Source organism: Mustelus asterias, chromosome 9, assembly GCF_964213995.1.
Source record: "Mustelus asterias chromosome 9, sMusAst1.hap1.1, whole genome shotgun sequence".
Taxonomy (NCBI): domain Eukaryota; kingdom Metazoa; phylum Chordata; class Chondrichthyes; order Carcharhiniformes; family Triakidae; genus Mustelus; species Mustelus asterias.
This window is the reverse complement of record NC_135809.1, coordinates 109,756,894-109,828,982: the sequence shown is the minus strand read 5'-3', so window position 1 is coordinate 109,828,982 and position 72,089 is coordinate 109,756,894. Positions and strand designations below refer to the sequence as shown.

General features: G+C 46.6%; 2 protein-coding genes and 1 pseudogene across 2 annotated transcripts; 2 read left to right on the top strand and 1 right to left on the bottom strand.

Annotated features, from left to right (window-relative positions):
• The first annotated feature begins 3,256 nt into the window (after window positions 1–3,256).
• On the top strand, window positions 3,257–6,707 carry LOC144499274 (dispanin subfamily A member 2b-like). The gene is made up of 2 exons (XM_078221388.1): window positions 3,257–3,454; window positions 6,543–6,707. Exons 1-2 carry the CDS (start codon window positions 3,257–3,259, stop codon window positions 6,705–6,707), a joined length of 363 nt encoding a protein of 120 aa, XP_078077514.1.
• A 38,705-nt stretch (window positions 6,708–45,412) lies between these two features.
• Window positions 45,413–45,542, bottom strand: LOC144499390 (U2 spliceosomal RNA; annotated as a pseudogene).
• Window positions 45,543–45,662: 120 nt separating this feature from the next.
• On the top strand, window positions 45,663–52,736 carry LOC144498910 (dispanin subfamily A member 2b-like). Its single transcript, XM_078220800.1, has 2 exons — window positions 45,663–46,051; window positions 52,327–52,736. Exons 1-2 carry the CDS (start codon window positions 45,824–45,826, stop codon window positions 52,477–52,479), a joined length of 381 nt encoding a protein of 126 aa, XP_078076926.1. The 5' UTR covers window positions 45,663–45,823; the 3' UTR covers window positions 52,480–52,736.
• Window positions 52,737–72,089: the final 19,353 nt, after the last annotated feature.

Genomic DNA, 72,089 nt, shown 5'->3' with positions numbered 1-72,089 from the left:
GGCGACTAGGAGATTTTCACAGTAACTTCATTATAGTGTTAATGTAAGTCTACTTGTGACAATAACTAAACTAAATTTGTCAGGGCCGATAGACGTTGCCTCAACCGGTACATTCAGCTGTTTTTTTGTTATCATGTCGAGAGAATGCATTTAACATAGAACATAGAATATAGAACATAGAACAGTATAGCACAGTACAGGCCCTTCGGCCCTCGATGTTGTGCCGAGCTTTGTCCGAAACCAAGATCAAGCTATCCCACTCCCTATCATTCTGGTGGGCTCCATGTGCCTATCCAATAACAGCTTGAAAGTTCCTAAAATGTCCAACTCCACTATCACAGCAGGCAGTCCATTCCACACCCCAACCACTCTCTGAGTAAAGAACCTACCTCGGACATCCCTCCTATATCTCCCACCATGAACCTTATAGTTATGCCCCCTAGTAACAGCTACATCCATCCGAGGAAATAGTCTCTGAACGTCCACTCTATCTATCCCCCTCATCATCATATAAACCTCTATTAAGTCGCCTCTCAACTTCCTCTACTCTAAAGAGAAAAGCCCTAGCTCTCTCAACCTTTACTCATAAGACGTACCCTCCAAACCAGGCAGCATCCTGGTAAATCTCCTTTGCACTCTCTCCAATGATTCCACATCCTTCTTATAGTGAGGTGACCAGAACTGCACACAATATTCCAAATGTGGTCTCACCAAGGTCCTGTACAGTTGCAGCATAACCCCTCGGCTCTTAAACTCAAACCCCCTGTTAATAAACGCTAACACACTATAGGCCTTCTTCACGGCTCTATCCACCTGAGTGGCAACTTTCAGAGATCTGTGGATATGAAACCCGAGATCTCTCTGTTCCTCCACATTCCTCAGAATCCTGCCGTTGACCCTATAATCCGCATTCAAATTTGTCCTACCAAAATGAATCACCTCGCACTTATCAGGGTTAAACTCCATCTGCCATTTTTCGGCCCAGCTCTGCATCCTATCAATGTCTCTTTGCAGCCTACAACAGCCGTCCACCTCATCCACTACTCCACCAATCTTGGTGTCATCAGCAGATTTACTGATCCACCCTTCAGCCCCCTCCTCCAAGTCATTGATAAAAGTCACAAAAAGCAGAGGACCCAGCATTGATCCCTGTGGTACACTGCTGGTAACTGATCTCCAGTCTGAAAATTTTCCATCCACCACCACCCTCGGTCTTCTATGAGATAGCCAGTTACTTATCCAATCGGCCAAATTTCCCTCTATCCCACACCTCCTTACTTTCTTCATGAGCCGACCATGGGGGACCTTATCAAACACCTTACTAAAATCCATGTATACTACATCAACTGCTCTACCTTCATCTACACACTTAGTTACCTCCTCAAAAAATTCAATCAAATTTGTGAGGCAAGACTTACCCTTCACGAATCCATGTTGACTATCCCGGATTAAGCTACATCTTTCCAAATGGTCATAAATCCTATCCCTCAGGACCTTTTCCATTAACTTACCGACCACCGAAGTAAGACTAACCGGCCTATAATTACCAGGGTCATTCCTCTTTCCTTTCTTGAACAGAGGAACAACATTCACCACTCTCCAGTCCTCTGGCACTATCCCCGTGGACAGTGAGGACCCAAAGATCAAAGACAAAGGCTCTGCAATCTCATCCCTTGCCTCCCAAAGAATCCTAGGATATATCCCATCTGGCCCAGGACTTATCGACCTTCGGGTTTTTCAAAATTGGTAATAGATCTTCCCTCAGAACATCTACCTCCTCCAGCCTATCAGCCTGTATCACACTCTCATCCTGAAAAACATGGCCCCTCTCCTTGGTGAACACTGAAGAAAATTATTCATTCATCGCCTCTCCTATCTCTTCTGACTCCATGCACAAATTCCCACTACTATCCTTGACTGGCCCTAATCTCACCCTGGTCATTCTTTTATTTCTCACATAAGAGTAAAAAGCCTTGGGGTTTTCCTTGATCCAACCCGCCAAAGACTTCTCATGCCCCCTCCTAGCTCTCCTAAGCCCTTTTTTTAGTTCATTCCTTGCGACCTTGTAACCCTCAATTGACCCAACTGAACCTTGTTTTCTCATCCTTACATACATTTCCTTTTTCCTCTTGACAAGACATTCAACCTCTTTTGTGAACCATGGTTCCCTCACTCGGTCATTTCCTCCCTGCCTGACAGGGACATACCTATCAAGGACACGCAGTATTTGTTCCTTGAACAAGCTCCACTTTTCATTTGTGCCTTTCCCTGAGAGTTCCTGTTCCCATCTTATGCTCCCTAATTTTTGCCTAATCGCATCATAATTACCCCTCCCCAATTATAAACCTTGCCCTGCCGTACGGCCCTATCCCTCTCCATTGCAATAATGAAAGACATCGAATTGTGGTCACTATCTCCAAAGTGCTCTCCCACAACCAAATCTAACACTTGGCCCGGTTCATTACCCAGTACCAAATCCAATGTGGCCTCACCTCTTGTCGGCCTATCCACATATTGTGTCAGGAAATCCTCCTGCACACACTGTACAAAAACTGCCCCATCTGAACTATTTGACCTATAAAGGTTCCAATCAATATTTGGAAAGTTAAAGTCACCCATGACAACTACCCTGTGACCTCCACACCTATCCATAATCTGCTTTGCAATTTCCTCCTCCACATTTCTATTGCTATTTGGGGGCCCATAGTAAACTCCCAATAACATGACCGCTCTTTTCCTATTTCTAACTTCAGCCCATATTACCTCAGTAGGCAGATCCCCCTCGAACTGCCTTTCTGCAGCCGTTAAACTATCCTTGATTAACAATGCTACTCCCCCACCTCTTTTACCACCTTCCCACACTTACTGAAACATCTATACCCCGGAACGTCCAAAAACCATTCCTGTCCCTGTTCTAACCATGTCTCCCTAATGGCCACAACATCGTAGTCCCAAGTACCAATCCAGGCTCCAAGTTCACCTACCTTATTCCGGATGCTCCTTGCATTGAAGTAGACACACTTCAACCCACCTTCCTGTCTGCCGGTACACTCCTGCGACCTTGATACCTTACATTTAGTAAAAGGATTGGCATCTTCGATGCTGAGGCCTGGGAGGGGGGACTTGATGCATCTGGTACATATATCAGCTGGGCTGTTGGAGGAGGTTTCAGAGCCTCGCTCCGCCCCTCTGTATAAATTGCAGAGTCCCGTGTGGTCCACATTCAGTTTGCTGCCTCACTGATACTGGGATTAGGATGGAGTACAGATCCGAGCAAGTGACGATGAATCCCAACTCTTACCCGTACCCGGGACAGCAGCAGGTCCAATCCACCGTCATTACCGTGGCCCAGAATGTGCCCCCGGTGCGGGACCATTTCCTCTGGTCCATCTTCAACTTCTTCTATTTGAATTTCTGCTGCCTGGGATTCGTGGCGCTGGTTTACTCGGTCAAAGTGAGTGAGGGGCTCGGGGAGAAAGACCCCGGGGAGCAGGGAGCAGAGACCATCGGGGGGAGGGAACTGAGACCCGCGGGAGGGTGGAACATTATTGGGTGAGGCAGAGGCACAAATTAAGAAGGAAAGGGGAGCGGGGAGTGGAATAGGGGCTCTCTGACGCTAATGCAGTGAGGAAAACCAGTCCTAGTATCAGCCAACTTTTGCTGAAGTTCACAGAGCTGTGAGACCCCGGGTCTAATGGACTGTGTTTAATAATGAGAAAATCTCCCTGGGAAACCTCTGCCGTCTTGTTAATCATTTGTGTCTGTTTTTTACTCGGGAAACTATTACAAATTGAATACATGTAATCTACAAAGTGTTACAGACTGAGTATCATAGAAACTTACAGCACAGAAAGTGACTATTTGGCCCCTCGGGTTTGTGCTGGTTCTTTAGAAGAGCAGTCATGTTGAGTTCCTCACCTCTTTTTTATTGGCGATAACTCTGTAAATTCCTCATTCTTCAGTTGCTGCCCCAAATTATTCATGGCATCAGCGTCCAGCGGCTCTTCAGATAGAATGTTCCAGATCCTAACAACTGAGTGAAAAACATTTCTCCTCAACTCTTTTTTCCCCCCAATGATTTTATTGACTCACTCTCCAGAGGGAATCGTTTTTCTCTATCGAATTTATAAAACCTTTCATCACCTTGAAAACCTTTATCCAGTCACGTCTTATATTTCCCTGTTCCAGGGAGAACTTTTCCAAATTCTCCTCTTTATTGAGGTTCCTGGCAACATCCTTAACCAACCTTCTCTGTCACTCCATCAAATAATCCAATCATTTTACACATGATTTGTCTTTAACAACCCGATCTGGTTTTCCTCCATTAACCCTTGTCTGTACATCTGTTTACATCTGTGAGCAACAGAGTGTTACAAATTGAAGACATGTAATCGGCCAACTGGTGGTAGTTTTGAAGTCATATGGGACAACCTCCTCCAACTGCGAGGTTTTACTAGGTTAGGCATGAAAAGAATGTTTCCACTTGTTGAAGGGAGAAAGACCGGATAAATAAAGATAAATAAAGATGATGAAATGGCTAATAAATTCAACGAAAGAGAGAATTGCATTTCAACACGTGGCCACCAGGTGTCTCCATGCGCTTTGCAGACACTGTAAGTCCAGACTCTGTAAGTCCAGCCACTGTTGGAGGAAAACAGGAAACGTAAGAGAGACTGTTTACCGCCGGAGCTGGTGGAGGAAACAAGATAAGCAAATTTTCAGATGAAACGAAAATCTGCCGATGCTGGAGATGTGAAATGATAAAGTTCTGCAAAATCTCAAGCAGCCCTGGGAATAACAGTTGAAAGTGAAAACAGTGTTAACGTTTCCAGCCCCCCCCCAATTTGGGCGGCACAGTGGGTAGCACTGCTTGTTTCACAGCGCCAGGCACCCGGGTTCGAGTCTGGCCTTGGGTCACTGTCTGTGCGGAGTCTGCATAATTCATAGAAACCCTACAGTGCAGAAGGAGGCCATTCGGCCCATCGAGTCTGCACCGACCACAATCCCACCCAGGCCCTACCCCCACATATTTACCCACTAATCCCTCTAACCTACGAATCCCAGGAGTCTAAGGGGCAATTTTAAACCTGGCCAATCAACCTAACCGGCACATCTTTGGACTGTGGGAGGAAACCGGAGCACCCGGAGGAAACCCACGCAGACACGAGGAGAATGTGCAAACTCCACACAGACAGTGACCCGAGCCGGGAATCGAACCCGGGACCCTGGAGCTGTGAAGCAGCAGTGCTAACCACTGTGCTACCGTGCCGCCCCCGTGTCTGTGTGGGTTTCCTCCGGGTGCTCCGGTTTCCTCCCACACTCCAAAGATGTGCAGGTTCGGTGGATTGGCCATGCTAAATTGACCCTTAGTGTCCAAAGATGTGCAGGTTAGATGGATTAGCCATGATAAATTGTCCCTTAGTGTCCAAGATATGCAGGTTAGATGGATTGACCATTTGTGGGGGTAGGGCCTGGGTAAGATGCCCTTTTGGAGTGTCGGTGCAGATTCAATGGACTGAATAGTCTCTTTCAGCGCTTTGTTTTCAATAAGCGCATTTTGGAGGAAGGAATTGAAGTGTATACCATTTAGGATGAGATGCAGAGGGTGCGGGGAAGTTGTGCCGTGCATTCAAGCTGATAAAGTACATTTGGGCCAAATGCTCTGTTATTGTGCAGTTAATTCTATGTTGTTAGTTTCAGATGAAATTGGGTTCAGATCCTGGAGTGGGGCTCGAACCGATGTCCTTGTATCATAGCCGTGAGAGCTTCCAGTTCACCAAGCTGGCAAACACACAACCAAACATTTTAGTCTGAGCTGTATGACCATCATGTCCATTGGTACAGTCCAGTTTGCCTGATGTACTCTCACAGCGGATAACTTCACACTTTCTCCTGACTATCACACTGGGGCAACATGGCGGCATAATGGCACAGTGGTTAGCACTGTTGCCTCACAGCACCAGGGACCCGGGTTCAATTCCGGCCTCGGGTCACTGTCTGTGTGGAGTTTGCACATTCTCCCCGTGTCTGCGTGGGTTTTTTCCGGGTGCTCCGGTTTCCTCCCACAGTCCTAAGATGTGTGGGTTAGGTGGATTGGCCGTGCTAAATTGACCCTAGTGTCAGGAGGGTTAGCAGAGTAAATGTGTGGGGTTACGGGAATAGGGCCTGGGTGGGACTGTGGTTGGTGTAGAGTGGATGGGCCAAATGGCCTCCTTCTGCACTGTAGGGATTCTATGATTTCACCTGATCACTTTCAAAAACAACTTTAAGGATGAGGAAGTACATCATTTGCTCACTTCCATATCACTGAGATCCAACTATTTTGTACTGCTTTGTCCTTGTGTTTCATGGGCAATGCGTGTGTTTTTAAAAAAAATTAATTGCTGGAAATTTTGCGGAATATGAATGATTTTTAACAACACTAACTGGATAACCGTGTCCCGTTTCAAAGTTAGCAAAGCTCAAGCACTGAATTATCATGTCCAACTAGTTTGGGGATTTTCCAAGTCTGGTCATTTGCATTCACAATTGTTTTCATTCAGTCTAGAGATCGGAAAGTTGTGAGAGATGCAGAAGGAGCTCGACACTATGCGTCCACAGCCCGTTCACTCAACATTGCGGCCACAGTGCTGAACGTCCTGTTCATCATAATCTTCATCGGCTTGCTGTTCAGTGGAGTAATTGGCATAAATCAGTTGAGAAATTAGTCTAGGCTAAAATGTTTCATGATTTTACATGGAGGTTGGAGGTGAAGCCAAGATGGCAGTGCATCATTTTCCCTGACTGGAGCTGTTTTATGACTAAACTCTTTTTGCACTCTCTTTATATAATTGCTTCTATAATATTCATCTAGTATTGGCATGTTTAAAGTAAATTTGCAGCAACACAGATTTCTATTTTTACTATAAAGCTTGGCCAAGGTGTGACCTTGATTCTGTTAATAAAGCAACAGATGGATGACTGTTTTGGCGACTCTGGAGTTTGATGATGAGAAGCTTCCTGTGTTCAGTTGTAAACTCTTGTTGACTGACTTGCGCGGTTAAGTCCAAGGTGAAGTCGGGTTCGAATCCTGCCACGGCAGGTGGTGGAATTTTAATTCAATAAATAATATCTGGAATTAAGAATCTACTGATGACCATGAAACCATTGTCGGAAAAACCCATCTGGTTCACTGATGTCCTTTCGGGAAGGAAATCTGCCGTCCTTACCTGGTCTGGCCTGCACGTGACTCCAGATCCACAGCAATGTGGTTGACTCTCAACTGCTCTCAGGCAACGAGGGATGGGCAATAAATGCTGGCCAGCCAGCGACGCCCATGTCCCACGAATGAATAAAAAAAAATACTGTTATTCCATGACAGTGATGTTCTGGGAAAGAGCAAATGTGAAACATTATTTCCATTCTGCTAATTAAATTTTGGACTTGCCTTGATATGTCCTGGGGGTGAGGGGCTAGTTCTTCTGAATTGGTCTGGGGTGAGGTCACGAGTAGGGAAGAGGAACTGGGGAGCAACAGGGGTTTAACTGTGGTGAAGGGGGGTTACATTTGTGTGGGGAGAGAGGGAAAAGAAACTGGGAGAATAAGGGGAGAAATTGAGGGTAGGAAATGGGCATGAGGGGAGAATTGGAATAAATGAGGGAAGAGATGGGAAAAGAGGGGGGTGAACTCATGAAAGAGATGGGAAAGCTAGTTGGAAGAGGTTGCAAATTGGGGTTAAAGCGGGAGCAATTTCAGGTAAAGGGGCAGGAACTGGATAGAGGCAGAGTAACGAGGGGGGAAGGTGCAAGAGCGGAAGATACTCAGGATAGGAAAAAGAGAAAAATCTGGTGAGGTGGGAGAGATGAAATTGAAATGAAACTCGAGGCAAGTGGGGGTCGATACCAGTGGGAAGAGAGGGCAAAACTCAGAGGGAAAGAGTGGATGAAACTGGAGGGAGACAAACTGGTTGGAGAAGGGGAGCAGGTGGTGAAGATCGTGAGGAGAAAGAAGGGGGAGGGAGGAAAATATTTATGGAATTAAACTGGAGAGAGAAGTTGGGGGCTGGAAAATTGAGAAAACCGCAGGGGTTGGGGTGCAGTGGAAGGGAGAAAGAGAGGAAGAATGGGAAAAGGGGGAAGAACTGGGTAGAGGAATAGGAATTAGTTAGGAAGAAACTAAAGAAAAGGGGAAATGGGGAAGTGCAAACTTTGTAGATAGATGGTGGAGGAGTGATAAAAGAGAAATAAAGGGGAAAGTGAGGAAAGGGGCAGTAGGGGAGAAATGTGGAGGGGAAGAGGCTGAGGAACGGATGGGTGATGAAATGTTGGGGGAAGGGGGAAAATCATAGATGGATAAATAAGGGCTAAAACTAGGCAGGGGAGGATGAGGGGGGAAAGAGTATAAAAACTGGGCAAAATTGAGAAAGAGGGGGCATTAAAAACATACATATGGATTAGGAGCAGGAGTAGGCTACTTGGCCCCTCAACTGGGGAAGAGACCAAGCTGTGTGGAGGTGGGCACTAAGGTAGAAGGAGAAGAAAGGCAGAAAGTGAGGGACAAAATGGAGGGAGAAACCTAGTGGAGACACTGGGGGCAGGAGGAGGGATCGAATATTGAGGGAGTAAAGGGAAAAACAGGAGGGATGAAGGGAAGAAGTGGGTCAGGGGAAGTGAAACAAACTGGCAGAGGGACTGGGTGGGGGGGGGGGGGGGGGGGGAACGGTGGGGGGAGGGTGAACCTGGAGGAAAGTGTTACTAGGTGCGGGATAAATGTGGGGTGGGTGAGAAACTAAAGAGAAGAGGGGGTGGAACAGGCCAGTAAGAGAAATGGGAGGGGGAGGAAAGGGAGAAATTAGAGGAAAAGTGGGAGGAACTGGAGGAAAAAATGGGATGAAACCGACAGTGGGGGTGAAACTGAACAGGCAAGATGGGAAATATCGTGGGGTAAGGGTGAGGGGAAGCAGATTAGAATCAGTGGGCATAATATGGGTAAAACTGCAGGTAAAGATGGAAACTTGAGGGAGAGGAGGGGGAGAAACTGGGGAGGGAGAGAAAGAAAGAGCCAAGAGAAATAAGGGGAAGGTAAGAAATTCGAAGTGAACTGAGGAAGACATGGGAAAAAGTGGCAAAGAGGGGGTGAAATTGGTGGAGCAAAGGGAAAAGAGTGGAGCAAAGGGGAAAGTTGAGGCAAGAGGCAGAAAACAGGAATGGAAGGATGAGGAGAAGAGGAAGAGTGGCAGGAAGAGAAATATGGATAAAACCAGGGGGAAGGGGGAAACCACAAGGAATTACAGGGATGAGCTTTGGGGTTGTCTGGGGAGAAGATATATGGGGGCGGAAGAATGGGAGTAACATGCGGTAGGAAGAGACAGGGAGAATATGGGAGAGGAATAGGGAGAAGTTTGTGGGCAATGTAGGTTAAAGAGGTACAGAGAAGCTAAGAGAGGGACAAATGGGGGGTTGGTGGTGGGGAGGAGAAGAAATTGTGGAAAATGTGTTGGGCATTGAAAGGGATAAGTGGAGAAGCTGGGAGTGCGCTTCCAGGACAGCATGTTTGGTCTTTTCTGATCACCCAAATCATACATTCACTGACCACAGCTACTGAGACCAAAAGTAGAGACAGATTCCCTCAATGGAAGGAGCTAGCATTTGTAGTGTAAATATTTAATGTTAAATTTATAAATAACGGACTGCATCGTCGGCGATGTAAGCTCACATGACAACGGAGCCTATTAAGGTAAGGTTCTCTGTGAAACCTGGTGCTAACCCTGGTCCTGTATATGGTTAGAATCATGTTTAATCAAAGATAAAAAGTTTACCAACAGCCTTACTGCCGGCAATCTCTAACGATCTTGACCAAGGATAACCCAAGCTTAAACCCTCATATGATGATAACAAATTTTGGCAGTAGCAAAGACAATGGTTATCTCTGAACCAGAAATAGAGACATGGAATTGGGGAGGAGATGTAGAATGAGATCAGAGAGTTAATGTTAAATATATAAGTAGATAGTTTTAACAGACAGGATTTGTGGATTCCTTAGCCTGTTAATCAGCATGCTAGTGTGTTACCCTCAGCGACTTGTCTCAGATGTCGCAATCTATTACACAAAATGCATATGCAGCTGAACTTGATATATACATGGAATTTACAACAATGCAAACCCATTGCCATCTTTAGTTGCTAATTTATTTGGAGTGAAGTTGCACAATCTCCATTTAGCAAAAGAAAATGGTTTGCATCAAGTGCCAAATCTCCTGTAGGGGAATAGCCAGGAGGTTGGTTCTCATGTTGACTTGGAAGCTGGAACCAGTACATAATCTTGGCTGCATTAGTAGACTTCCAGTTGTTTCAGATGTTTCTCACTGATTTGCTTTGTTCAGGTTGTATGATACTGCAGTCACATGACTACAACATTAACACTTCCGAACCAGCACAAAACAAGAACAGTTGGCAATAGTCAGTCACACTCGTCCCTGTCCCAAGCCAACAGCCTTTATTCACAAGGTCAACAGTCTGCAAGTGTTATTCCTCAAATGTTGGCCCAGGTTTAAACATCACAGATGGTTGTGAAAAACCCTTATTCAAACCAAATGCCATCCCACGGTTCACATTTACATAGTCACATGTTAAGCTGCAGCCATCCTAACAAGATTTTGTGGCCATTTTCGCAAAGTCTGATTATACAGTCCATAATACCCAATATCCCCTTGCTTGTACTGAGCGTGACAGCAGGAACAGAGAATGCGGGGAGTGAAGGTACACAAATCCTGAAGGAGTGAGGGCAAATATGATAACAAAATAGGCAGGGATAGTCACGATGCGCTATCAATTAGGCAAAAGGCTACTTGTGTGCCAATACAACTGTAGGCTTTTATTCATTACAGAACCAGGAGCACATCCCAACAGATAACCGACCCGAACTGAACAAGGGGGAGGGAACAGCCACCTTTATACTAGGTGACATGGGGAGGAGCCGGCAGGGGATGTGTCCAGGCATGACAAACACACAACGGTGGTCCAGGCAGGACAAAGGTGCAACTGAAGTCCACCACAAGTCAATACTGAGTGGACTGTAACAAATTACAGGAGGACAATAAACTTGTAGAATGGATAAATTCAACACATAAATGTGAGGTAGTACATTTTCATAGGAAGAATAGGGAGGCCACTTATTATTTGGAAAGTGCGAGTCTAGGTAGGGTAGAGGTACAAAGAGATCAACTGCTAAACATTGCACCACAACAAGGCCATACAAAAGCAAACAATGCTTTAAGTCGAGAGGGATAGAATTGAAAAGGAGAAAAAAATTATGCTAAACCTGTATTGAATCTGGCTTAAATTACATTTATTGTTCTGCATTTAGTTCTGGTTGGTATATTATAGAAAAGATGCACTCGATAGGATTCAGAAAAGATTTACACTGATGTCAGTACAAAAGCATGGGTATACAAATCAGAAAATGATTCAAAGCCCGAGTCTCTTTTCTCTTGAATAAAGAAGGCATGACCTAATAAATTTCTTCAAAACAATGGAAATGTTTTGATAAAGCGATTACAGGGAGAATGTTTCATCTTGTGGAGAAGAGAATAACTGGAGGCCGTGCTAATCACTGTGGCACCGTACCACTCACCTTGTGCTGCTGTTCCCCTTCCTTCTCCTCGGAACTCTCGCTGCACATTCCTTCTTTTCAAATCAACATCTCTGATGCGCGATTAAATCACTCGGGAGGCTAGATCGTACCCGGGAAATAAAGGCTTTTATTACTAACAAGAATGGAGCATACTATATACAATACAATCCCAGACTAAAGGGTCACCAGGCAGTGCAGTGACCTTTATACTCCTCCAGGTAGGCGGAGCCAACTGGAGTGTACCACAGAACAATATCAACAGGTAGAACACCCCAACCCTAACCCCAACAGTGACAACAGTAACATATCTACAAGTAACCATAGTGCTGACCATCTATGGTTCAGTACTCATAGTGGTAACCAACTATGGTTCACCACAATCTCCTTCCCTCTTCAATGCCTCCATTCAATCTGCCTCCACCATCCTCTCACCCCATGCATTCCACATCCTAACCGCTCACTATGCCAAAAACCTTTTCTCATATCGCTTTTGCTTCTTTTGCCAATTAATTTCAACCTCGAATGGAGTGTGGCGACACGGGGAATTTCACAGTAACTTCATTGCAGTGTTAATGTAAGCCTTACTAGTGACTGATAAATAAACAAACTTTTTAAACTCTGCTTTCTCATTCTCCATCCTTTCACCATGGCTTCCCTCGCAGGGGAGAGACCCTGATCATTGTTGCCCCTGCACATGCACAAGGTGTTGCTTTTTCTGCAGCGTGCAGATTAGGGAGATTAGTGGCATTCCAGGAACAGGGCCTGGGTGGGATGCTCGATCAGAGAGTCGGTACGGACTTGATGGGCTGAATGGTCTCTCCTGCACTGTAGAGAGGAGAAGCATCACTAGATCTGTGTTTGAAACGCTGTTTAAACCAAATGAGGGTAAAAAGAAAAATTAAGCCTGGTTGCAGACCAAGAAATTATGTGGGATGAATTACTAATAAGCTTTGAAATGTTGATCGAATATAAATAAATCAACTCGAATGTAAGATTACTTCAACTAATTAGTATAAAAACTGTAGCTGATTTGATCATTTATCACAACGTTATAATGTTCATTTAATTAATTAGATCTTGGAAGTTAAATTTTAAATTAACTAACAAGGAATTGCAACTCTGAATTTTCCTCTAAATGAACATCGGAGAATATAAATAATGAGTTAAGTAAGGAGCAGTGCTCGGAAAGCTCGTGTTTCCAAATAAACCTGTTGGACATTAACCTGGCGTTGTGAGACTTCTTACTGAGTTAAATAAAAACATTTACCCCCCCCCCCTCACCCCACCAATGAGTTAAAGTGGCAACAGTTCAAAGGGAGCAGCTGATTGGTGAGTTTTTATTTAAATCTTAATTCATTTCTGTTATATCAATTAATAATCTCATGAAGAGAGATACAGGAAACTGCCGGACAACAACATGTGCAGAAGGAGCACCGGATTAGCTGAGTTTCTCCTGCAGAGAGTAGGCATGGGAGTGATGGGCCGAATGGCCTCCGTCTGTGTTGAAACCGTTCTATGTTGTCAGAGCCCGTAGACATGGCTGTATCAATATTCATACCATGTGCAGTGAATCAGATTGGCTTGTGCTGTTTTCTGCTCTTGGGGCCCTCAAATGGGAGTTCCTGGTAGATCATCTGTTTGAAATGTCTGGCTGAAGATGCTTTAAAAAGATTAAAGCAAAATACTGGAATCTGAAACAAAAACAGAAAATGCTGGAAAATCTCAGCAGGTCTGTCAGCGTCTGTGGAGAGAGAACAGAGCTAGTTTTGAGTCTGTATGGCTTATGGTCAGAGCTAAAGATGCTTCAGCCTTGTCCTTTGCCCTCTGGAAGTATTACATATAGTGCCTGCCTCCTGGATATAACCTGCCTCTGGAAATATTACCAGTCTCTGGGAGGATTACAGACTCAGTTAGTCTCTCGGAGTAGGTTTCAATCCCTCGCTCCCCAATTCTAAATTGCAGAGCCCAGAGCGGTTCACATTCAGTTCACTCTCTCACTGAGACTGGTCTCAGATGGAGGACAGAGTTGAGCAAGTGTGATGAATCCCGGTACTTAACCGTACCAGTGACAGCAGCTAGTCGGCCAGTTGGTGCTCACCACCATCATTACTGTGGCCCAGAATGTGCCTCCGGTGCGGGACCACCTCCTCTGGTCCATCTTCAACTTCATCTGTTTGAATTTCTGCTGCCTGGGATTCATAGCGCTGGTTTACTCGGTCAAAGTGATCAAGGACTGGGGAAGGGGAGCAGAGACCACTGGAAAAGGGGAGCAGAGAACCCTGGGAAAGGGGAGCAGAGACCCCAGGTAAAGGGGAGCAGAGACCCCCGGGAACGCGGAGCAGAGACCCCCGGGGACGGGGAGCAGAGACCCCCGGGGAAAGGAGCAGAGACCCCCAGGGAAGGGGAGCAGATACCCCTGAGGAAGGCGAGCAGAGACCCCAGGGGGAGGGGAGCAGAGACCCCCGGGGACGGGGAGCAGAGACCCCCGGGGAAGGGAGCAGAGACCCCCAGGGAAGGGGAGCAGAGAACCCTCCAGGGAAGAGGAGTAGAGACCCTGGGTAAGGGGAGCAGAGACTCCCCAGGGGAGGGAGAGCAGAGACCACTGGGGCGGGGGAGCAGAGACCACGCCCCCCCCTCCCCCAGGGAGGGAGAGCAGAGACCCCTGGGGAAGGGGAATAGATGTTGTGTGGCGGTGAGAACTGTCGGAATATCAACCAATTTCCGTTGAAGTTCACAGAGCTGTGAGATCCCGGGTCTAATGGACTGTATTTAATAATGGGAAAATCTGCCGTCTTGTTAATCATTTGTGTCTGTTGCTTACGTGGGAAACTGTTACAAATTGAACACATGTAATCTATGAAGTATTACAGACTGAGTATCATAGAAACTTACAGCACAGAAAGTGACCATTCAGTCCTCGAGTCTGTGCTGGCTCTTTAGAAGAGCAGTCATGCTGTGTTCCTCACCCCTGTTTTACTGTCGGTAACTCTGTAAATTCCTCATTCTTCCGTTCCTGCCCCAAATTATTCATGGCATCAGCTTCCAACAGCTCTTCAGATAGAATGTTCCAAATCCTAACAACTGAGTGAAAAACATGTAATCTACTAACAGATAAATATGTGAAAAAAATAGGTTGAACATGGACAAAATATTCCCATTTGTGGGACAGACCAAAACTAGGGGGGGTATTTTACCATTTTGAGTCTAAGTGCCGGATCTGGGCGTCAAATAGATCTGCGCCTGGAATCCCCTTTCCAGCGCGCCCATGTGCGTTTTGCCGGCTCCGGCCCGATCCGCGCTGTGGCCGGGGCTTCGCGCTGGTGGGCCGATTGGAGCTCCGAACTGCGCATGCGCAGTTCGAAAAAAATCTGACAGCGCGCCCAGGCTGTGTTGTGTTTGTATGTGGGGGGCATGGTGGGGGGTGATGAGTGTGACCCATGCCCTCAGTGGTGAGGGCGGGCGGGTGGTGAAGATTGTCCCTGTGTGTTGAAGGGTGGGAGCATTCCCCTTGTCTGTGGGGAGGGTGGGGGGACGAGGGAGGAGAGTGCCGCTATCTCTGAGGAGCAGGAGCTGTCAGTGTGTCTCCACCCTGATCCTCTCAAGGCCAGTGCAAAACTCACCCCACGGAGACATCTACTGGTCATGGGGAGAGTTCTCTCTTTTTGTTATTTTATCTTCATATTCCCTAGGGCCTGATTTTACCAAACGGGCGCGAAATCGCGGTAGAGTTGGGCGTCGGGCCTATACCATGATCTGCACCCGATGCCGAGCAGATCGCGGCTTTACCGACACCCGATTCAGGCACGGGTCTGACTTGTGCCTTGTAGGTGCATGCATTTAAATCAACTTAATGAACCGCACGCCCAACTCTACCGCCAAATCCCACTTTACCGTCTTCTGGCCCAATCCGCGTCCGCGCTGTTACCGACCTGCAAAATAAACGTCTGAAGTTGCATTCAAATGTTTCAATTCCTATCCTTTAACAGCAAAGATAATGAATGGTTTACGTGCCTGGAATGGTTTACGTCTTCCCCCCCCGCAACCAGAGATCCATCCTCCCCCCTTCCTCTCCCCGCAACCAGAGATCCATCCTCCCCCCTTCCTCCCCCCGCAACCAGAGATCCATCCTCCCCCCTTCCTCCCCCCACAACCAGAGATCCATCCTCCCCCCTTCCTCCCCCCGCAACCAGAGATCCATCCTCCCCCCCTCCCCTCCGTACACTCGCAGAGCCGCCACTGACCCGGGACGGCGGAATGGCTGCGACTACAAGACACCCGTAAGTACCGGAGAGCTTTCGGACGCCATGCACCTGCCTCCTCGTCAACCCTCACTGAGGAAGCGCCGGCTTCCGACTTTTATTTAGCAGGTCGCTAAAAGCGCGGATCCGGATTGGGCCGCGCGGTGGTAAAGTGGGATTCGGCAGTAGAGTTGGGCGGGCAGTTCATTAAATCGATTTAAATGCATGCTAATGCATTTAAATCATCGGGCCACCTGATTCGGGCGCGGACCGGATCTGCGCTCGAATCGGGTGTCGGTAAAGCCGCGATCTGCTCGGATTCGGGTGCAGATCACGTTAAAGGCCCGACACTAGAATTTACCGCGATTTCACGCCCGAAAATGGGTGCGAATCTTTGGTAAAATCGGGCCCAAGGTCTCGTATTGGACTTGAACTTTAGTATTTTCCTGTAAGGTAACTTATCGTTGGTTGGGTGCGTGATTATTGATTGTGTGGGTTTAAATAAATATTGGTTGTACTAACAAGACGTCTACTCGCAGTTATTTCTCCACCGTATAAGGATTAAAACAGACTGTGCGGCAGGCACAACAGTGGTGAATGGGGTGTCAAACAAGTGGGCTGCTTTATCCTGAATGGTGTTGAGCTTCTTGAGTATTGTTGGAGCTGCACCCATCCAGGCAAGTGAAGATTATTCCATCACATTCCTGACTTGTACCTTGTAGGTGCTGGACTCAAGACTCAAGAACAGCTTCTTCCCTGTTGCCATCAGACTTTTGAATGGACCTATCTTGCATTAAGTTGTTCTTTCTCTAAACCCTACCTATGACTGTAACACTACATTCTGCACTCTCTCCTTTCCTTCTCTATGAACGGTATGTTTGTCTGCATGGCGCGCAAGAAACAATACTTTTCACTGCATACTAATACATGTGACAATAATAAATTTTTAAAAAGACAGGCTTTGAGGAGTCAGAAGGTGAATTACTTTCTAAAGAATTCTCAGCCTTTGACCTGCTCTTTTAGCCACAATATTTATATGGCTGATCCAGTTCAGGTTCTGGTCACTGGCAACCTGGGATGTTGATGATGGGGGATTAATTGATGGTAATGCCAATTAAGATCAAGGGGCAATGGTTAGATTCTTTCTTGTTCAAGATGATCATTGCCTGTGGTGTAAATGTTACTTGTCACTTATCAGCCCAAACCTGAATGTTTTCCAGGTCTTTCTCCATATGGACACAAACTACTTCAGTTTTTGATGAGTTGTGAATGGTGCTAAACGTTGTGAAATTATCAGCAAACATCCCCATTTGTTATATTGTGCTAGAGGGGAAGTCACTGATTTGAAGATGGTTGGGCCTAGGACACTACCCTGAGGAGTTCCTGCAGTGATGCCCTGGAACTGAAGTGATTGACTTCAAAAAAACCTCAACCATTATTCTTTGCGCTGAACTTTAGCCTCTGATTTCTGCTGACTTAATAATAAATCAAATCAAATCAATTTCACTAGTGTTCCATGGGGCTGCATTCTAGGGCAGTACCTTCACTTCATCTCTTGAGTTCAGCTCTTTTGCTGGGTGACCCTGCTGGAACCTAAACTTAATGATTATTGCTATGCAAGTACCACTTGATAGCTTTGTAGATGACTCCTTCCATCACCTAGTTTATGACTGAGTAGATTGATGGGGTGGTAATTGATAATTGGTCTGAAGCAGCAGCGCTATAGTGTACTCAGGAAAGGTAGTCCCTATTAAACCCACAATAATCTCTACAGATAGATAGAGATTATTGTAAAAGAGGTTGCAACAAGGATTAATCTTCTGGAAACAGGCAGGATTGACTAATTATAAAGGTAAACCTACAAAATATAAGCCATAAGGACTTTCTCCATTTGATAACAGAAAAACAAATTTGCCTGGTTAGTCATGTATACGAGAATACCACTGGGACGGTAGATTTACAAGACATCCTCTCGATAGGGGCCTGCAACAATTAGTGTTATCACTGGGACAGAAAGGACAGCTAATTAGGATGAGGAAATGAATCATCTTTTTGTCCAAACAAGAGAGAATCCAAAAGTACTTGTACTTGGAGACCCCGACTGGCATTGTACTCATTAAGTTGTCCAAGGGAAACTGAGAGTACTCTAAGTCAGAAACCGGAACAAGCCGTAAAGGAAACAAGGGTAGAAGGCAGGCACACTGTGGCGCCTGAACAACATTCTGCAAGTTTACTTCCTTGTATTGGCTGCCAGGCATGGTTAAAGCACATGAAACCAACATGGCTAATTCATGAGCTATGCAATTTAGAAATATGTCATAATTTATTAAACTGCCAGCCAAATGAAATAATGCAAAAAATATGAATTGATTTTAATGGATCATTAGAAGAAATTGCGGTCTTGAATAAGTAGGTATTTCTTGCATAATATAACACCCCCTAAAAAGGTTTCTAAGAAGGCAAACATTTTTAAACAGCCAAGGTTGCTTAGTTCAGACTGCCATGTTGACATTCTTAAACTGTTAATATGGCATCTTGTATCCTTTCTATCTGTGTAATTGGTTACTAAGAACCAAGATATTACCCTTCGCAGGATGTAAACTAAAACATTGACCTCAAACCGGCAAAAGGTTACTTTTCATTATAGATGATGGGGTTACGGGATTAGGGCCTGAGTGGGATAATAATCACCTATAATGAAGGTAGGCATTTGCCGGTATGAGGTCAACGTTTTCGTTAGTTAGGGTTATGGGAATAGGGCATGGGTGGGATTGTGGTCTGTGGCCGAATGGCCTCCTTCTGTACAGCAGGCATTCTATGATATGATGGCCATGGGGGATTGTCAATAGATCTCCCCGGGGGTCTTGTAGAATGCACGCTCCTGATTAGGCGAGTGGAGGCTCACCTAATAGGGACGGAGCAGCCGGGGGTTTAAAACCAACTGGCTCTGCTCAGGCCAGCAGTCGATAGACTTCAGGGCTGACCTGTACACCGTACCACTGAGCGGCACTTAGAGCACGTTGTAAATAAAGGGTGATGCTGACAGAAGACACTGGTCTTGGTAAGATTATTACAATAATGTTTCTTTAATTTCTTAACTAGTTACAGAATATAGAACAATACAGCACAGGAACAGGTCCTTCGGCTCACTGAGCTCATGCCGATAAACGGTTTCTATCCCTCTGTTCACCTCCCATTCATGTGTCTGTCAAGATACACCTTGAACGTTGCTACCATGCCTGCTTCCACCACTTTCACTGGCAGTGCATTCCACCACCCTCTGTGTCAAACATTTTCCCTGCACATCTTCCCTAAACTTACCACCTCTCACCTTAAACCTGTCCCCACTTGTACTCGACCCTTCCACCCTGGGAAAAAGCCTGTGACTATCCATCCTATCTATTTCTCTCATAATTTTGTAGACTTCTATCAGGCCACCCCTCAGCCTCTGTCTTTCAGTGGAAACAATCTGAGTTTATCCAACCTCTCCTCATACCTAAAACCCTCTAGACCAGGGAATATATACTGTTCCAATAGCAGATATTGCCATTATCTCAACCGTCAGCTTTAGGGTCTTCCACTTCCCCCCATCTCCTTCTTCTGTATAACAATGAATAGTTTATTTATAGACGTTGTTAAGGGAATAATTGCTAACCACTAAGCCAGTTGTCCCCAATCACTTTGGTCAAGTATCCCATCATGCCTAGAAAGAGCTCTCATAACTACATTTGTCTATTCTAAAACTACCAATGCATGTTTTAATATCATCAAATACAACATCACTTCAGTTATCCCACTGCACCCCTAAAACTCCATATTATTCAATGAATGGGATTGATATGCATACACCACTTACCCATGGTTCTTTTATTACCCCTGCACTTTCTGACTCAACCCAAAAGCAACATTTAGATTTAAAACAAGAAATAACAGATCAGATATGTAAGGTCAATCAGAGGAAAAGGGGGATGAATGGGCATAAACAATTCATCTCAACCCAACAATTCATGGCAGCCCTGAGCAGAAGGGTAGGGGCAGGAACGAAAGTTCAAACAAAGACCCTGTCTAAAGCCTATGTGATAACTTGTTCAACTACATTCAGTCACCAATGAATGAGCTGTTAAATTATTCACTAATGAGCCACATGACAAACGATCTTCTTCGACAATCTGAAAAGGTGTCCTTTAAAGTTTATTTATTGGTGCCACAAGTAGGCTTACATTAACACTGTAATGAAGTTACTGTGAAAATCCCCTAGTCGCCACAGTCCAGCATCTATTCGGGTACACTGAGGGAGAATTCAGCATGGCCAATGCACCTAACCAGCATGCCTTTCAGACTGTGGGAGGAAACTGGAGCACCCAGAGGAAACCCACGCAGAACGGGGAGAATATGCAGACTCTGCATAGTGCCCCAAGCTGGGAATTGAACCCGGGTCCCTGGCGTTGTAAGGCAGCAGTGCTGAGGGATTTAAGAATGGAGGAACAGTACAAGGTGCAGTCGCACACTGTCTTCCAGCACCCAGCTTAGAAATTGGAAGTGAATTGTTCGATCTACTGACCACACTATCATTTTCTCAACACTGGCTTTGGCAGATATTAGCTTTAAAAGGAACTGTGATCGAAATAGATAAAGACCAACAGCTTACTACATCAAAGAGTGAAAACGCTCCAGAAAAAGGACAAATAACCACGGTCCAGGCAGGACATTAAAAAAAAACAAAAATTCCCAACAAAGAGACTAACCCTCAGCTGACAAATAGGCTGAGATGCTATATTCATACTTCTGCTTTACATATCCTCATATCCCTCGCATTAATTACGACACTATGGCTTGCTGTTCAATATAAGGTGCATGTTATACAAACTCGAGACGCAGAGAACTTGTTTCAAAACCATCTTTCCCATGATAGCAGTGCAAACTCTGACAAAGATTCTACCATTGCTTTTAGAAAGTGTTGTGTTATGCCAGCGGTAATGACACATCTGCTCTTAACAAGGTTCCATTTCCTTTTGGCATGTTTTCAATATCTCAACCTCAACCACTTGTGTTACTCATTTACTAGCCCACACAAGTCGAGCTGGACACCACAATGTTAGCTAAGACTCTTGAAATCAAAACAATTCTAAAAGAGGATAAGATTGTTAGGAGATTCAATGCAACCACGAGAAACCTTAAAAAAAAAGCCAATTTTTTCAGATGTCAGACAGAGACCCCAGTAAAGAAACAAACAAAAAGAAATGTTTTGAGCAGGTGGGGCATTCTTACTTCAACAACTGTGGTAAAAAGAAAATATTTCCCTCACACCGATGGGGTTGGAAAACATCCTCCACCTACATCGTGGACCACTGTTTCCCTGATTACTACCGCATCTTCACAAACACAGACATATTCCTACAAGAGGATGATGTGAAATCAATGTGAATTACCTCAAGAATCAAGCGTGTTTGGATCTACTTTGCCTATTCAGCAATATATCTCCTTTAATTCAGCTGCATCATTTCAACTTTGGATCCATGACATACATACACTTTTATTCCATGTTGATGGAGGATTTCCCTACAATTCAACAATATAATTTCCCCGACCTCCTTTCAGAATGTTTGAGGTTATGATGGGGTAGATGGGGGCAGCTCGTTGAAGACGGTAAGACAAAAGATTCTAATTCATAAACTGAAAGTATCACTTTGGTGGCTCTTGCCTGCCCCAATATAGCGTTCAAATGATACAAGACAATGCCTTGTTACAGATAGTGCATGCCAATATCAGAAATGCCTTATAACTTAAACACCTCACATTATACCATTTTCCGCAGAAACGCAAAGATTGAGCAATTTTCTAGTTTAAACTGGCTCACCTCTGGATGGCTGGGAATGATTGTGAAGGTCCCATTTGATGCGTGATTAAATCACTCGGGAGGCTAGATCGTACCCGGGAAATAAAGGCTTTTATTAGTAACAAGAATGGAGCATACTATATAACAATACAATCCCAGACTAAAGGGTCACCAGGCAGTGCAGTGACCTTTATACTCCTCCAGGTAGGCGGAGCCAACTGGAGTGTACCATAGAACAATATGAACAGGTAGAACACCCCAACCCTAACCCCAACAGTGACAACAGTAACATATCTACAAGTACCCATAGTGCTGACCATCTATGGTTCAGTACCCATAGTGGTAACCATCTATGGTTCACCACACCCATTCACTGTAACCCCAGCTCAAGTACAATGTCACAAAGGAAAACACAGAGGAAGTAACCCTCCTTGCATTTCAAAGTTCGCTTCCGACAGCATACACATGTTACAAAGATAATCAAATTCCCAATGACATTTCTGCCCAGGACACTTCAAAATTCACTGGCATCAGAGTTTATTTACTTTACCCCAGGTGTAAGGACATCAGTTGGGATACAATCAAGAGTAAACTACAAATAGCATTAGTCTATGACAACACAACTTTACTGATTTTGAATTGAGCAAGAGATATCAAATCTTATCTCTCCAATGACTTATCATAGAATCATAGAAACCCTACAGTGCAGAAGGAGGCCATTCGGCCCATCGAGTCTGCACCGACCACAATCCCACCCAGGCCCTACCCCCACATATTTACCCTCTAATCCCTCTAACCTACGCATCCCAGGACTCTAAGGGGCAATTTTTAACCTGGCCAATCAACCTAACCCGCACATCTTTGGACTGTGGGAGGAAACCGGAGCACCCGGAGGAAACCCACGCAGACACGAGGAGAATGTGCAAACTCCACACAGACAGTGACCCGAGCCGGGAATCGAACCCGGGACCCTGGAGCTGTGAAGCAGCAGTGCTAACCACTGCGCTACCGTGCCGCCCAAAATCATTCTATGGAGAAAAGTCTGATGACACTTCCCTCAGATATATCATTCTGACGTTTATCATAGAATCATAGAAACCCTACAGTGCAGAAAGAGGCCATTTGGCCCATCGAGTCTGCACCGACCGCAATCCCACCCAGGCCCTACTCCAAACCCTGACATATTTACCCGCTAATCCCTCTAACCCATGCATCTCAGGACACTAAGGGGCAATTTTAGCATGGCCAATCAACCTAACCCACACATCTTTGGATGATAGTGCAATGGACCTTTCAATCAGCCTTTTGTAGATGTTCTCCAATCAATTGACTTTTCCCTATGTCACAGAAATGTTCTACATTGATGAAGATGCTGTCACTCCAGCAGTTCTCTATACTGCTAGCAGAAGTTGCTCTCATGTTGCATCAATGGAGCAAAGCTCAAGGGGAGGGGGGGGGACGATTCGACCAAAAAGGTGCTGAATTTGTGGTAAAACTGGTGTAAATCACGATTGTTTTTTCAGTGGGGGTTCACACTAGAACCTCCCACACTCTGTGCAATGCAGAGGTCACAATCATGAATATCATTAAAAAGCTCGGGGGGAGTAGGGCCAATTCACACCAGAGGCTGATGGTCCTGGACCTCTGCGCAGCCCCCATAAGCAGAGGGGCCAGCCCCAATCCCCTGTCCCGGAGCGCCCCGTTCTCCAGCAACCCCTCCAGAGGTGACGATCTCCCCCACCTCGGCAGACCCCACCCCCCCCCCAACCCCCACGAGAGGCAGACCCCCTCCGAGAGGCAGACGCCCCCCCCACTCCTGGCAAACCTCCCCCCCCCCCCATGGGAGGCGGAACCTGCCGGCAGACCACAGCCCCCTCAGCCGGCTCGATCACTGGCCTCCCTCTAGTCCCAACCGATCCTCATGCAGAATGGCACTGGAACACCCCACACCCACTGATTGCACCTGGGCCCCAGCCCCAGTTGGCCCTGCCCCCATCAAGCCCCCCCTCCTTGGCACTGCCCCATGCCAAGGTACCCCCTGGGCATAGGAACTTTGCCCCTTGGGCAGTGCCAGGGGGGGCACAGGCTGGCATTGCCAGGGTGCCCATGCCTTGGGGGGCACCACACCCCCAGCACTGACCTCCTGTGGGGCCCCGATTGCCCCCTTCACTCCAGCAGGGTCATCCTGCTAGTTTCCCGAAAGTGAGGAGCTAGTCTGAACCTCGCTGGATTGAAATTGTACTGACGGGGTGGGAGGCAGTAGTGGGCCTGGAGACTTCAGTCCCGGGCCAGCTAATCATATTAAAATAAGATTTAAATAACTTACCTGCTGTTCCCGCTGGTTTCCAGCATGATCCTGACCGCACCGGATATCCGGCGCTCAGAGATACACGTGCGGCGGGAACGCATGCGCGAATCCGACGAATTGGTCCACACATGATTCTCCCGGCCCAACATGCGAAAAGGTTAGCGCTTCAGGATGGGAGAATCGCCTCCAAGATTGCAGCCTCAAAATGATTGAGGATTTAATTAAACTCCAAAAGTCCCTTCATCTTTGAACTATCCACTAAGAACTCTTTTTTGATCCCTAGCTTTTATCCACTCTTTTTTAAAATTCATTTGTGGGACATGCGTGTCACTGGATGGTCAGAATTTGTTGCCCATCCCTAGTTGCCCGAGGGCAGTTCAGGGTCAACCACATTGCTGTGGCTCTGGACTCATATGTAGGTCAGACCAGGTAAGTGCGGCAGATTTCCTTCCCTAAAGGTCATTAGTGAATCAGATGGGTTTTTCCAACGATCGACAATGGTTTCATGGTCATCATCAGATTGTTCATTCCAGATATTTTTTACTGAATTCAAGTTCCACCATGGTCCCCAGAACATTAGCTGAGTTTCTGGATTAATAGTCTAGCGATAATACCACTAGGCCTTCGCCTTGTCTCCAAAGACACGGGTCTTAGTCTTAATACTCTTCAAATGCCCCTTTTAAAACTCCAGGCTAATCAGGTCCTTTGGTCTTGCTATAGAGATTCTTTCCCAAGTGACCTTGAACACAATAGTACAAGAGAAAATGTCCTTGCTAAAAGTCACATCTCCTGACATGCTTCATAAATTACTTTCCTTGCCACTGAGAGAACAAAACAATATTGCTGTTTGGTTATCTAAATCTAGCAAATGGAGACAAATATCCTTCTTGAAGTCCCATCAATTAAAAACAAATGAAAGTCTAGTAAAAAACAACATCCTTGGGATTACCATTGCCCAGACACTCAACTGGATTCGCCACATAAACACAGTGGCTGCAAGAGCAGGTCAGAGGCTAGGAATACTGCGGCGAGTAACTCATGTCCTGACTCCCCAAAGCCTGTCCACCATCTACAAGGCACAAGTCAGGAGTGTGATGGATTGCTCCCCACTTGCCTGGATGAGTGCAGCTCCAACAACACTCAAGAAGCTTGACACCATCCAGGACAAAGCAGCCCGCTTTATTGGCACCACATCTACAAACATTCAATCCCTCCATCACCGGCGCTCAGTAGCAGCAGTGTGTACTATCTACAAGATACACTGACAGCACTTTCCAAACCCACAACCACTTCCATCTAGAAGGACAGGGGCAGCAGGTACTTGGGAACACCATCACCTGCAAGTTCCCCTCCAAGCCACTCACCATCCTGACTTGGAAATATATCACTGTTCCTTCACATTTGCTGGGTCAAAATCCTGGAATTCCCTCTCTAACCGCATTCTGGGTCAATCCACAGCATGTGGACTGCAGCAATTCAAGAAGGCAGCTCACCACCACCTTCTCAAGGGCAACTAGGGATGGGCAATAAATGCTGGCCAGCCAGCGACACTCATGTCCCATGAATGAAGCAAAGAAAATGGCTGAAAGTCCTTAATTTAAGCCTCACAATCATTATTCAGCAAAACAGTTGCAAATCCTTCCAACGGATGCCAATGGCAGGCAGTAAGAATGAAGAGATTCCTGGTCAGCCATTTGGTGGAAAGGAAATTGGAGCCTTGACCATTGCTATTCATTGTTCCAGGACAACGACATGCAGGTAAAAACGCATGCTACCACAGCAACTTGGACTCCTTGGGAAGTCAGTTGGCTCAGCTGGTTGGGGAGCCAATGTGGATCACATCATTGCCAATAACGTGAGGTTCAATCCCCATTCAGGCTGGTGTGGATTCAGGGCCTTCCTCTCTGTCCTATCTGTGCTGAAGATCGCAGTGTTGGAGGTTGAACCTATCTTTGGGCATGGAACTGAAGAAGAAGAGGACCTCAGGTTTATTCAGGGCCCTGGTAATGATAGAACATCTGGATGATTGAATGCCCTGTCAATGCTTGGAAACTAATTTTACTTTCAAGCTTACCCCCATGATATATGAATTATTTTGTGTGGAGGAATGCACAGGGGCTCTTTATCTGTAATAAATGGGAGAAATTTAAGGATGTGGGAAAGGATCAGGTAAAGCAAACTGTCCTGGCATCCCTGCACTTGTCAGATGAAAATATTGGTGCCATATCACTTATGTCCCAAATGTATGACTTTTGCCTTAGCCAACTCAATTTTCTTTTCAAATTTATTGCCAGATCAGCTTTTTGCAGTGTTTTAATTGGCGCACTTAAGAGTTCCACGTGTTCTTCCTAAGTTTTACTGTAGACCGCCAGATCATCAATATACACAACACAGTTGTATAATATTTAGCAATAACTTAGTTTGTCACTCATTGAAAGGCAAGTGGTGTATTTTTCATTCCAAATGGTATAAGTTTGCATTGCTAAAGACCGACTAGAGTATGTGGACAGAGGCTTCTTTGTCTTGATCTGTGGACTTTAGCCTGGTGTTGTTAAACTTCTTACTTGATCTGTTACAGCATGAACCTTCCTAAAGTCAATGTAATTGCAACCACAAGGTTTTTTTTGCTGTCCAGAGGAAGTGTTTAAGGTTGAACGCAAGAAGCTTGCCTTTAATTTCCAGAAGATCCAACTTGTTGCCAATTTCTTTTTTAATACAATCGAGGCAAAACCTTGACCATGTTTTATAGAAAATAAATTTGTATTGCTGTGAGTTGATCACTTTAAACATGCCAGCGCTAGACGTTATAAATAAAGAAGCAATAATGTACATGGAGGTCACAATTTTCCCGGCTTGCTGCATTGCTCGAGTAGTGCAGCAGGCTGGGAAATGTAGACAGGAGCCAAAAAAAGGGATTCGCGCTGGGCCCTCCACGTGTTTCCCAGGCTGTGTTTTTCAGCGTGATTGGTTTCGCACGGGAGATGGGCGCGATGGGAATTTAAATACCTTTACATTTGATTAGCGGGTTCGGCATGGCATTCTCCCGCCCCCCCTCCCCACCCGGCAGTGTCTCCCCCCGCTCCAACATGTTGTCACGCTGGCGTCGTTTACGGCTGCTTCATGAAAGTCGGGACCTGGCGAGGCAGCACGGAGAATGAACGAGGAGGAAACTTTCATGGTGCTGAAGCCCTCGGAGTGCGGGGGATGGGGGGAGGGGTGGGGGGATGGAGGCAGGTGCTGCAAAGTTGCTGTGTGGGGTGGGGCAGTTGATCGAGTGCTGGGGCTGCTGTTCTCAGGAACAAGGTTGTTCTATTGTCCTGGCTGTTGGGGAGGGGGGTGGGGGGGGGGGGGGTGGAATTGGTTGAGTGCCGGGAATTTTTGGAGGGGGTGGGGATGCCATGTGCTGCTGGAGGGCTCAGCAGGTCTGGCTGCTGGTGTCCCAAGCAAGGAAGCGCTCCAGGTGTTAACACAGCCCCTCAAACTGCTTGCTCCTGCAGTGCTGCTTCGAATGGGAACCCATGCCATGATAGGCAGAGGCTGCCCCTGCTCATCTGGCTGAACTGCAACACATACCTGGAAGGCAATGCAGTAGTAGCACCCATGACACTGGTGCGCAATGGCCATGCCCACGCACCAACCCATATGCTCCCCCTGCCTGACATGGCCACGATGCCAATGGTAGGCAACCCATTCAGGTGATGCATGGCACCCCGGATGGTGTCGGATTGCCAGCATCCCCAACTGGGCACACTAGTCCCTGGGAGGGAGTGGGGCTCCTGTGAAAAAAGGGAAAGTAATGTGAGTGTGTGTGTTTCTCTCTCTCTCTCTGTAACCCCACCGTGCAGATGGATTTTGGATTGCTAAATATTGAGATGGCCATCATTGTGGCAGCTGCTGAGGAAGCGGGGGGGTGTTGCCCTGCCACTGCAAGGCCAGCCAATACCAGAACTCGCAGAACGAGGGCAGAGGGCTGCCAGTCCAGCCCAGGAAGTGGCAGCGCATTCTCCTGCAGGGGGTGCCAGTGGAAGGAGGAGGCGGAGACCCAGGGGGTACAGGACAAGGAGGTCTTTCGAGGGCATGTCCAAAACCGTGTGCCAGTGTCGGCTCTGCCTAAACAAGGAGATGGTGTGGCACCTGCGTCAGGTCCTTGCAAACCTGTCACCTCAGGGAAGGGGAGGACACCTGCTGCCCGTGGAAGTAAAGGTAATGGTGGCCCTGAACATCTATGCCATGCGACCATTCCAGGCATTCAGTTGGGATATATGTGGCATTTCTCAGGCATCTGTGCACAGGTGTCTCTGCCAGGTCACGAATGCCCTGTATGCCCGGGCAGGCCAGTACATCCACTTTGACATTGCCAAGGCCCAGCAGGAAGTCTGGATGCAGGCTCTGCTCAAAAATATTCCTTAATTCAGCACAGTGATGAAAAAACAATTGCTCAGGATGCATATCTGAAGACAAAGCAGAGTAAAATAACTGGTTCTTTAAAATAACCCTTTTAACCTGGTATTAAAGTGAAAGATTGATTTGGTTTTACCATGTGGCTAAAATGAAAATAAATGGCTGTTTAAATGTCAGCTTGGTTTGCTTGAAGCTTTCGTAGTTATTATGAGGACATGGGTTGAAGCACCTGTCTAGGACTTGAACCCAATCTGATATGACATTTACTGCGAGGTTATTCACTTTGGAGGAAATAATAGCAAATTGGATTATTATCTAAATGGAAAAAAATTACAACATGCTACTGTGCAAAGGGACCTGGGGGTCCTTGTGCATGAGATGCAAAAACCCAGTCTGCAGGTGCAACAGGTGATCAAGAAGGCAAATGGGATGTTGGCCGATATCCGCAAGGGGGATAGAATATAAAAGCAGAGATGTCTTGCTGCATCTGTACAGGGCATTGGTGAGGCTGCAGCTGGAATACTGTGTGCAGTATTGGTCCCCTTATTTGCGGAAGGATATATTGGCCTTGGAGGGAGTGCAGAAAAGGTTCACCAGGTTGATACCAGAGATGAGGGGTGTTGATTATGAGGAGAGACTGAGCAGATTGGGTTTGTACCCGTTGGAATTTAGAAGGCTGAGGGGGGATCTTATAGAGACCTATAAGATAATGAAGGGGTTGGATAGGGTAGAGGTGGAGAGATTCTTTCCACTTAGAAAGGAAGCTAGAACTAGAGGGCACAGCCTCAAAATAAAGGGGAGTCAGTTTAGGACAGAGTTGAGGAGGAACTTTTTCTCTCAGAGGGTGCTGAATCTCTGGAATTCTCTGCCCACTGAAGTGGTGGAGGCTACCTCGTTGAATATGTTTAAATCACGGATAGATGGATTCCTGATCGGTAAGGGAATTAGGGGTTATAGGGATCAGGCGGGTAAGTGGAACTGATCCACTTCAGATCAACCATGATCTTATTGAATGGCGGGGCAGGCTCGAGGGGCTAGATAGCCTACTCCTGCTGCTATTTCTTATGTTCTTACTGAGGGAAAGCTGCATTGCCAAAGATCTTACAGCTGGATATAAAATATCTCATGGAACAATTGAAAGTAAAGCACAGGTTTCTCCTTGTGTCCTGCTAAACAATTATCCCTCTGCAGCAACACTGAAACAGATTGGCCATTTATTTCATTATTATTTCTGGGATCTTGCTGTGTATATCGCTGGTTACCACATTTGCTTTTATAGCATTAACTACACCTTATCAAGAATTGGTTGATTGTAAAATGCCTTGCGACTTGCCATATATGTGAAAGGCACACAACAACAATTCATTCCAATGAAACTTGACATGGAGACAAACCAAAATAAAGTTTTAAAGTTTATTTATTAGTCACAAGTAGACTTACATTAACACTGCAATGAAGTTACTGTGAAATTCCCCTAGTCGCCACAGCCTGGCGTCTGTTCGGGTCAATGCACCTAACCAGCACGTCCTTTGGACTGTGGGAGGAAACCAGAGCACCCGGAGGAAACCCACGCAGACATGGGGAGAACGTGCAAACTCCACACAGACAGTGACCCAAGCCAGGAATCGAACCCGGGTCCCTGCCGCTGTGAGACAACAGTGCTAACCACACAACAACAATTCATTCCGATGAAACTTGACATGGAGACAAACCAAAATAAAGTTTTAAAATGCCGTCCCTATGTTGAAAAATCTCTGAAGGAAGGAAGTGTTTCTCAAACATCCAGGGACATATTTCCATTGCCACCTTAAAAGGAAATTCAGTTTTGGCTCTTTGGTAAGGATTGACAATGACCCAAAGCCTTCAGAAACACATGTCATAATTCAAGCGATGTTTTCAACAAAATGATCTGTTTAAAAACTAGATAAAATCTGTTGGGGTATGAACATTGGAGGCTCCTTTTCAGGAACAACATAGATATTCAGTGATTATTGTACTGCTGTAGAACTAATGCATTTCAAAATCTTACAATATCGGACACACTTATTCTGTTCTTGTTTTAAAAGACCAGACACATCCCAATCCTAATCCGCAGTGTATATGGGAGACTCCATTAAGGAAGTAGGTTGCCTGACAGGGACACAGTGAGGAAGGGGAGGGGATTAGTGAAGTCCCAGGTATTCAGCTAAGAAAATACAGGTGTAGAATGTATTACAAATAATTCAGTGAAACCCCACAAACTTCAAATAATCTGGAAAGACAATTCTTACCATGTATTATGCTTATTCACATAGTTCTTGTTTGTAATAAAGTCTTAGCTGAATTCTTTGTGATAGGATATGGCTACCTGGGACATCAATTTTGAGCCTAAATTTTTTCAACTCCCTCTCATTTCGTGATGGCTCAGTCAGTAGCTCTTTAGCCTCAGAATGCCAGAACCTGAGCACAAAAATCTAGCCTGGTATTCTAGTGCAATGAACTGATGGAGGATCGGGACTGAGGAAGCACAAAACTATCATAGGATCATAGAATGGTTATAATATTAAAGTCAGCCATTCAGGCCCTTGACTTTGTGCCATCTCTCTACAGGAGTAACACACTTACTCCCACTTATTGTCATTTTCTGGGGGCCCTGCTTTCTTTTCATAATTATCTTTTTTTTTAAGACCTTGTTAGAATCTCCCTCCACCACACTCTGAGACAATACATTCGAGACCCTAAGCACTCACTTCATAAAATATTTTTTCTCATGTCAGTGTTGATTTATTAGAAAAGGTTATTCAGTAAAGAACAAAGAACATAGAACAATACAGCACAGGAACAGGCCCTTCAGCCCTCCAAGCCTGCGCCGCTCATGTGCCCACTAGACCATTCTTTTGTATCCCTCTATTCCCAGTCTGTTCATGTGGCTATCTAGATAAGTCTTAAACAATCCCAGCATGTCCGCCTCAATCACCTTGCTTGGCAGTGCATTCCAGGCCCCCACCACCCTCTGTGTAAAATATGTCCCCCTGACATCTGTGTTGAACCTTGCCCCCCTCACCTTGAACCTGTGACCCCTTGTGTTCATCACCTCCGACCTGGGAAAAAGCTTCCCACTATTCACCCTATCTATGCCCTTCATAATTTTATACACCTCTATTAGGTCGCCCCTCATCCTCCGTCTTTCCGGGGAGAACAACCCCAGTTTATCCAATCTCTCCTCATAGCTAAGACCCTCCATACCAGGCAACATCCTGGTAAACCTTCTCTGTACTCTCTCCAAAGCCTCCACGTCCTTCTGGTAGTGCGGCGACCAGAACTGGACGAAGTATTCCAAATGTGGCCTAACCATCGTTCTATACAGCTGCAACAAGATTATAAAAGATTATAAAAAGTACATTATGAAAAATGACTTCAAGCAGATCTCAAACTTCCAGATAGCTGCATAGGTTCAAAATTTAGAAATGTATGGGTGTAAATTGTTTGGCACAATTGGTTTTTAAATGAATCGCTTATTCCGCCAAAACATCCTCTTACTCATTGTCAGCGATCCCCAGGGCTGTCGTTGCATTGCTCAGTTTCATTCACTAGACTGAATCAGTGAAGGTAAGCAATGCTACTTTCATCAGTCATCTTAATAAACAATAACTTCTGGTTTTCAATCTGCACAAATGGAATCGTTTTCACCCTATCATGTGTCGGGGGATCAGTATTAACAGAGTGCTGCACTGTTGGAGCTGTAATCTTCTGGATGAGATGTTAAACCAAGGCCCAGTCTGTCCTCGTAGCTGAATGTAAAACATGCCATGGTGCCATTTTGAAGAACAGCAGGGGAGTCATCCCTGGATTCCTGTCTGATTTTCTCTTCAATCAACATCACAAAACAATGCTTACTTATCGGGTTATTATAAAGGACATGAACAAACATGTCCTAATGAGGGTAAACACAGTAAGAAGTCTCTCAACACCAGGTTAAAGTCCAACAGGTTTATTTGGTAGCACAAGCCACTAGCTTTTGGAGCACTTGCTGGTCCTTCATCAGGTAAGTGGGAGTAATGAGGGTGGCCAGGGTGAGTAAATCCTCAGTATGTGCAATGTGTTGGATTGCCCTCACTGGCACTGTCAGCTGTTCTAATGGTGTGCCACGAATGCATAACTAGCAAAGTGCCTGGCAGCATGCCATGTTGTGCATATCCCCCATTTGCATAGTCTGCTGACACCCACCACCCTCCAACTGAGCCAAAGTTTTATGAGCACACTGACATGGCTGCTGACAGCAATGTCTTTGTTGCATTGTGTTGCCTTGGGACACTATCCAAACTCACTTTCCTCCTACACTGGCGGTGGCTTCCTGTAGCACATTGCACAAGATTGCACATACGGAGGACTTAACCACCCTAGCCACCCTCATTAGGTCATTGAGCCTCTTCTTGCACTGAGGCCAGATTCTCATTCTGACACGGCTGACCTGCTCCCAGGCAGTATGTCTTTAGATTGGGTTTCTCCTCATTCCACCGGATGGCACCAGCTGCTCACATTGGTTCGACACTGCATGGCAGACAGCTCTGAGGAAGTCATGATTAAATCCAGGGGCAGGTTAGGCTCTTCCCTCCGCCTCTCTCCTCAATCCAGACATCTCTGGGCAGAAACATAAAACAATCAGACAATTCCTCCAAGCAAAGATGTGGAAATTTTGTTCAGGGGACCCTTTAAATCACCGGCCTTGACCTCGTTTTGGGTGCATCGTGGGATGGCTTTGATTCGCGCTTCAAGCCTGTTAATTACATGTAAAAGAGGGGATGCCCGTAATCATCAGGTTCCGCCTGCTGTGGACGGGAACTTCATTGAGGTCGGTGGGGTGGACAAGGTGAATGGTGATGGGTTTGCCGCCCGGTGGGAATGCCATTTTATCTCCAAAGTCCAATTCAGTGGACGTCAGGATTGCCGCCAATAGCAAATGGGGACGGTGAGTACCCGCCCCACCTTCCCATTCCCCCCCCCCCACCCCCCGCGCATCCCCGAGCTGTGAGATCCCGCGTCTGTGTCTTGGATTAAATTAATGTGTGCTGTGCTGCCTGAAGTTGAATGAAGATGAGTTGTATGTGGATACATTGCTACACAAATGAACTGTTACACCAAAAGCTGGAACTGAAAAGTCATCTTTAGTGATTTGTTCCAAAAATTAGTCAGATGGTTACTATTGTTTCTGCTTTTCCTTGTCCAGTTATATACAATCAAAGATACTTGAAAATTTGTATGATTTACCCTTTAATAAAAGTTTGAAAATGTCAAAAAAAAATGGACTGTGTTTAACAATGAGAAAATCTCACTGGGTCACTGTTCTCCTGAAGGCTGGGTAGTTTGCTGCGGACAATGGTCTATTTGAGGTTGTGCGGTTGTTTGAAGGCAAGAAATGGGGGTGTGGGGAGGGCCTTGGCAAGATGTTCGTCTTCATCGATGACATGTTGAAGGTTCCGGAGACGATGTCGTAGTTTCTCCGCTCCGGGGAAGTACTGGACGACGAAGTACTGGACGGCCTTCAGGAGAACAGTGACCACAGCATCACACAACCCTGCCACAGCAACCTCTGCAAGACATGCCAGATCATCGACACGGATGCCATCATCTCACGTGAGAATACCATCCACCAGGTACATGGTACATACTCTTGCAACACGGCCAACGTTGTCTACCTGATACGCTGCAGGAAAGGATGTCCCGAGGCATGGTACATTGGGGAGACCATGCAGACGCTATGACAACGAATGAATGAACACCGCTCAACAATCACCAGGCAGGAGTGTTCCCTTCCAATTGGGGAACACTTCAGCAGTCACGGGCATTCAGCCTCTGATCTTCAGGTAAGCATTCTCCAAGGCGGCCTTCACGACACACGACAATGCAGAATCGCTGAGCAGAGACTGATAGCCAAGTTCCACACACATGAGGACGGCCTCAACCAAGATCTTGGGTTCATGTCACACTATCTGTAACCCCCACGACTTGCCTGGGCTTGCAAAATCTCACTAACTGTCCCGGCTGGAGACAATACACATCTCTTTAACCTGAGCTTAACCCTCTCTCCACTCACATTGACTTGATTACCTGTAAAGACTCGCATTCCACCCATTGTCTTGTAAATTGAGTTTGTGTCTTTATATGCCCTGTTTGTGAACATGAGTCCTCACTCACCTGAAGAAGGGGCTTGGGGCTCCGAAAACTAGTGCTGCCAAATAAACCTGTTGGACTTTAAGCTGGTGTTGTGAGACTTCTTACTGTGCTTATACCAGTCCAACACTGGCATCTCCACATCATTGTTTCAGTACCAATAATCATCTCGTGCCCTCCTGAATGTGGGAGAGACCAAAAATAGGAGCCATAAATAGGAGCAATAACTCCAATGAAAGAAAGAGAGCGTTGCATTCCTATTGCACTTTTCACAACCACTAGATATCTCCATGGACTTTAAAGTGAATTAAATATGGTCATTATTAAAATGGGGAAATTGGGAGCAACAGCTTTAGCAAGGGAGTGATGAGAACATGAAATTCTCTCCCACAGCGAGTGGTTGAGGCACATAGCATTGACCATTCAAGAGGAAATAGGGTAAGCAAATTTTACAGGAAGGAGTAGGAAAAAATTGTCGATAGGCTGAGATATGATGAGTGCCAGAATGTTTGTTGCATGAAGGTCCACAGAAAACATTTGGAATGAGTGGTCTATTTCTCTTTTGTTAATTATATGTTTCCAGAGGAATTTAAATAATTTGAATTTACATAACACATTCCACACTCTTAGGGTGTCCCAACACAGTTTACAGCCAATATTATTTTTCAGTGTGGCCACTGTGTTCGTGCAGGAAGTGTGGCAAGCAATCTGTATAAACCAAGCTCACACAAAGAACAATGTGATAATAACCCGATAGATAAGCATTGTTTTGTGATGTTGATTCAGGAGAAATTCAGTCAGGAATCTAGGGAATTCTAGAAGACCCTGCCCTTCTTCAAAACGGCACCACAGCATCTTTTACACTCAGCTGAGAGGACAGATTGGTCCTTGGTTTAACATCTCATCCAATATATTGCAGCTCCAACAGTGCAGCACTCTGTTAATACTGACACTCCGACACGCAATAGGGTGAAAATGATCCCATTTGTGGAGAATCAAAAACAGTGACATGAGGAATAAAAGATAAAAGCAAATTACTGCGGATGCTGGAATCTGAAACCAAACGTGAGATTGCTGGAAAATCTCAGTAGGTCTGGCAGCATCTGTAAGGAGAGAAAACATGAGAAATAACTTTTTTATGCAATGAGTGGTTAGGGTCCAGACTGCATTGTCTCAGAGTGTGGTGGAAGCAGATCTTAACGAGGCCTTCAAAGGAAATTTGGATATTATCCGAAAACATTTGCAAGATTACTAGGAAATTGCAATGAGTTCAATTAGGTGTCATTCTTGCAGTGATATGGCACCAACTCAAAGGCCTGAATGGCTGGCTTTAACGATATACAGTAAGGAGTCTAACAACACCAAGTTAAGTCCAACAGGTTTATTTGGTAGCAAACGCCACTAGCTTTCGGAGCGCTGCTCGTTCATCAGGTGAGTGGGAGTTCTGTTCACCTGTAATTTAATGTTATAACCATTCTATGATAGTGTTGTGCTTCCTCAGTCCTGATCCTCCATCAGTTCATTGTACTGGAATATCTGGCGAGATTTTTGTAAGAAGTTTAACAACACCAGGTTAAAGTCCAACAGGTTTATTTGGTAGCAAAAGCCACACAAGCTTTCGGAGCTGCAAGCCCCTTCTTCAGGTGAGTGGGAATTCTGTTCACAAACAGAGCATATAAAGACACAAACTCAATTTACATGAATAATGGTTGGAATGCGAATACTTACAACTAATCAAGTCTTTAAGAAACAAAACAACATGAGTGGAGAGAGCATCAAGACAGGCTAAAAAGATGTGTATTGTCTCCAGACAAGACAGCCAGTGAAACTCTGTGGGGGTTACAAATAGTGGGACATGAACCCAATATCCCGGTTGAGGCCATCCTCGTGTGTGCGGAACTTGGTTATCAGTTTCTGCTCAGCGACTCTGCGCCATCGTGTGTCGCGAAGGCCGCCTTGGAGAACGCTTACCCGAATATCAGAGGCCGAATGCCCATGACCGCTGAAGTGCTCCCCAACAGGAAGAGAACAGTCTTGCCTGGTGATTGTCGAGCGGTGTTCATTCATCCGTTGTCGCAGCGTCTGCATAGTTTCCCCAATGTACCATGCCTCGGGACATCCTTTCTTGCAGCGTATCAGGTAGACAATGTTGGCCGAGTTGCAAAAGTATGTACCGTGTACCTGGTGGATGGTGTTCTCACGTGAGATGATGGCATCTGTGTTGATGATCCGGCATGTCTTGCAGAGGTTGCTGTGGCAGGGTTGTGTGGTGTCATGGTCACTGTTCTCCTGAAGGCTGGGTAGTTTGCTGCGGACAATGGTCTGTTTGAGGTTGTGCGGTTGTTTGAAGGCAAGAAGTGGGGGTGTGGGGATGGCCTTGGCGAGATGTTCGTCTTCATCAATGACATGTTGAAGGCTCCGGAGGAGATGCCGTAGCTTCTCCGCTCCGGGGAAGTACTGGACAACGAAGGGTACTCTGTCCACTGTGTCCCGTGTTTGTCTTCTGAGGTGGTCGGTGCGGTTTTTCGCTGTGGCGCGTTGGAACTGTTGATCAATGAGTCGAGCGTCATATCCTGTTCTTATGAGGGCATCTTTCAGCGTCTGGAGGTGTCTGTTGTGATCCTCCTCATCCGAGCAGATCCTGTGTATACGGAGGGCTTGTCCGTAGGGGATGGCTTCTTTAACGTGTTTAGGGTGGAAGCTGGAGAAGTGGAGCATCGCGAGGTTATCCGTGGGCTTGCGGTACAGTGAGGTGCTGAGGTGACCGTCCTTAATGGAGATGCGTGTGTCCAAGAATGCAACCGATTCCGGAGAGTAGTCTATGGTGAGTCCGATGGTGGGATGGAACTTGTTGATGTCATCATAGAGTTGTTTCAGTGATTGTTCACCATGAGTCCAAAGGAAGAAAATGTCATCGATGTATCTAGTGTATAGCATCGGTTGAACGTCCCGTGCTGTGAAGAAGTCTTGTTCGAACCTGTGCATGAAGATGTTGGCATATTGAGGTGCGAATTTGGTCCCCATGGCTGTTCCGTGTGTCTGGATGAAGAACTGGTTGTTGAAGGTGAAGATATTGTGGTCCAGGATGAAGTGGATGAGATGTAAAATTGCATCTGGAAACTGGCAGTTGTTGGCGCCGAGCACTGAGGCCGTTGCAGCAATGCCATCGTCATGGGGGATGCTGGTGTAGAGTGCCGAGACATCCATTGTGACGAGGAGTGCTCCTGGTTCAACTGCTCCATGTGTGCCGAGTTTCTGTAGGAAGTCCGTCGTGTCGCGACAAAAGCTGGGGTTCTTTGTACAATGGGTTTCAGGATGCCCTCGACATAGCCGGAGAGGTTCTCGCACAGGGTCCCATTGCCCGATACGATGGGACGGCCGGGTGTGTTTGCCTTGTGTATCTTCGGGAGGCAGTAGAGATCTCCAACGCAGGGAGTACGTGGGATGAGAGCACGGAGGGTGTTCTGAAGGTCCGGATCAAGGTTGGTTTGTGCTCAGGTTCAGGCATTCTGAGGCTCGAGAGCTACTGACTGAGCCGCTTCTAAATGAGAGGTAGCTGAAAAAAAATCTTAGGTAGCCATATCCTATCACAAAGGATTCCAGTGAAGACTTTATTGCAAACAAGACCTATGAGAATAAACCTAATACACGGTCAGATTTAGCTTTCCCGTTTTTTTGAAGTTTGTGGGGTTTCACTGGATTATTTGTAATACATTCTACACCTGTATGTTCTTGGCGGAATACCCGGGACTAATCTCGCTAATCTCCTCCCCCTCCCCACTGTGTCCCTGTCAGACAATCTTCTTCTGGAATGGAGTCTCCCACATACACTGTGCATTAGGATTGGGATGTTTCCGGTCTTTTAAAACAAGAACACAATGTGTTTCTTATATTGTAAGGGATTTCTGAAATACCTCAGTCCTACAGCAGCACAATAATCACTGAATATCTATGTTGATCTTGAAACGGAGCCTCCAACATTCATAACCTGCAGTTTTTCTCTAATTTTTGAAATAGATTATTACGTTGAAGAATATGTTTGAAAATTGACATAATGGCTGCGATTCTCTCATCCTGACCCACAACTTTTCTGTCGGGTCGCGGTGGGAGATGTGCGTCTCCGGCATTGAAGAGGGATTTGTGCATGTGCCGGGAATGCATGCACACTCCCAGAGCCAGCGAACAGTCATCGTTCAAACCATGCTGGAAACCAGCGGGAAGGCAGGTAAGTAATTTAAATCTTTTTAAAATATATTTTAAATACGTATATTTGTCAATTATCGGCACCTTTCAGGTCCTGAAAGCATCTCCCCCCTAGTCAGGAGTACTTCATTCCAGCGTGGTTCAGACTAGCTCCCCACATTCAGGGAACTAGCGGGAGACCCCGCCGGAATGAAGGGGGGGGGGCAATTGGGGCCCCCCTGGGCATGGGCATCCTGGCAGTGTCAGCTTGTGCCCTCTGGCACTGCCCAAGGGGCAAAATGCCCATGCCCAGGGGGCACCTTGGCACTGCACGCCGGGCATTGGGCAATGCCAAAGGGGTGGAGCCTATTGAGGGTGGGGCCTAGGGGCGATCGGTGGGTGGGTGGGGGTCCCGCTGCCACTCTGCAGACAGGACCGGTCTGGCATGGATGGAGGCCAGCGATAGGGCTGGGCTGGGGGGGGGGGGGGGGGTGCGGGGCTGGGGGGTGGTCTGCCAGGGAAACCTGCCTCCCAGGGAGGGGGTCTGCCGGGATGAGGGGGAGGTGGGGGGATCGCCACTGCTGGGTGCGGGGGGGCTAGACATTGGGGCACTCTGGGGCAGGGGGAGGGTTCAGGGCTGGCCTGGGAATTGTTGTGGCAGCCGCGATTGAGCCATGGCGGGGGGGGGGGGGGGCGGGCGGCGAGCGGCTAGAGGGGCTGCAGTATGAGGGGCCCAGGCTGGCCAGGCCATCGAGCTGGCCAGCAAATGGGGAGACTGACAGATCGTAGCAACTGCGCATGCGCAGAGTTCTAGAACTGTCAGACTCTGGCGTGAATAGGCCCCGTGCTCCACGGTTTTTAATGAGATTCCCGATTGTGACCTCTGCAGCGCACAGAGTGCGGAGATTTGAGTGTGAAGCTGGAGTGAGAAAACAGCCGTGATCTAGAACACTTTTCCCACCAATTCAGCACTTTTGGAAGAATCGCCCCCAATATTTCTGAAGGCTTTGGGTCATTGTCAATCCTTGCCAAATGGCCAAAACTGAATTTCCTTTTAAATTACAATGGAAATATGTCCCTGGATCTTCCTTTAGAAGATATTTGAACATATTTTGGTTTGTCTCCATATCAAGTTTCATTAGAAGGTATCATTGTTTAGTGGCTTTCACATTTGTGGCAAGTCCCAAAGCATTTTATTATCAACCAATTACTGATGAGGTTTAGTTAGTGCTATATATGCAAATGTGGTAACCAAGTTATACACAGCAAGATCCCAGAAACAGTAATGAAATAAATGGCCAATCTGTTTCAGTGTTGCTGCAGAGGGATAATTGTTTAGCAGGACACTAGGAGAAACCTGTGCTTCACTTTCAATTGTTCCATGGGATATTTTATATCCAGCTGTAAGATCTTTGGCAATGCAGCTCTTCCTCAGTAAGTGTCATATCAGATTGCGTTCAAGCCCTGAAGAGGTGCTTAAACCCATGTCCTTATAATAATTGTGAGAGTTCAAGTGAACCAAGCTGACACTTAACCATTTTTTTTTGTTTTAGCCACGTGTAAAATGAAATTAATCTTTCACTTTAATATCAGTGTAATACGGATTATTTTAAAGAATTGGTTATTTCTCTCTGCTTCGTCTTCGGATATGCATCCTGGGCAATTGCTTCTTCATCACTTTGCTGGGTTGAGGAATATTTTTGAGGAATAATATTCACTAGTACTGATACACCATTCAAGATTCAAGTGTTTTGCTGATTATCAGTCCAAATTAAACAGACAAGACCTTGCCAGCTCAAACAGTGTAAATCGTCCTTTACTGAAAAGCACCTTGAACTCACTATAACCTTTTGAAAGTTACCAGAACTTCAAACACTGAATTGTAGTCTCCAGCTAGCATTCAGATTTTTAAATTTATTGTATGAATTTGAACTTCTTTTGGAAAAGTCTACTTTATTCATAAATATCACAGACTGTGCATTGATATCAATGTTTTCTACCCAGGTCAGTTTGCATCCTGAGGTGCTTCAACAGAATCAAAAAAACATTTCAAAATGGTCATTACAGAAAGTGCAATGAAATTCTCATTTATTTTCTTTTAGTCTAGAGATTGGAAAGTTATGGGAGATGTGGATGGAGCCCGGCAGTATGCACCTGCAGCCCAAGCACTCAACATTGCAACCGCAGTTCTGGCCAGCCTTGCCTTAATAATCATCATTGTGGCAATATTAGTTCTCAGGTTCAATATGAAATGAATCCAACAACAACAGAAATAATAACATATCATTACTCCAGATGTTGGAATTGAACAATGGTGGAAGCTTTCCATTTCCATTGTGGGAGCTTTTTGGGGACTGAACTCTTTTTAACACCTTGATTCACTCCATATCCATTATTGCTTCTTTATCTATAACGACTAGAGATGATGGCATGTTTAAAATCATCACCTCACAGCAATACAGATTTATTTTCCATAAAACCTGGTCAAGGTTTTGCCTTGATTGTATTAAAAAAGAAATTGATAACAAGTTGGACCTCTTGAAGTTTAATAGCAAGCTTTCTGTGTTGAGACTCAGAGTTCGCTGCAACAAACTTAACACAAATTGAACATTCCAACTGAGGGTTTGGGGCCAGAGCGAGGCGACTTCTTGCAAGCTGTGCCCAGCATACCTTCTAATTCTACCTTTTACTCTTGTTCTATGCTTCTAAAACTTCATCCTAACTCTTTCAAACTTTTTCTTTCTCTACACCCCAGCTATGACTGTAACACTACATTCTGCATTCTCTCGTTACCTTCTCTATGAGCTGTATGCTTTGTCTGCATAGCGCGCAAGAAACAATATTTTTCACTGTATACTAATATATGTGACAAGAAATCAAATTAAATCAAAGCTTGTATTATTTGAGACTGACCCGAACTGAAAAGGGAAATCGGAAAAGGAAACTGAAAGGAAACTGATTCTCCCAGTTTCAAAGAACAGAAACCAAAACTTCTGAAGGAAACTGAAACTCCATAAAAGGACAGACATAGAGCCTTCTGAGTTCAGTAGATGATAATTCCAATGGTGCATGTTCTGACAGGTCTAAAAAGACAGAGGCTCTATCCAGAAGCTGAGAATAAGCAAAGTTTCAGTTGTTACAGCTGTTTCTTTTGCTTGAATATAACATTAGTGATCAACGGGTGTATTCTCCATGATGATGCCAATCAGAGTCCACTTACCAACCATCAGCACTCTCTTTTCCTACAGTATAAATTTGGTTCTTGCAAATATGCCCTGATGAGTGTAACACAAAACGTTTTGACACAATGTTACTTAGAGTCATAGAATCCTTACAGTGCAGAAGGAGGCCATTCAGCCTGTCGAGTCGGCACCAACTGTCTGAAACAGCATCTACGATGTGGAGATGCCGGCGTTGGACTGGGGTAAGCACAGTAAGAAGTCTCACAACACCAGGTTAAAGTCCAACAGGTTTATGTGGCAGCACAAGCTTTTGGAGTCTCCTCAGGTGAGTGATGAAGGTCACCTGATGAAGGAGCGAGACTCCGAAAGCTTGTGCTGCCAAATAAACCTGTTGGACTTTAACCTGGTAAACAGCATCTACCCCAGGCCCATATTAGCGTCCTATCATGTAACCCTGCACACTTACCATGACTAATTGACCTAACCTGCACATCTTTGGACTGTGGGAGAAATCCGGAGTACCCGGAGGAAACCCATGCAAACACAGGGAGAACGTGCAAACTCCACACAGTCATCCAAGGCTGGAGGTGAGCCATGGTCCCTGGCGTTGTGAGGCAGCAGTGCGAATCTGTGGCACCCCATTGCTTGAGTATTGCTTTTTTCAGCAATACTCAAGCTCTGTACTGCCAAATGAATAGCCAATCTGATAATTTATCACAATGACATTACAAAGTTCAATTAATTAATCAGATCTAGGGGAATAAAATGTAAAATAAATAATAAGGTACAGTAACACTAAAAGGAATTGAAATTCTCTGTAAATCAATGTCTGAAGAACAAAGATATTAAGAGCTAAATAAACATATGTACATTAACTCCCTATAAAATAAGGTGAGCATAGTTCAAACGATATAGTTGATTGCTGAGTTCCAATTTATTTCATCCTAAGTTCATTTCTATTATATAAGTAAATGTAAGTAAATAGTTTAATAAAGAAAGACACAGGAAGCTGAAGTATCCTGAACCTCCCACAAATGCAGAAAGCATGGTTAGATAGAACTGCAGGTTTTGGATTAGATGAATGCGCTGATGGGCTGAATGGCCTACTCCTGTGTTGTAACCATTCTATGATTCTGTGTTTTCAGGTTCCATAGACTTTGCGGCACCAAGTGCCTTCAGCGACTCCTGGATAGAATGTGAAGTGAATTGAATTGGCTGAAGACAGGCTTGTGTTATTGGGGCTCTCTGAAGAAAGTCCTGATGGATCATTCGCTTAACATTTCTAGATGGTGATACTTCAGCATTGTCCTTTGGCTCTGGGAATATTACATACTTTGGCTGTATTAACTGCCTCCAGATGTGGCCTGCTTCTGGGATGATTACCTGTATCATGGATTGGTGGAGGGTTACGACCTGTCCTTAGGACTGAGGGGCATTACCTGTCTCTGGAATTGGGGAAGGACTATTACCTGTCTCTGAGGTTGGGGAGGGCTGTTATGTGCCTCTGGGGTTGTGGGAGGGTATTACCTGTCTCTGAGGTTGGGGAGGGCTGTTATGTGCCTCTGGGATTGTGGGAGGGTATTACCTGTCTGGTGTTGAGAAGGGTTATTACCTGTCTCTAGGGTTGGGGGAAGGGTATTATCTGCCTCTGGGGTTGGAGAGAGGTTATCACCTGTCCCTGGGACTGGGACAAGGGGCATTACAAGTCTCTGGGGTTGTGGGGAGAGGTATTACCTCTCTCTAGAGTTGGGGAAGGGTATTACCTGTCTCTGAGGTTGAGGGGGGGGGGGTTTAGCTGTCTGACGTTGGGGAGGGGTATTAATTGTCTCCATGGTTGGGAGAGAGCTAATACCTGTCTCTGGGGTTGGAAAAGGGAATTACCTATCCATGGGATTGAGGGAGTGATATTATCTGTCGCTGAGATTGGGGAAGGGGTAATATCTATTACCTGTCTGGGGTTGGGTATTACCTGTCTCTGAGGTTTGGGGGGCTATTACCTGTCTGGGAGAGGGATATTACCTATCTGGGGTTTGGGGGGCTATTACTGGTCTGGGGTTGAGGGAAGGTTATACCTGTCTCTCAGGTTTGGGAAGGGGTGTTATCTGTTTCTTGGGTTGGGGAGGGATATTACCCATCTTTGGTGTTGGGGAAATGGGATGTTACCTGTCTTTGGTGGAGGGAATGGGGTATTACCGGTCTCTGGGGATGGGGGAAGGGTATTTATTACCTTTCCCTGGGGTTGGGAGAGGACATTACCTATCCCTGGGGTTGGGGAATGGGGTGTTACCTGTCTCTGGAGGTGGGGGAAGGGTATTTGTTACCTATCCCTGGGGTTGGGGAGGGGTATTACCCATCTCTGGGGTTGGGGAATGGGGTGTTACCTGTCTCTGAAGGTGGGGGAAGGGTATTTATTACCTTTCCCTGGGGTTGGGAGAGGACATTACCTATCTCTGGGGTTGAGGAATGGGGTGTTACCTGTCTCTGGGGCTGAGGGAGGGCTATTTTTTTATCAATCTCTGGGGTTAGGGAGGCTATTATCAATCTTTGGGGTTGGGGAGAAGGTTATTATCTGTCTCTGAGATTGGGGGAGGGACTATTATCTGTCTCTGGGGTTGGGGAGAGGGCTATTATCTGTTTCTGGGGTAGAGAATAGGTATTATCTACCTCTGGGGTTGAGGGAGGGATATTATCTATTTCTGGGGGTGAGGGAGGGGTATTATCTGTCTCTGGGGTAAGGAATGGATATTACCTGTCTCTAGGGGTGGGGGAAGGATATTACCTATCTCTGAGATTGGGGAAGGGGTATTACCTCTCTCTGAGATTGGGGGAGGGCTATTATCTGGTCAGCCTTGCCATGGTAATTTCCATTGAGTCGACACTTGTTATCGTGTTAAATCTCAGGTGAATCCAACAAAAACAACAAAGCATGATTATTCCCAAGGTTGGAATTGAACCTCATTTTCTTGGTGGGAGTCTTTTTGGCCTGAACTCTTTTCAACACTTTGATGCACTCTGACTTTGACTAAGGCTCATCCAGACTCGATATGTTGGCTCTATTCCCTTTGCTACCAACTAAAACCGTTGGACTTTAACTTGGTGTTGTGAGACTTCTTACACTATTCCCTCTCCACTGACGTTGTCAGACCTGCTGAGATTTTCCAGCATTTTCTGTTTTTGCTGCACTCTGTCTATAATTGATTCTATCTACGATATCTTGGCACGTTTAAAGTTGTGATGTGGAGATGCCGGCGTTGGACTGGACTGTTACCCCGCGTTTAAAGTTATCACAGTACAGCAATACAGATTTCTTTTTTTTATACTTTTCCAATTCAATCAGATCAAATCCAATTCAGAGTCTCAACAAGTTGAGACATCTCCGATCCAGGCTGACAAGACAGGGCAGGCGACCAAACCACCCTGTCCCGGGCCTGATCTACATGAGTCAAGCTGATTGGAGAAGGGGGAGGATCCTCCTCCAAGACTTGAGCTCATTTGCATCTTAGCCAAAAGGCCGAGATGCCGCTTTTAAAAATTGCTTCATATGAAACATATGAAGCCTCAGCGCAACCTCATGACCTCAACCAAGTGCAGATCCGATACTACACTTGATCTTAGCCAAAAGGCCAAGAAGAACTTGGCCAAGGTGTTGCTTTGATTGTATGAAGAACAGAACTGGTGTCAAGTTGCATCTCCATGTGGTCAAATTACCTGTTTCCTGTGTTGGAGGAGGTGCATTTCCTGTCTTTGAGAGTTGGGGAGGAGTATTAACTGTCTCTGAGTCATTTCCAATCTCTGGAAGGATGACAGACTCATTAGTTGGAGGTGGTTTCAGTCCTTCGCTCCGCCCCGCTGTGTGAATTGCGAAGTCTAGAGCAGTTTCGAGTCAGTTTTCTCTCCCAGGACGACTAGGTGGAAGATGGAGTACAGGTTTGACCACATGCTCCGCAATCCCAGCACATACCCGTACCAGGCACTGCAGGAGCAGGGACGGCAGGAGCAGGGACGGCAGCTCCAATCCACCGTCATTACTGTGGCCCAGAATGATGTGTCCCTGGTGCGGGACCACCTCCTCTGGTCCATCTTCAACTTTCTCTATTTGAATTTCTGCTGCCTGGGATTCGTGGCGCTGGCCTTCTCTGTTAAAGTGAGTGAGGGGCTCGGGGAGAAAGACCCCGGGGGGAGGGGAGCAGAGACCCCCGGGGATGGGGAGCAGAGACCCCCGGGGATGGGGAGCAGAGACCCGCGGGGAGGGGGAGCAGAGACCCCCGGGGATGGGGAGCAGAGACCCGCGGGGAGGGGGAGCAGAGACCCCCGGGGATGGGGAGCAGAGACCCCCGGGGATGGGGAGCAGAGACTCCCGGGGATGAGGAGCAGAGACCCCCGGGGATGGGGAGCAGAGACCCCCGGGGATGAGGAGCAGAGACCCCCGGGGATGGGGAGCAGAGACCCCCGGGGATGGGGAGCAGAGACCCCCTGGGATGGGGAGTAGAGACCCCCTGGGATGGGGAGCAGAGACCCCCTGGGATGGGGAGCAGAGATCCCCGGGGATGGGGACATGTTGTTTGGCGGTTTTACAGAAATGGGAAGTTGCCGGAGTATCAGCCAGCTCCTGTTAAAGTTCACAGAGCTGTGAGATCCCGGCTCTAATGAACTGTGTTTAATGGGAAAATCTCACTGGGAAACCTCTGCCGTCTTGTTAATCCTTTGTGTCTGTTTCTTACTCGGAAAACTGTAACAAATCGGTCACATGTAATCTACAAAGTGTTACAGACTGAGGGCCTGATTTTACCCGCGAAATCGCGGTAAAGTTGGGCGTCGGGCCTTTAACGCGATCTGCACCCGAATCCGAGCAGAAGGCTTTACCCACACCCGATTCGGGCGCGGGTTGAATCGGGCGGCCCGACTATTTAAATACATTTGCATGCATTTAAATCGAGTTAATGAACCGCGCGCCCAACTCTACCGCCAAATCCCACTTTACCGTATTCCGGCCCGATCCGCGTCCGCGCTGTTACCGACCTGCCGAATAAAAGTCCGAAGTGGCAGCTGCAGCTTTCGAAGAGTGGGGTCAGAGACTGCAAGGGCTCTCTGACCCAGGTCATCCTCTGGTGGGGGGGGGGGGGGGGAGGAGAGGGGGTGTGACGTCTCATCCCCTGGAAGAGGGGGTGTGACGTCTCATCCCCTGGGAGAGGGGATGTGACGTCTCATCCCCTGGGAGACGGTGGGAGGAGAGGGGGTGTGACGTCTCATCCCCTGGGAGGGGGTGGGAGGAGAGGGGGTGTGATGTCTCATCCCCTGGGAGAGGGGGTGTGACGTCTCATCCCCTGGGAGAGGGGGTGTGACGTCTCATCCCCTGGGAGAGGGTGGGAGGAGAGGGGGTGTGACGTCTCATCCCCTGGGAGGGGGTGGGAGGAGAGGGGGTGTGATGTCTCATCCCCTGGGAGAGGGGGTGTGACGTCTCATCCCCTGGGAGAGGGGGTGTGATGTCTCATCCCCTGGGAGAGGGTGGGAGGAGAGGGGGTGTGACGTCTCAACCCCTGGGAGAGGGTGGGAGGAGAGGGGGTGTGACGTCTCATCCCCTGGGGGTGGGTGGGTGGGAGGAGAGGGGGTGTGACGTATCAGCCTCTGGGGGGGCGGGGGTGGGAGGAGAGGAGGTGTGACGTCTCAACCTCTGGGGGGCGGGGGTGGGGTTGGGAGGGGAGAGGGTGTGACGTCTCAGCCTCTTGGGGGGGGGGGGGGGGTTGGGAGGGGAGGGGGTGTGACGTATCATCCTCTGGTCGCGCGGGGTGGGGGGGTGTTCCGCTGCCTGTCTGCGGCCGATCCCTCCTGCCGGAGTGGACGTGCGGCCATGCCATCCCACAAAACCTTCAGGATGAAGCGATTCCTCGCTAAGAAGACGAAGCAGAACCGGCCGATTCCACAGTGGATCCGCATGAAAACCGGCTACAAGATCAGTACAAGTCCAAGAGGAGACACTGGAGAAGGACCAAGCTGGACCTGTAAAGGGATACACCATCACTGGTACACTACCAGCCACAGCCATCTCTCCCGCTGTCTTGCCCCTGCAGGGAAGAGTAATCTGTGTCTGGCAGTGTACCAGTGATGGTGTATCCCTTTACAGGCCCAGCCTGGTCCTTCTCCAGTGTCTCCTCTTAGACTTGTACTGATCTTGTGGCCGGTTTTCATGCGGATCCACTGTGGAATCAGCCGGTTCTGCTTCGTCTTCTTAGCGAGGAATCGCTTCATCCTGAAGGTTTTGTGGGATGGCATGGCCGCACGTCCACTCCGGGAGGAGGGATTGGCCGCAGACTGGCAGCGGAACCCCCCCGACCAGAGGATGATATGTCACACCTCCCCCCCACCCGAGGGGATGATTTGGTCACACCCCCTCCCCTCCCACCCCCCCCCCCCGACCAGAGGATGATCTGGATCCCTCCACCTCCCCCCGACCAGAGGATGATCGACAGAGAGTCGCTCTCTCCGCTTTCTGCTTTTTCTTTCTTTCGCGCCCGGACACGCTCTGTCAGATTTTTTTCGAACTGCGCATGCCAGCGCTAAGCCCCGGCCACAGCGCGGATCGGGCCGGAGCCGGCAAACCGTGTATGGGCGCGCTGGAAAGAGGATTCCAGGCACGGATCTATTTGACGCCCGGATTCGGCACTTAGACTCAAAGTGGTAAAATTCCCCCCTGAGTATCATAGAAACTTACAGCACAGAAAGTGACCATTCGGCCCATCGAATTTGTGCTGGCTCTTTGAAAGAGTAGTCTTGCTGAGTGCCTCATCCCTATTTTACTGTTGGTAACTCTGTAAATTCCTCATTTTCCAGTTCCTGCCCCAAATTATTCATGGATTCAGCTTTCAGCAGCTTTTCCAGTAGAATGATCCAGATCCCAACAACTGAGTGAAAACATTTCTCCTCATCTCCCCTCAATATTCATTTCCAATTATTTTAAATCTTTGACCTCTGGTTATTGACTCACTCTCCAGAGGGAATCGTTTTTCTCTATCAAATTAATCAAAACCTTTCATCATTTTGAAAACCTTTATTCAGTCTCTTAAATTTCTCTGCTCCAAGGGGATCTGATCTTTTCCAAATTCTCCTCACAGGGGATTTGCACAGTAACTTCATTGCAGTGTTAATGGGCAGCATGGTAGCACAGTGGTTAGCAATACTGCCTCACAGTGCCAGGGACCCGGGTTCGATTCCTGACTTGGGTCACTGTGGGTGTGAGTTTGCACATTCTTCCTGTGTCTTCATGGGATTCCTTGGGGTGCTCAGGTTTCCTCCCACAGTCCGAAAGATGTGTTGGTTAGGTGAATTGGCCATGCTAAACTCTCCCTCAGTGTGCCCGAACAGGTGCCAGAGTGTGGCAACCAGGAGATTTTCACAGTAACTTCATTGCAGTGTTAATGTAAGCCAATCATAGAATCCCTACAGTGCAGAAGGAGGCCATTCAGCCCATCGAGTCTGCACCAACCACAATGCACCCAGGCCCTATTCCCCTAACACCACATATTTACCCTGCTAGTCCCCCTGACATTATGGGGCAACTTAGCATGGCCAATCAACCTAACCTGCACATCTTTGGACTACTACTTGTGAGTAATAAAAAACTTTACATTACTTTTAACGTAAGCCTACTTGTGACACTAATAAATAAACTTTAAAACTTTAACTGAAGTTCCTGACAACATCCTTGTTACTTCATCAAATACCCCAATCATTTTAGACATGATAAAACCAAAATACTGCAGGTGCTGGAATCTGGAACAAAACCAGAAAATGCTGGAAAATTGCAGCAGGTCTGACAACATCTGTGGAGAGAGAATGGAACCAATGTTTCAAGTCAGGATGACCCTTCATCAATCCGATCTGGCCTTCCTTCATTAACCCTTGTCTGTACATCTGTTTATATCTGTAAGCAACAACGCATTACCGATTGAGTACATGTAATCTACTAACAGATGACCAAAAATATGAAAGGTTAGGCAGGAGAAAGATGTTTCCACCACAGTAACTCCCCTGCTCCTCAAAATGACACCACAGCATATTTTGCATTTAGCTGAGTGGACACTGGGGCGGCACGGTGGCACAGTGGTTAGCACTGGTGCCTCACAGCGCCAGGGACCTGGGTTCAATCCCAGCCTCAGGTCATTGTCTGTGTGGAGTTTGCATATTCTCCCTGTGTCTGCGTGGATTTCCTCCAGGGGTTCCAGTTTCGTCCCACAGTCCAAAGCTGTATGGGTTAGGTTGATTGGTCATGCTAAATTGCCCTATAGTGTCAGGGGGATTAGCAGGGTAAATACATGGGGGTCAAGGGGATAGAGCCTGGGTGGGGTTGTGGTCGGTGCAGACTTGATGGGCCAAATGGCCTCCTTCTGCACTGTAGGGATTCAATGATTCCATTATGACAGACTGGGTCTTGGCTTAACATCTCTTCTGCAAGATTTCAGTTCTAAAGGGGCCTCACTCTGTTAGCTAGTCTCCGACAGTAGATAGTGTGAAACCTACCATTTGTAGAGGATTGAAAACCAGAGGGCACAGATTTAAGGTGATTGGCAAAAGAAGCAACACAGACATGTATGATTGGGTTCTCAAACGCACTGTCAAAGACTGTGGTGGAGGAAAGCTCAAAAGAAATTTGGATAATTATCTGTAACAAAGACATTTGCAGGACTGTGGAGAAACAGCAACCAATGGGAGTAGGCGTGTTGATCTTGCAGAGAGAAGACACAAACACAAAGAACCAAATGGCCTCCTTTTGTATTATAACCATTCTATGATAGTACCATGTTTCCTTGGTGAGGAGTCTACAACAGTTCAGCCATCCCTCAGAACTGTACTGATATGCCAGGCCAGATTTGTGTGCCCCTGTAGTTAAATATGAACCCACAACCTTCTGAGACAAAGTCCAGTGAGCCATCTACTGAGCCACTGCTGAATTAGAGGTAGATGAAAAATTCTTAGTCTGAGAAATAATGTCACAAGTAGCCATATCCTATCACAAAGGATTCCAGCCTAAGCCTTTTTTCATACAGTACTCATCTGTAATAAATAAAATACAAGTAAGATTTATCTTTCCCAGATTATTTGAAGTTTGTAGGGTTTAAGTAAATGATTTGTAATACATTCTACACTTGTATTTTCTTAGCTGAATGCCTGGTAACTTCACTAATCCCTTCCCCATTGGGCCCCATGTCTGCTCCTTGTAATGGAGTCTATCACCTACTGTAGAGTAGGACTGGGATGTTTCTGATCTTTTGAAACAAGAACGCAATAAGATTTCTTTCTCCTATAAAGAGATTTCTGAAATCGGTTAGTTCTACAACAGTACAATAACCATTGAAAGTCGGTGTAATCCTTGCCAAGGAGCATCCAACATTTAGAGCCGAGTTTGTGTCTCCACATTTTTACAATGGGCGGTTTTGCTGATAAATTCACAAAGTATTTTTGAAGGCTTTGGATCACTGTCAACATTTACCAATGGCAAAAATACGAACTCCTTTTTAAGGTAGCAATAGGAATCAATGGTTGTTTGAGAACAAACCTCCTTTCTTCAGAAATAGTTTAAGACACATTTTTGTCCTGCTTAGTTAGAGGTTTTATAAGAAAGAATCATTGCTTAGTGCCTTTCACATATAGGATATGTGCCAAAGCATTTTGCAATCAACTAATATCTGATGAAATGTAGTTGACATCATACATATTTGAATACAGCAATCATGTTATTTACAGCAAGGTCCCAGAGACTGTATTGAAATGAATGACTAATCTGTTTTAGCGTTGCTACAAGGGATTAATGGACACAAGGGAAAATCTGTGCTCCACTTTCAGTCATGTCAAGGGTTTTTTAATAATATATCCTCCTGGAATATCACACCTCTGTCAATACAGTGTCCCCTCAGTAGATGCTAGATCAGATCAAGTTCAAATCCTGGAATGCTACTTGAAGCCTTGTTCTTAGAACAGTTATGAGAACTTCAAGTGAGCCAAACTAAAACTTAAACATCTATTTATTTTAGTTTAGGCTATTTTGCCAAAACAAACCACTTTCACTTCACTGTCACTGTAATAAGAGCTATTTTAAAGAACAAGTTACTTTGTGCTGCTTCATCTTTGGATGCGAATCGTGGGCAATTGTTCCTTCATTACTTTTCTGGCTTAAGCAATATTTTTCAGTTGAGTGTGACAAAATCCACTGGCATTTGTTGCTGGAAATTTCTGCATTCAACAGTCACATTTTTTCCCTGATTACCAACCCAACTGAAACTGATAACAGTGCCAACTTGAAAATCAGAAAGCACCTTGCATAGACCTTTTCAAAGTTAACAGAAATTCAACCGCTGAATTGTTGTGTCCAGCTTGCATTAAGACTTTGAAATTTTACTGTTTGAATCCACACTTGTTTTCTTTCAGTCGAGAGATCGGAAAGTTGTGGGAGATGCGGAAGGTGCTCGGCACTATGCCTCGACAGCCCGAGCACTCAACATTACGATCGCAGTGTTGGCCAGCCTTGCCGTGGTAGTTTCCATTGTGTCGACACTCGTTATTGTTTTAAGTTTCAGTTGATTCCAACAAGAACAACAAAGCATGGTTATTCCCAAGCTTGGGAATAACCCAAGCAGCACCTCATTTTCTCAGTGGGAGTCTTTTTCTGGCCAAACTCTTTTCAACACCTCGATGCACTCTGTCTATAATTGATTTTTTCTATCAACAATGTCTATGCAGTGCTGGCATGTTTGAAGTGATCACCCAGCAGCAATTCAGATTTCTTAAACTTGGCCAAGGTGTGGCCTTGACTGTATAAATAAAGCAATTGATATCAAGTTGCATCTCCTTGGTGTTAAATGTCAAGCCTCCTGTGTTCTACTATAAACGCTTTCTTTGGACAGTAAAAATGACCGTGCAACCAATTTGCATCAAATGGATTTGTGGTTAATTGCACCCTGAAATGCTGTTATTCAATGAGGATGGTGTCCTTTGTTCTGGGAAAGACAGCAAATGTGAAACTTGATTTGTGGAGTGCCACTCAGTGATGTAGAAACATAGAAAATGGAAGCAGGTGTAGGCCATTCAGCCCTTTGAGCCTGCTCTGCCATTCATTTTGATCATGCCTGATCATCAAATTCAACATCCTGTTCCTGCCTTTTCCCCATATTCCTTGATCCCTTTAGCCCCAAGAGCTATATGTAATTTCTTCTTGAAATCACATAACGTTTTGGCCTCAACTACTTTCTGTGGTGGCGAATTTCACAGATTCGCCACTCTTTGGGTGAAGACCTCTTCATTTCAGTCCTAAAAGGTTTACCCCTTATCCTCAAACTATGACCCCAAATTCTGGACTCCCCCACCATCAGGAACATTCTTTCTGAATCTACCCTGTCTAACCATGTTAGAATTTCATAAGCTTCTATGAAATCCCCTGTCACTCTTCCAAACTCCAATTATTATCATCCTAACCAACTTAGTCTCTCCTCATTTACCTTCTTTACTGCTTGTTGTACCTGCACGCTTACATTCAGCGACTAATATTTAGTATTCATTCATGGGACACAGGCGCCACTAGCTGGCCAGCATTTATTGCCCAACCCTAGTTGCCCTTGGAGGGCAGTTGAGAGTCAACCATATTGCTGTGGCTCTGGAGTCACATGTAGGCCAGACCAGGTAAGGACGGCAGATTTCCTTCCCAAAAGGTCATTCGTGAATTGATGCACAAGTACACCAAGGTCTTGCTGAGCATCCACTTCTCTCAATTTACACGCATTCAAGTAATAATCTGCCTTCCATTTATCCACATTTAACTGCATCTGCCATGCAAACGCACACTCACTCAGCCTTTCCAAATCACACTGAAGCACCTCTGTGTCCTCCTCGCAGCTGTGGGGATAAGGTCTTAGTGCTTTAAATTGGCCTGCTCCATAAATCAAATTTGCGACCAATGTTTGGGAAGTAAACTAAAAAACGGGGGGGGGGGGGGGGGGGGCTGATGATGGGCTGTGCTATTTGCTGATAACTAATAAAAGCATTGTGGGGTGGGGGTCTCTAGTGGCCACAAGAGCAGGCTGGGGAGGAAGGTGTTTCTGGTGACGATGAGAGGAGATGTCAGGAGTGGAGTTGGTTTATGAAAGTGAAATCCCAAATCTCTGGACTGACAAGTGAGCCCCCAGATTCTGTTCCGATGCTTCTTCATTACATTTTTGTCCAACCATCTATCTAATATATTCAAGAAGCTTGATATGGCTGTTGCTTCTGTAACAGAAAAAGATAGCTCAGGAAGTACATTCTACAGCCTCACAACTCTGTGCCAAGAGACTTATCTGGTTCTCTGTCCCAGGTCTTATCTCAGTATTTCCCTGTTCCACACCCATGACTCATCACCAATTGGAACCAACTAGAGAATAGGCTGTTTTAAATCTGGTATTTGCAATGAGAACAGGCTAATTAATAATCTTGTTGTTAAAGAAACTTTGGAGAAGAATGACCATAATAATATAGTTCAATCTGAAATTGTTTGGAAATCTAAACAAAGGAAATTATGAAGGTATGCGGGTCAGTTTAGCTGTGATTGATGTGAAGACATATAAAAAAATATAATAATAGACAGTGAATGGTCTGTATGAATACATGGTTTGCAACAAATATGCATTTCTTTGTGGTATGGAAACAGGAAAATGAGTCAACCATAGCTAACAAAGGAAGTTGAATGTTGTACTAAATCAAAGGAAGAGGCTTAGAAAGTTGCCAAAAAAAATAGCCAACCCCACGATTGATAGCATTTTAGAATTTAACAACTGAGGAATCAACAAGTTGATAAACGCAGAACAGAATATACATAAAGGATGTGTTAACTGGACACTGAGAAAATAATGATCTCATTCATCAGAATCAGCATGGATTAATGAAAGGGAAATCATGTTTGACAAACCTGTTGCAGTTATTTTGAGGATGTAACTAGCAGATAGATAAGGGAGAACCAGTGGATGTGGTATATTTGGATTTTCAAAAGGCTTTCAATCAAGTCCGACACAGGAGGACGGCAAAAGAAAATGAGAGTACATAGAACATAGAACATTACAGCGCAGTACAGGCCCTTTGGCCCTCGATGTTGCGCCGACCATGGGATAGATTGATTGAAGATTGGTTAACAAACAGAAAACAGAGAAGGAATAAATGGGTCATTTTCAGGTAGGCGCTTTGTGAATATTGGAGTACCACAATGATCAATACTTGGGTGCCAGCTGTTCTCAACCTATAACAATGATTTTGTCTTGGTGACCAAATGTAGTACTTCCAAGTTTGCAGATGACACAAAACTAGGTGGAAATGTGTGCTGTCAGAATGAGGAAAAGAGGCTTCAAGGGGATTAGGTCAGCCTTAGTAATTGGGCAAGAACATGGCAGATGGAATATAATGTAGATTAATGTGAAGTAGGAGGAACGGAGGTGCAGAGTATTTCTTAAATGAGAGATTGTTGTTGTTAGGGTATCTTGACATTCATACCTTTCTTTTACCCTTTGGGAAACAGTGGGGAAATGGTGGAAGGATTTCTGAACAGATTATCAACCTAATGAACTAGGTTGAATGCTCTTTCCATGGCCAACAAGCATGACATTGGACTCAAATGTGGAATATCTGGTCCAGCATTAGTAGCACTACCACTACACTACAAGACCTCCTACGTGAGAGTTTGATGTCCAAGGACACTCATGAGTGTCCTTGCTCATGAGTCACTGAAAATTAATATGCAGGTACAGAAGCAATTAGGAAGGTAAATGATATGTTGGCCTTTACCCCCAAGAGGATTTGCATGCATGAGTGAAGATGTCTTTCTTCAATTGTACAGACTGCACCTGGAGCATAGTGCACAATTTTGATTTCCTTACTGAAGGAATGATACACTTGCCATAGAGGGAGCGCAGTGCTGGTTCACTTGACAAATTGCTGGGATGGCAGAACTGTCTTCTGAGGAGAGATTGAGGAGCCTGGGTCTGTATTCTCTGGAGCTTAAAACAATGGGAGATAATCTCATTGAAACTTGGGGATAGACAGGTTAGATGCAGAAAATATGTTTCTCCTGCTAGTGGTCTCGAACAAGGGGACACCGTCTCAGAATAAGGGGGAAGCCATTTAGGATCAAGGTTAGTGAATTTTTCAGAATTCTCTACCCTGGAGGGTTGTGGAAGTTAAGTCGCTGAGAATGTTCAAGTCAGAAATCAATAGATTTCATGATATTAAAGACATCAGGGGATTTGGGGATAGTGCGGGAAAATGGTGTTGAGGTAGCCATCAGCCATAATATAGTTGAATGGTAGAAGTGGCTTGAGGGGCTGAATGGCCTACTTCTGCTCCCATTTTCCTATGTTTCTACGTTGTTAGAGACCACAAGATGACAGCTGAGGGAAATGGAAAAAGTGATGGAACGTGTCATCAATGGTGTTTTCTGGAGGGATTTGCACTGCAATAACCTGCTCACCTGGTCAAGAAGAAGAAGGAGGCACATGACATGCATAGGCAAGTGGATCCCTTGAAGAGTATAGAGAGTGTAGGAGTAGAATTAAGAGAGAAATCAAGAGGGCGAAAAGGGGACACAAGATTGTTTTGGTAGACAAGGCAAAGAAGAATCCAAATAGCTTCTACAAATACATAAAGGGCAAAAGAGTAACTAGGGAGAGAGTAGGACCTCTTAAGGATCAACAAGATCATCTATGTGTGGATCCACAAGAGATGGGTGAGATCCTACATGTATATTTCTCATCAGTATTTACTGTTGGGAAAAGCATGGATGTTAGGGAACTTGGGGAAATAAATAGTGATGTCTTGAGGAGTGTACGTATGCAGAGAAGGAGGTGCTGGAAGTCTTAAAGCGCATCAAAGTAGATAAATCCCCGGGACCTGATGAAGTGTATCCCAGGATACTGTGGGAGGCTAGGGAGGAAATTGTGGGTTCCTTAGCCGAGATATTTGAATCATTGATAGTCACAGGTGAGGTGCTGAAGATTGGAGGGTGGCAAATGTTGTGCCTTTGTTTAAGAAGGGCTGCAGGGAAAAGCTTGGGAACTACAGGCCGGTGAGCCTCACATCTGTAGTGGGTAAATTGTTGGAAGGTATTTTGAGAGACAGGATCTACAGGCACTTAGAGATGCAAGGACTGATTAGGGGCAGTCAGCATGGCTTTGTGAGTGGAAAATCATATCTCACAAATTTGATTGAGTTTTCTGAAGGGTAACTAAGAAGGTAGATGAGGGCAGTGCAGTTGATGTTGTCTACATGGACTTTAGCAAGGCCTTTGACAAGTTTCCACATGGTAGGTTGTTGCATAAGGTTAAATCTCACAGGATCCAGGTTGTTCATAATTCTGGATCAAAATCCTGGAACTCCCTTCCTAATACTGTAGGTGCACCTGCACCGGATGAACTGCAATGGTTCAAGAAGCTAGCGATGCCCATATCCCATGAACGAATAAATTAAAATAAAGATGGGCAATAAATACTAGCCTGGCCAGTGATGCAATAAAGAACTGAAGTTGTAACTGGGTCACATTGTTGGGTTACACGTGGGTGAAATTTAATCCCCATTTTAACCATGTTGGGGCTGAATTTGGTCTATTTCTTATTCTAACAGTGGATGCCAGAAATGTGTGTTTGTGTGTGTGCACATATAGGTTCCTGTATTAACATCTCTCACCTTAACTACAGTGATACGCTACAAAATAAGATGCTAAGTTTCCAAGAGGTCTGTTCTAATCACCCGAACAAGACTTGGATAACATTCAGGCTTGGGCTGATAAGTGGCAAGTAACATTTATGCCACAGATGTACCAGGCAATGACTATCACCGACAGGAGAGAATCTAACCATCTCCCCTTAACACTCAATGAGCTTGGCAAAGATACGGTCAAAATAGCCATTTATCATTATTATTATTATTAGTCATTGATGTTAGGGTTCTGTTGATCTGCCTCTGAAACTACACTTACTATTGGGAGAACTCCTGTGAAAATGTTAATTCTGGGTCTAAGCTTTAGAGAAATTGATCCATAGGAAATAAACAATATTAATTGATCAATGTACCAGTTTGTGGTTGCACTCCACCCCTGTTGTATTGTGGTCTGTATCTCTTTCCCTCTCACATTCAGCACTATTTGTTCCCTCTCACTCTGAATACAAAGGGCAGAATGGTCTCCACAATGTAGAGACAGCTTTGATGGTGAGAGGGAAACGGGAACCTCAGCCATGGAACGAGAAACAGAGTAAGAGCTGCAAGTTGGGCTGTGTATAGCCACCTGGTGGTGGATAGCAGGAGCAGAGTACAGCTGCCCAGGTGACAAAGAAACATGGCCGGGTGCGAGATGAAACCCCATTTCCAGAAAGTTTCCAGGATCACCTTGGAAATCACTGAAAAATCCAGGACCAAAAGCTGCCCTGGGAGGAAACAATCCGTGAGCCGGGATAATCAGCAACATCACGGGATGAACCAGTTAAAAACGGGATGGTTGCTTGATCACTGTATCATCTCCCAACCACCGACTCAAGGAGCCAGTGCCCAAAGCCCCAAGCGACATCAGCCGATTGGCCGCTCCTCCACATCAACTCACCAATCTTTCAAATCTCCCAACGAAGTATTATCCAGAAATATTGGCGAGAAAATTGGAAATGTGAGCTGAGAATCCAGAGGCCAGTTGGAATCTGTAGATTGTTAGTAACTAAGCAAATATTGGTATAGCCGGTGGCTTTGTTCTGATGTTAGGATATGCTGGTCATGTGCCAAAGCTGGGATAGGCTGGCTGCTGTGCACCGATGTTAGGGTACACTGGCTGTGTACCGATGTTGGGGTACATTGGTTGTGTACAGATGATGGGGTACATTGGCTGTGGACAAATTTCTATTCATAGCTGCCTCAGCCAATCTGTACCCAGTCAGTGGAATGCCCAAAGCCAATATTGGAAAGAATGGAAATTAAACTTCTTAATGTTTAATAACCATGGGACCACTTCCTGAGAGATGTAACTGGTCAGTCTGGTCAGCTTCAGTTGACAACAAAGTGTTAAGAATAAAAGTGACACACAAAATCCTACAGTGTAGAAGAGGCCCTTCAGCCCATTGAGTCTGCACCGATGCATGAAAGGCCCTGACCTGCCCATCTAATCCCACTTGCCAGCACTTGGCCCATAGCCTTGAATGTTATGGTGTGCCAAATACTCATCCAGGTACTTTTTAAAGGATGTGAGGCATCCCGCCTCCACCACCGTCCCAGGCAGCACATTCCAGACTGTCACCACCTTCTGAGTAAAAAGGTTTTTCCTCAAATCCCCTCTAAACCTCCTACCCCTCACTTTTAACTTGTGTCTCCTCGTAACTGACCCTTCAACTAAGGGGAACAGCTACTCCCTATCCACCCTGTCCATGCCCCTCCTGAACTAATTACAGAACAACTGCTGGAGATGTCCCTGTTTTACTTAATTTCACCTCACAGAGCCAGAATTTGAAACCTTCAAGGTTGATCAGGCGAGCGTAGATCCTCTCATCATTAAAACCTTATCAAAACCTGGTGTTATCAGCAAATGAAAATTAGGTAATGTTCTTATGTAGAAGGGATTTAATGTGTGAAGATAGGAAAGAATAACAACAGCTGTATTCTACATTAAGTTTTAATTCATGGTGTTTTAAAATGAAATCAGTTATATTTGGCACAATGCATTCTTTGTATTAAAGTTAACTTTTGTAACAGTGCGTGCTTCGTTTCGTAACTGTATCATCCTTTTACACTTTTACCACTCAGGGTTATGTATTAACTGAATGTATAGGGAGACTTTACTATCTCACATTTTAATCACTGATTTTGGTTATGCACTTATATTTTATACACACTCTGTGTAACTTTTAAGTACAGGGAGTCCTCACTTAAATTGGTGGTCGCTTTCCTGACAATCGCTACTTGAAGTGAAACCTGCTTAAGTGAAACACGGTTTCTCATAGGAATCAATGTTAAAGCCAGAGTTAGGTTCCTGAGGACAATTTTTACCCGGAAGAATCAATGTAAAAATTGAAACGCTGCACCATATAGCTTGAAATACTGTACTGTACACTGCAGTAAGTGACTTTAAAATTGCTTCATTGTTTGCCTGCTTCATCCTAACTGAGACCTGTTTAAAATACCAAGTTTACACCAGGTTACACAAACACAAGTTCTGTACAGTACAGAGCAGTACCATTGTATAACAAGTAATTTGTTTCAAACCAAAGCAGTTCTGCAGGAAAGGAATTTGAAACACCAAGTTTACAGTGCTGTAAGATGCAATACAGTGGAGAATTCTTTCAAAAACAAAGTCCAAAGAATTCCTCAACTGATACAGGGTACAGTTTAAAAAATAAGTTTTTAGTTTAGTATGGGAGTGGGGTCACATGAAAACGCAGCCAAAAAATAATGTCCAGGTGGCTCAGTGGTTAGCACTGCTGCCTCACAGCACCAGGGACCCAGTTCGATTCCAACCTCGGGTGACTGTGTGGAGTTTGCACATTCTCCCCGTGTCAGCGTGCATTTCCTCTAGGTGCTCTGGTTTCCTCCCAAAGTACAAATACGTGAAGGTTAGGTGAATTGGCCATGGTAAATGTGTGGAGTTACAGGGTTAGGATGGGGGTAAGATGCTCTTTAGACAGTTGGCACAGGCATGATGGGCCAAATGGCCTCCTGCACTGTAGGGATTCTATGAAATATAAAGGATGTAGAGCCCATCACAAGCCAGACTTGATAAAAGCAAATTGCTGCAGATGGTGGAATCTGAAGCCAAAAGAGAAAATGCTGGAAAATCTCAGCAGGTCTGGCAGCATCTGTAAGGAGAGAAAAGAGCTGATGTTTCGAGTCCAGATGACCCTTTGTCAAAGCTAAAAGGCATAGAAAGTGGGAGATATTTATATTGCCGGGTGAGGGAATGAAAGATGAGTGATAGCCACAGAAACAAGGGGAAAGGCTGCTAATGGCAGTCCATTGAGAGAATAGAAGGTGTGAATGGCCAAACGGCAGAGAAGCTGAAATCAGCAGGTAAACTGTGACAGATGAAGATGTTGGGGCGGGGGGGGGGGGGGGGGGGCGGAATGGGTGGGAGGGAGGTAAAATGGAGAAAAAGAGGGAGAAAAGATAATGAAAGGGGGAGAAAATAGGGGGGAAGAGTGAGGGGGAAGAAAAATAAAGAGAATAAAGAAGTAAAAGGTAGAGAACAGCAAAACATTAAATGAAATGAAAACAAAGGGGTCGAGGTGGTTCCAAGTTAAGCAATGTTTCACTTGCATATCTTTCAATTTGGTCTACTGCATTCGCTAAGTGTTGAATTTGCATAAAAACTGGAGTAATGAAACTCCCACACTCCGAGCACTGCAGAGTCCACTCGCGTGAATCATGCTGAAAAGTGATGGGTGGAGCCTATTCCCACTGAAGAGGCTGAAATCAATGTGCTGAGTGGGCCCCCGCGCATGCACACATCTCTGGGAGATTACTAAACAAATCCTTGCAAATCCGGCAGTGTTTAGCTTTGCTGCCTCACAGTGCCAGGGACCCGGGTTCGATTCCTGGTTTGGGTCACTGTCTGTGTGGAGTCTGCACATTCTCCCCATGTCTGCGTGGGTTTCCTCCGGGTGCTCCGGTTTCCTCCCACAGTGCAAAGATGTGCGGGTTAGGTGGATTGGCTAAATTGCCCCTTAGTGTCAGGGGGACTCACTACGGTAAATGCATGGGGTTATGGGGGTAGGGCCTGGGTGGGATTGTGGTCGGTGCAGACTCGATGGGCCAAATGGCTTCCTTCTGCACTGTAGGGATTTTATGATTCTATTCTCCCAGCATTGAGATCGCTGGCCTCTCACTCCCCCATTGCTGGCCTGATTGCTAGCCTGTCAACCCTCCACAAACATCGCCACCCTCTCACCGTGCTCCCCCCCGTCCGACATGAATATTGCTGGCCTCATCATTGGCCTCACAACGTGCCCCCCCACCCCTCCCCTCCACCTCAACAAGAACTACTGGCCTCATTGCTGGCCTCCTGGCCTCCCTATCCTCCACTGACCCGGACATCGCTGGCTTCCCCATCCCCTGCTGACCCGGATATCGCTGGCCTCATCATTACCCCGCTCCCGTTCACACACAGAGCTCATACACCACCTGCTCACATGGGTTGAGCAGCATGCCCTTGAGCTGAAAGGAGAGGCAGAGCATAGAATGGTCACTGATAGTCAGGTCGGCGCTCGGCATGCAAGTGAGCATCGGCTGAACCTATTCCTAAGGACTTCTTTGAAGTAATAACCATGTTGCATGGGCTGTTTTGCCTCCCTTCCACGAACATGTGTCCTTTCTTATAGTGGTGGACCCTGATGTTCCAGGCCCTTATAGTGTCACCCCCCCACCCTGCTGCTCATGCTGAGACTTCCCTGGACATCTCGGATGACACCTTGGAGGGAGGCCCTGAAGAATCCTCCGAGGACAGCACCAGTGATTCGGCACAGACAGCAACCACACAACCCACCAACACAGAGACTATCACAATGGTGGGGATATTAGTGGTGAGGCTTCTGGGTCACTTACTGGTGAGCACTTCACAGCCGCTGATGCACTTCGGGTGGAGGTGGGAATATCCGAGGGCTCGGGCATGTGGAAGTCTGCTGGGGGTAAGGATTCAGCTGGCCCTGAGCCAGGTGCCAGGCTTCAGGATTCGTTCATCCCGAAGCTGGTGGAGATGCAGCAGCAAACCCGGGGAGTTGTGGATGGGCTGTCAGCAACCATTCTGCAACCGCAAGGCTGTTTAGAGGAATCAAACAGAGTGCTGTCACAGGAGGTGGTGCCGGCACAGCCAACAGGCCAACACTGCGAGGGTGGCATCCACAGTGGAAAGTCTGATGCAGGGATCTGGCCTCTTGGGTGACAGGGTGCAAGCCATGGCAGAGACACATTGGGCCATGGCCACGGGTGTCGAGGGCATGTTGGAGACACAGCTAGCCATGGATGGGGCTCTCATAGGGATTCTGGAGACACAAGCCATGGCTGTGAGCCTCAGCAACTTAGCCCAGTCTCACAGGGTTAATGCCGAAGGGCCTCAGAGTTTGGCTTGCTCACAGAATGCTGTAGCAGAGGGGCTCCAGAGCTTGGCCCAGTCTCAGAGGGCCAGCGCTGAGGGATCATAGAATCATAGAAACCCTACAGTGCAGAAGGAGGCCATTCGGCCCATTGAGTCTGCACCGACCACAATCCCACCCAGGCCCTACCCCCACATATTTACCCGCTAATCCCACTAACCTACGCATCTCAGGACTCTAAGGGGCAATTTTTAACCTGGCCAATCAACCTAACCCGCACATCTTTGGACTGTGGGAGGAAACCGGAGCACCCGGAGGAAACCCACGCAGACACGAGGAGAATGTGCAAACTCCACACAGACAGTGACCCGAGCCGGGAATCGAACCCGGGACCCTGGAGCTGTGAAGCAGCAGTGCTAAACACTGGGCTACCGTGCCGCCCAGATCACAGACCATGGGGCAGATGCATCTAGGCCTCCAGGACTGACAGAGCCAGGTGACACCGGAGCTTTTGGAGCTCAGTCCCGCTGCTCTGGTGTCCCATGGAGTGTTCCCCAGGCCTATGGGCACCCCAAGGGAGGAGAAAGGGCTTGAACCCACGCTAGAGCCTTCCACCCAGGAGACTCCAGACATCCCCACACATTCCGAATCCCCCCTTCCTCACACCGGAGCATCTCAAGGCCAGTTGGATGAATAGGGTGGCACAGAAACATCAGTGTCATCTGCAAGTCGGCCGGGGCCCTCTCGGAGCTGGGTATATAGGGCACAATTTCAAATTTTGAAGATGAAGCAAGACTTGGAAATATTGTGAACTGGAAGGAGGGTAGTAATAGAATTCCAGAGGATATGGAATGGCTGCTGGAATGGGCAGATATGTGGCAAATGAAATTTAATATTCGAAAAATGTGAAGTCATACATTTCAGTCAAAAAACAAAGAGAGGTGGCACAAAATAAAGGGTACAATTCTAAAGAAAATGCAGGAACAGAGGGATCTGGTTGTATCTGTGAATAAATCATTGAAGGTGGCAGGGCAGGTCGAGAAAGCAGTTCATACATTATGCTGAAGTCTGCGTTTTATAAACTGTCGCGCAGTGTACAAAAGCAAATAAGCTATGAACTTTTATAAAAACACTGGTTCAACCTCGAAAGGAAGGACGTAAGTGTTTTTAGAAAGGGTACAGGAAAGATTTACAAGAATGATTCACAGGATGGGAGACTTCAGTTCTGTGGATAGATTTTCACAGTAACTTCATTGCAGTGTTAATATATGCCTACTTGTGACACTAATAAATAAACTAAACTAGATTGGAGAAGCTGGGGCTGTTCTCCTTGGAGAAGAGAAGGTTGAGAGGGGATTGGTCATAGGTTTTCAAAACATGAACAGCCTGTCTAGAGTCAATGGAGGGAATCTGTTCTCATCAGCGGAAGGGTGAGAATCTTAAGATGGTTAACAAAGGGACCAGAGGCAACATGAGGAAAGAAACGTCTCTGAATCTGGAATGCACTGCCTGAGAGTGTAGTGCAGACAAATTCATTTGTGGTTTCCAAAAGGGCACCGGATGATTATCTGAAGAAAATTGATTTTTCAGGTCTGCAGGGAATTAGTCAACTAATAAGTTAGTCAAACACAATTTCCATTTTACAAAATCATGCAAACTGCCTGATTATATTATGGTTTCCTAAATGTTCTTCTGTTTCCTCCCTAATAATAAGTTATAGCATTGTTCTAATGACAGATGTTAGGCCAACTGACCTACAGTTTCTTGTTTTCTACCTCCTTCTTTTCTTGAATAGAGGTGTTACATTTGTGATTGTCCAATCTGCTGGGATGTTTCAGAATGCAGGAAATTTTGGAAGTTTACAACTATCTCTGCAGCCACTTAGCCCCCTAGGATACAGGCCATCAATTCATGGGCACTTGGCAACCTTTAGTTCTGATAACTTTTGCCACACCTTTCCCTAGTGATGGTTTTAAGTTTCTCTCTCTCTTTTGCCTTTTGATTTTCAAGCACTCTTGGGACATTTTTGTGCGGTCTACAGTGAAGATAGACACAATGGGCCCGATTGTACCAGCAAGTTGTGCCCATTTTCAGGCGCAAAAACTTGTAAACTTGTAAAGGCAAATAGCGCGATCTGCGCCTGCCTCCGTGCCGATTCCCACTTTACCAAGGGCTGCAAATGGCCGCTGTCGGGATCACGCCCAAAGCGGGTGCGACGTCTGGGCTGCATGCCCAAACTTTTACCGCCACTTCTCCCTTTACCACCACATTCGCCCGTCCAGATTGCGAAACAGACATGGTCCGCAAAGGTCCGATTCGGGCGCTCCAGCTTCTGAGGAGGTAAGTTCCGAGCGTCCGGTGGCTCTCTGCGTCAGATCGGTGGTGGGGGGGAGGTGGGTCAGATGGCCCCTTCAGATCGGTGGAGGGAGGGGGGAGAGGGAAGTGGGTCGGATGGCTCCACTCAGATTGGTGGGGGGAGGCAGAGAGGGGAGGGGGTTGGGCGGGGGGTCCACTGCCACTCTGCCTCTGCTCAGTGAGGGGGAAGGGGGGTCCGCTGCCACTCTGTGTGTGATCAGTGGGGGGGAAGGGGGCAGGGGCCGCGATTGGTCTGGGTAGTGGGGGGGGGGTGGGGGGATAAGAGGGTCATTAATGTTGTGGAGGTGGGGCAATGTCTGTGGGGACCAGGGGGAGGCATTTTCCAGCCCGGGAGTGATGCCGCAGAGGAGTATTTTTCTATTTTTTTTTCTGAGCATGTGCAGTTGGAGGCACCGATCGGCGCTGCAGGATTTTGGACGCATTAAGCTCAGCCCACAGGCTTCTGCAGCATGATTCAGAATCACTGCTATTTTTCCAGGCAGAGTATGGGGGCGCCAGAGAACAGGTCTAAAAGTCGGATCTGAAACACTCCCAGATTCAAGTCTGCCCAGCACTTAGAATGAAAATGATAAAATAGGGCCCAATGGGAGGGATTCTCCCAAAACAATTCTGAGTGTCGAATTTGCATAAAAACTGGAGTAAATCACATGGGATTTTTCAGCGGGAGTTTCAAAATGAATCTCCCACACTCTGTGCACTGCAGAGTGCCCTTGTGTGATTCACTCCAGAAATCAGTGGGCGGGACCTATTCCCACCCGAGAGGCCAGCAGCATAGCACTGAGCGGGCTGCTGCGCATGCTTCGATCTGTCCGCGCTGAGATCGGCGCATGCGCAGTGGCCCCTGTCTGCCAGCCTCCCGATCGCGACCTTGACCCCCACAACGCTGGCCCTTCCCTTCCCAATCACCCCCCCACAGCCCGATTGCTGGTCTCTCGGACATGTCCAGGACAGCCTTGACCCCCACCCCCTTCCCAGCCCGCCTCGATCTCCTGCCCCCTCCCTCCGCCCCCACTGATCCTTCCACCCGCACCGGCAGTCCCAAACCTCACCCCCGCAGTGCCAAACCGCCCCCTGCAACCACGAACCCTCCAGCAGGCTGCCCCCTTTCCCCCAACCCCGATGGCCAGCCCCGATCGCTGGCCTCCCTCCCTCCCCTACCAATCCCGACTGCAGAGTGGCAGTGGGACCCCCCCCCACCCCCACAGCTGGCCCCCCCCCAGAGACTCTGCCCCCAATTAGGCCTTGCCCCATTAGGCCCCACCCCCTTGGCACTGACCCATGCCGGATGGGCAGTGTCAAGGTGCTCCCTGGGCATTAGCAATTTGCCACTGGGGGCAGTGCCAAGGGGCCCAGGCTGGCACTGCCAGACTGGCAGTGCCCAGGGGGTAGCACCCTGGTGCTCGGCCCTCTGGGGCGGCCTCAATTGCCCGGCTGCCAGCTCCCTGTTAGTGGGGAGCTATAGTGAACCCCGCTGGAGTGAACCACTCCTGGGTGGCGGGGGGGGGGGGGGGAAGGGGGGGTGAGAAGGCTAGCGGGCCCAGAGTCTTCAGTCCCGGGCCCGCTAATGATAGTGAAAATCGATTTAAATTAGCTGCTGCATCGATTAGGCAGCTCTGCGCCAGAAACCCGGCGCTGGGAGATGCGCAGAGACCCAGACGCCAAGCGCGAATCGTGTGAATTGGCCACCGCTAGAGTCTCCCGGCCCACTGCGCTATAAAAGCAGCGCAGCGCGATGGAAGAATCGCCCCCAATATGCCTGCTTTATGCTTCCGCCATTTCCTTGTTTCCCACTATTCATTCCCCAGTCTTGCTCTTTAATGGATCCACACCCACTTTATTTACTCTTTTCCTTTTCAAGTACTTGTAGAAACATTTACTATCTGTTACTTATATTTCTCAGAGCTGCCCTCATTCTCTATCTATAAGATACTACTTCAAAAAATATCAACAGCTGCTCACTTCTTTTCTATTGAGATCAATTAAATATAGGACAGTTAATAGAAATTAAGTAGCAAGGGTTCTGATTTTTGTGCAAATTAATATCTTGTAAGGTTTCAGGGTTTCGAGAGTAAAAATTCTGAGGTCTGAACTGTTCATTTCTAACACGAGGGTCCTCAATTGTGCTTGACCTACAAGGTATGAATAACTAGTATTCATGGGGGCGACGAGGGCGGCACGGTGGCAACAGTGGTTAGCACTGCTGTCTCACAGCGCCAGGGCCCCAGGTTCAATTCCAGCCTCGGGTCATTGTCTGTGCGGAGTCTGCACATTCTCCCCGTGTCTGCGTGGGTTTCCTCCAGATGCTCCGGTTTCCTTCCACAGTCCAAAGATGTGCGGATTAGCTTGATTGGCCATGCTAAATTGACCCTAATGTCAGGGGGACTAACAGGGTAAATATGTTGGGTTACTGGAATAGGGCCTGGGTGGGATTGCGGTCGGTGTAGACTCGATGGGCCGAGTGGCCTCCTTCTGCACTGTAGGGATTCTATGATTCTATGATTCTGCCAAAAAGTTTCTAAGTGCTGAATTTGCAGGAAACTGGTGTAAATCACAATTGTTTTTTCAGCGGGAGTTCAGACCCGAATCGCCCCACTCTGTGCAAGGCTGAGGTCACAATCGTGAATATCATTAAAAGCTCTGGGGGCGGGGCCTATTCATGCCGGAATCTGACAGTTCCGGAACTCTGCGCATGCGCAGTGGGCCCCGAACTGTCAGCCTGCACTTCCCTGGCCAGCTCGATCGCTGGCCAGCCCCTCCACCCTCCCCATGGCCTGATTGTGGCCCCCATGACCATTCCAGGGCCAGCCCCGATCCCACCCCCCCCCACTCCCATTCAGGAGCTCCCCGATCTCCAGCAACCTCCCCCCCTCCCACCCCCAGGAGTGATGAACTCCCCCCCGACCCTCACCTCGTACTGCCCGACCCCCTGGGGGGCCCTGATTGCCCCCCCCCTTCACTCCAGCGGGGTATCCCACTAGTTCCTCGAAAGTGCGGAGCTACTCGAAACACTGCTGGTGTGACTTTGTACTGGCGGGGTGGGAGATGCAATCGGGGCCCGGAGAATTCAGTCCCGGGCCCGATAATCACATTTAAATTACATTCAAATAAGATCAAAATAACTTACCTGCTGGCTCCGCTGGTTTCCAGTGTGGTCCTGACTACACTGGAAACAGTGAGAGTTGCTAATTTAGAAGAAAAGAGAACAGGAAGAGAAGATTGTTCTCTTCCTGTTGGGGAGCACTTCAGCAGTCACAGGCATTCGGCCTCTGATATTCAGGTAAGCGTTCTCCTAGGCGGCCTTCACGACACACGACAGCGCAGAGTCGCTGAGCAGAGACTGATAGCCAGGTTCCTCACACATGAGGACGGCCTCAACCGGGATCTTGGGTTCATGTCACACTATCTGTAACCCCCACAACTTGCCTGGACTTGCAAAGTCTCACTGGCTGTCCTGTCTGGAGACAATACACATCTCTTTAACCTGTGCTAATGCTCTCTCCAGTCACATTGTTTGTACCTTTAAGACTTGATTAGTTGTAAAGACTTGCATTCCAATCATTATTCGTTATTCTGTAAATTGAGTTTGTGTCTTTATATGCCCTGTTTGCTGTTTATGAGCAGATCTCCCACTCACCTGACGAAGGAGCAGCGCTCCGGAAGCTAGTGGCGTTTGCTACCAAATAAACCTGTTGGACTTTAACCTGGTGTTGTTAGACTCGTTACTGTGTTTACCCCAGTCCAACACCGGCATCTCCACATCATAAATTAAACAGTTCAGCTTGAATTTCCGCTCGTTGAAATTTTGTGTAGGAAGGCAGATGTTTCTGAGAAACAGACATTTTATTGTTCTGCAACTTTTAATTTCCTGAGATCTTGAACTGGGGGAGCTGTATGCTGTCTTAATTGCCTACAATACAATTAGGTGTGTTTTCTTATCAATTTTGAAGGAATGGTTAGAAGAAGTTTGAAATTAGCATGACACATTGGGCGGAATTTTCTGGCTGCACTCACCCCAAGACCGGAAAATCCTGCCTGAGGTCAACAGACCTCTGCATACTTCCTATCCCACCCACTACAATTCCCATGGTGGGCAGGGCGGGAAAATGCTATCCTTTATCTTTAAATAAAACCCATCTATTGTCTTAATTGATTAACTATATTTGTCGGGCAGGACATCTACATTAAAGGAAACCTTTATTTTCTGATATTACGGTGGGAATCGTTTGTAACTTTTCATCTTTATTATCTGTGGGATTTGGGTTAAAGTATGCTGACAAGTGAACTTTATTTATGACTAAGCGCAAAGTACTGCAGATACTGGGATCTGAAACAGAACAGAAAAATGCTGGAAACTCTCTGTAGGCTTTGACAGCATCTGTGGAGAGAGAATAGAGCCAACTTTTTGATTTTGGATGATCCCTTATCAGAGCTAAAGGCAAAGAAAACATGACGAGATTTATACTGTAAAGATGGGGTGCGGGGGGGGTGGGGGGAGGGGGGGGGGACGCTGGGGGGGTGCATTGTTTAATTGGCCAAGATGTCATAGACAAAAGGACAAAGGAAATGTAATTCGTGGTTATATAGGCCGAGATTGGTGCTGACAGCGTCCATTAAGAGATCGGAATGTGTAAATGGCAGAACAAAGTTGCGCAATGTCAAAGGATAACCTGAGGAGTGTGGTAGATGGCAAGGTGGGTGAGGGGGTGGTGGAGCAAGATGGAAAGTGAGATTCGGAAGTGGACAAATGGAACGATGGAAGAAATTAAAATTCAAAATATATACTAGAATATAAAGTAATGGATTAATAAGATAAGCATCTGTGATTCAGTCTGATGCCCCTCCTCCCTTTGGATACCTGAGGGCCTCTTCCTGACTCCTTGTGGAGAAGGGGCACCTGGAGTTCGGTCATGCAGTCCCATCACCCTTTTATGTTGTCATTGCGAAAGCTCACCCATGTCTACACTAATGGAAGGCAGGTCTGAGTGTGCCTGCAGCAGAAACCGGTCATTCTGCTGGACCAAGATCTCCATGGCATCTGAAATCCCCCCCATGGCGACCCCCATGTGCTCACATGTTGTTGCCACAACATCGGCGAGCAGGTGGATGACACCTCTGCCTAGCTCTGTTGAGAGCTTCTGACATCTCTGTCTGATGTTCCCCTATTTCATAGAAATCATAGAAATCATAGAAACCCTACAGTGCAGAAGGAGGCCATTCGGCCCATCGAGTCTGCACCGACCACAATCCCACCCAGGCCCTACCCCCACATATTTTACCCGCTAATCCCTCTAACCTACGCATCTCAGGGGCAATTTTTTAACCTGGCCAATCAACCTAACCCGCACATCTTTGGACTGTGGGAGGAAACCGGAGCACCCGGAGGAAACCCACGCAAACACGAGGAGAATGTGCAAACTCCACACAGACAGTGACCCGAGCCGGGAATCGAACCCGGGACCCTGGAGCTGTGAAGCAGCAGTGCTAACCACTGTGCTACCGTGCTGCCCCATGCCGTGTCTCACTGACACTTCAGCATCTTCTGTATGTCCACTCCCAGAGACTCATTATTGACTCAGAATTAGTAAGGGCCTCTTCTCCGGCCATCACCTTAGTGCTGGCGACTTTGGCTGCCTTCTCCTGCTGTAAGCACATGTCTATGAGGTGACCACCAGAGTGTGAGGCCCAACCTTAACAAGATCTGTGAGCCTCTGGGGTGAGTGTCTCTGGGCGGGTGGAGGTTGTACTCGAATGCTGCGAATTATGTACAATCACTGTTGAAATGTCATAAAGTAGGGAATTCAGAACAAGCGCCTTTATTCAGTGAAACAAACGTGAAAATCTGTAACAGGGAGTGGTTGAGGAGGCACGATAAGCACATTTAGGAGAAAGGAACAGAAAAATATGTTGACAGGGTGAGATGTAGATTATGTGCACAAAGCCTCACCCTCGGGTTTCATCTCACAGGGAATAAGCATGCATCCTTGCTGGATAGCAGGGTGGAGGCTGGCCACAGGGACGGTCACTGTCTTACTCTGTTGGCTCGGCAGCTCACTGTTCATATTGTGTGAGGGAGTGGATGTCTCGTATGCATCTTCCCAGTTACTTCCTCTCAGGTCTGTTGTGCAGTGTCTTCTCCTGCATGAAGATGGAATATGATGTGTGAGCACTTCTGAAGCTAATTCTAGGTCTAATATGGGATCTTGTGGATCCCCAAAGCCTTGTCCACCATGTAGTGAGGGGTTTGAGGGAATACTGTTCACTTGTCTGGATGCAACTCCAATAGTTTCCCTCTAAGTCACTCACCATCCTGACCTGCAACTACATCGCCATTCCTTCACTGTTGCTGGATCAATATCTTGGAACTCCTTCCCTACCTGCATTGTGAATGTACCTACACGTCAGCAGTTCAAGCAGGTGACTCAGCAGAACTTTCTCAAGAAAAGCCAGGGATGGGCCATAAATTATGGCCTAACCAATGATGCCCATAACCTGTGTACAAAGCAAAAATAGAACATAGGGCATCGCCTCTGCAAACAATTCCAGCTCATGTATCATTCTCCATGTATTACCTGCCGCAGTCCTGTTCACAGGCCTGAAGAGTTTGAAAATATGAGGAAAGAATGGATAGGCTGGCCCTGCAGGGCAGAGAAGCTACGACATTTTCTCCGGAGCCTTCAACAGGTCATTGATGAAGATGAACATCTCGCCAAGGCCATCCCCACACCCCCCTTCCTGCCTTCAAACAAC

Bases quoted from the DNA above. Each gene is read 5' to 3' on its own strand.
- LOC144499274 (XM_078221388.1), top strand. From the start codon at position 3,257: ATGGAGTACAGATCCGAGCAAGTGACGATGAATCCCAACTCTTACCCG. The intron at 3,455-6,542 runs GTGAGTGAGGGG...GTTTTCATTCAG, and splicing joins CGCTGGTTTACTCGGTCAAA to TCTAGAGATCGGAAAGTTGT.
- LOC144498910 (XM_078220800.1), top strand. From the start codon at position 45,824: ATGGAGTACAGGTTTGACCACATGCTCCGCAATCCCAGCACATACCCG. The intron at 46,052-52,326 runs GTGAGTGAGGGG...GTTTTCTTTCAG, and splicing joins CGCTGGCCTTCTCTGTTAAA to TCGAGAGATCGGAAAGTTGT.